The sequence below is a fragment of the Oncorhynchus keta genome, chromosome 34, assembly GCF_023373465.1.
Source record: "Oncorhynchus keta strain PuntledgeMale-10-30-2019 chromosome 34, Oket_V2, whole genome shotgun sequence".
Classification (NCBI taxonomy): domain Eukaryota; kingdom Metazoa; phylum Chordata; class Actinopteri; order Salmoniformes; family Salmonidae; genus Oncorhynchus; species Oncorhynchus keta.
In genome coordinates, this window is record NC_068454.1 from 29,496,033 (window position 1) to 29,568,121 (window position 72,089).

The 72,089-nt window shown below is 42.9% G+C and overlaps 1 protein-coding gene across 1 annotated transcript; it reads left to right on the plus strand.

Moving 5' to 3' along the window:
* The first annotated feature begins 2,881 nt into the window (after nucleotides 1-2,881).
* inhbb (inhibin subunit beta B) lies at nucleotides 2,882-13,565 on the plus strand. The gene is made up of 2 exons (XM_035749713.2): nucleotides 2,882-4,042; nucleotides 10,807-13,565. The coding sequence occupies exons 1-2, from the start codon at nucleotides 3,661-3,663 to the stop codon at nucleotides 11,634-11,636; spliced, it is 1,212 nt and encodes a 403-aa protein (XP_035605606.1). The 5' UTR covers nucleotides 2,882-3,660; the 3' UTR covers nucleotides 11,637-13,565.
* Nucleotides 13,566-72,089: the final 58,524 nt, after the last annotated feature.

Here is a 72,089-nt window from a genome sequence, read left to right on the forward strand (position 1 = left end):
TTGTCTCGAATGAGACACTGATCATATTCCTACCTCGAGAAACGTGTAATTTAACAGAGGGTCCAACACATTTCTCCTATTTGTCTGCCCCACTTCAGTCCAGGGTGCATTGTGCCATTACGAATGTCAGACTCCACTCTGTGAGGCACATCGATCTGCAGGTTGAACATGGTGAGATTGTAGACTCCAAAATTGATTGTGCAGTTTGTTTAGGAGATTTTATAGATAACTAGCTACTTCACATGCTAGCCAGACCATAGCGAGATAATTGCAATGTGGGTTTTGTAGTCATTTTGAGCTGCAACAAATTTCACATGTTGCTACCAACCTTATTATAACGACCAAATGAAGCATTTGTTCACCGAAAATATTGTTCTCACAGATTAGTGTTAGGTAAGAAGAGAAGGCAGAGAGGGGTCAAAAGCCTTTATTCATATAAAACAATCTGTTTTACGGAATTTTCCTTGTAGTCTATATTAAAGGGCACTTAATTTAATGTAACACGCTTTTAAATGCAATATTCGTGCACAATTTCTACTTAAAATATCAGAGACGTAAAAGGTACTAATGGTAATTATTTTTACTCATACCAAAAAAGCGTAGAACTATTTTTGTCTTTGTTTGCACTGTATGCTTTACTCGATGTTGCACAGATATTACAGTCACCAAAAATGATCAATTATATTTATGCATTGCACTCTGTACATTTGATCTGATTAATGTGTCTGTTATTCAAATACTGATAAATACAAAATATATTCCATATATATGCAATGTGCTCTCACTCCACATGATGGAGCCAGGTACTAACAAAGATTTTTGACATCATATTCTCAAGGTTCTTCTACTGAAGGATTACTAATTCAAAAGGTGAGATACTGGCAATTATGATTACTTATATCAAAACTAAGAGCACAACATGTTAAATAAATAGTCTCTCCATTGCCGCATTATGAGGTTATTACAGGGTTATTACAGGGTTATTACAGGAGGAAATCAGGTTATGGGTCCACCTTCTCTTCTCCATCAGTCTAGCATGGGTGTCAAACATGCAGTACTGTAGCCATTTTCGACATGTCAATGGGCCCCACTTGTGCTCCCATCAATATCCTCTCAGATTAGTAGAAAGGATTTCATATTGGAGAAGAAGTTCACACACAACCAATGAATGAACATAGTCAAGTGGCTACAGAGAAGCCTTTACAGGAATGACCTCATGGGCAAAATGACTTTGACCCCTGGTCTGGAGGCTCTCTCTGTCAATCATGATGGAGACCACTGAATATGGGCATGATTAAGAGTGTAATAGGCCTATGAAGCAGAAGCCCTGTTGAGTCATGTTGTTTTGACCCGATTTGTACAGTGGTATAGAGTTCAGCTTAATGAATGACACACACACACATAAGCAGGCCTGTGTCCCTACGCCTAATCCACAACCATTCTTGACCGCTGGCTAATGCAACAGTTCACTTGACCCGCTCACCTACATCAAGGTCTGGACGTTTTGACATTTTTAGACAGCCTTTGCTTTCTGATCAGCGTCTTGGTACTGTCATCAAAAATAATCAACAGAGATTTTTCAGATTAATGGCTCAATAGTGTAGTGGATGTTTCAACAAAGGGTGGCACTGTTTACCTGGAAAAGTAAGTATACTGTTGCACAACCCATGACAATGCTAGGCCTATGAAGCAAAAGCACCGTTGAGTCATGTTGTTTTGACCCTGTTTGTGCAGTGGTATAGGGTTTAGAACTCATCTTTATTAGTTACATAAATTACTATTACCACCCCCTGCCCCTTCTTTCTCTCCTTCTCTCTCTCTCTCTCTCTCTCTCTCTCTCTCTCACACACACACACACACACACACACACACACACACACACACACACACACACACACACACACACACACACACACACACACACACACACACACACACACACACACACACACACACACAGAGAGAGAGAGAGAGAAACAGATAAACACACACAGGCCTATGTCTCTATGTGACTGTCTAGTAAAGCCTCTGCCTGGAAAAGTAACTATACTGTTGCCTAATCCACGACCACGCTTGAATGTTGGCTAATGCGCCAGTTCACTTGTCCCACTAACCTACATAAAGGTCGGGATATGTTGATATATTTAGACATCCTTTGTTTTCTGATCGGTGTGTTGGCACTTTCCTCAAAAATAATAGCATATTTCTTTCAGATTCTTGCTTTAATAATGTAGGGAAAGTGTTTCAACAAAAGGTGGCGCTGTTTATAAAATGTTTTCCTCATGCGTAAAAGTGCACAGAAAGCACGCGCCTTTCAGTATGAACACTGCATTATGAGTGGTATCCCATTGCAGTCAAGTGATTTGCCTATCCTGAGTTATCTACATACAAAAACAAGTCGTTGGCTTTCGAAACTTGTAGGACCTTACAAAAATCCGATGGTTTAAACACATTGTGTATGTGTGTGATACGTGCGTCCGTGTTTATGTTTGTTCGTTTCATCTGTTTGTTTCAGACACCATAATACCAACATTTATAAAATCCTTCCAATTTTAGAGCATGAGATGTCTTGCCGAAATAGCCCCACATTTATTCAAAATGACAATCTATCTGTTTAGGCCTATAATACAGTATGTTTTATGAGGCAACGAAGTGTACAATTATAATGTAGGGTTAAAATGTGTTCTCTATCGTATTCTACTACTTTTTATTGTAACCATAGGAACGTCTTCTCTCCATCCTCCGCGGCGCTTTCCTCCCAGATAGTTCTAGCAGCAGTGTATAATCCCTTGAGCCCTGTTGGTGGAACGCCCCACGTGGTTTCAACTCCTGTATAAAAACTTTCCGTGTGCCGTGGGCTCCGTGTCGTGATTGCAAAGGAGAACATTGTAAAGATAACAGCATCTATTTCAGGACACAGAGGCAGAGCCGTCGCATACACACACCCATAGGATAGTCTACTCAAACTCACCAGTAGACAAACAAGACAGTGATCTAGGGATTAGTTGGGTATGAATTCGATTGCAATTTAGTTGGATTCCTAAAATTGCGTTTATAGGAGTGATTTGAATGTAAAGGTAACGTCATATTTGGAACTTCACATCAAACGTTTCGTCTCCTGATCAACGGATACAAAGCCCACGTGCCGGTGAGATACTAAATGTGGTTTGCAAAGGTTATGGGATATAATAATTCGTTTTGTTAAATTTGAAGAAATGGCATGCCAGACGCGGTAGTGCCATTCAGATAGCCTACTACACACGGTGCTCATTTCAGATTCGCCGGTCAAGAAATCCGGTTAAGAACCAACACCTCTGGAATTGTGCTTTAGATGAGAACTGAACTGTAGTGCGCTTCACAAAAAGGACCCAAGCTTTACAGGGCTCGAGAGGAAGCAAATAAGAACATCTGGAATAATCTATTAGCTCTTGACAGCAACCTCTTTGGAATACAAAAACCGCATGGACTGTTTTGGATTACCCTAACGTGTGCATCAATCATAGTTCCATGTGCAAACTATTCCCGCTGGCGCAGAGCTGGATATTTACCAGGATGCTAAACTTGTGAAGTAGCCTAACTCTCTTTCTTTGCTCTCTGTATCTAATAACCAATATTCTTCCTCTCCATCGTGCTTGGGAATTCCAGTCTCAAAAAGAGAAAATGAAAAGATATAATCTCACGTTGGCTTGTTTAATGGCTTGCATCCTTTCCATCTGCTTTACTTTGGGCACAACTGGGGCAGAGACTCAAACCGTGACCCAGGAGTCGTGCGCTTCGTGCGGGATGCCGGAGGCGTCAGAACGGGTGGATATAGACTTATTGGAAGCAGTTAAGAGGCACATCTTGAACAGGTTACAAATGAGAGAAAGACCCAACATCACACATCCTATCCCGAAAGCGGCAATGGTGACAGCGCTGAGGCGGCTACACGCAGGTAAACTACGAGAAGACGGAAGGCTTGAGATCCCCAACCTTGATGGACAGGCTGCCTACAGTAACGAGGGGCAAGAGACTTCGGAGATAATCAGCTTCGCAGAATCAGGTAGCCTAATTATCAATAATCCGAGCATTTATCTAACTAATTTCTCTCCCTTTATTGTTCTGAGACATGACTCAATTTCAAAAGGTGTAGTAGGAGCATATAGCACATGTCCCCTCCGAGGATTCGAGGAATTAATATTCATATCAGGACAGCCATAATTGCGCAGGATACATCCCTACATAATCACGATATAATTGCCTCATAATCGAGATTGAATGCCTCATCTGATGGGATCTAGTGGGTTTCGTGAAGTTCTCAACCCAGATGTGTGTTGCCTATTACAGCCAATATCTTTAATTTTCGTTTTCCGTTTTTGAAGAAAGGCTATATCCTTAAAATTCAACTGATATACAACGGTCTTTCACTAAGTCAACATGACACATAACATTATTCAACTTGCATTCATTCATTCATTCATTCATTCATTCATTCATTCATTCATTCATTCATTCATTCAACAATTCAACAATTCATTATGGAATGAAACCTTAAATGGCCCCCATGTGTTGTATAGGGAATAGTAAAGCACCCTGAGTCCCATTTCAGCAGTTAAACGTGTTTAGGCATAGAGCTCTATTTTAAGGGAAAAACCCTTCAATTGGCCATTTATCCAACTTTCTAAGAATGTGTATGTAGCTAAGTCTTAAGGGTCCGAAGATAAACCCCTCCTTTCCCCCTTCACACACACACACACACACACACACACACACACACACACACACACACACACACACACACACACACACACACACACACACACACACACACACACACACACACACACACACACCACACACACCTATTGTCTGTTAACAACTGAAACCAATAATTGCCAGGTTAGTGCAGTGAGAACATCATATTTGAGATGTAGTGTTTGTTTAGCAGAGAAAGCATACCATTAAGAAACAAAGTGAGATGCCGGTCCCACAGTGCAACGCTGTAGCACACAGTATACAATCAGCCTGGATGGGTTCCTAGCTGTCACCCTCCAATAGAAATGATGTAAGCACACTCATGACAAGGGAACAAAAGCAAGGCAATTATTGGGAGAGCACTGTGCATTCTTGCTAAACCCAATATGTCAACATTCAGAACAAAAAGCATGAGAAAACAAAAGAAAACGCTCAGAATAATGCATGAGACATTTGAGTCGTGGGTTCGGGGGATGGAGAGATGGAGAAGGTGGGAGGGGGTGTATGGTGTGCCCATATCTCCATTTTCTAAAGAATGCTTTTGTCATATAAAGGTTCATCCAACCAGGCCTCTTTGCTTTTTTTCCATTATACACGATACCTTTGAGCCTTTGTGCAGCATTGTGCCATGGAACTGGCTTTGCTCCCTGCTCTCTAGACCCCCTCTGCCTTCAGGCCAGCTGGCACTCACCCCCAGAGCCCAGGCTGCCAGCAAGGGCATGGAAACAGGGACAAGGCCCCTGGAGCAGCCTGGAGAGAGGCAGCTAGACCAGTCCCAGGCACAGGCCGGGACCCAAGCAGAGGGACTTTAATGATGTCACAGTCAAAGATCAAGGTGTGTAGGTAGGGACCTATGGGTGTTTGTGGTGCGCATTACTGGATGGCTAGTAGGGGCCTATGGGAGTTTGTGGTGTGCATTACTGGATGGCTGGTAGGGGCCTAGGGGAGTTTGTGGTGCGCATTACTGGATGGCTGGTAGGGGCCTAGGGGAGTTTGTGGTAGACATTACTGGATGGCTGGTAGGGGCCTAGGGGAGTTTGTGGTGGACATTTCTGGATGGCTGGTAGGGGCCTAGGGGAGTTTGTGATGGACATTTCTGGATGGCTGGTAGGGGCCGAGGGGAGTTTGTGGTGGACATTACTGGATGGCTGGTAGGGGCCTCTGGGAGTTTGTGGTGGACATTTCTGGATGGCTGGTAGAGGCCTCGGGGAGTTTGTGGTGGACATTTCTGGATGTCTGGTAGGGGCCTAGGGGAGTTTGTGGTGGACATTACTGGATGGCTGGTAGAGGCCTCGGGGAGTTTGTGGTGGACATTTCTGGATGGCTGGTAGGGGCCTAGGGGAGTTTGTGGTGGACATTACTGGATGGCTGGTAGAGGCCTCGGGGAGTTTGTGTTGGACATTTCTGGATGGCTGGTAGAGGCCTAGGGGAGTTTGTGTTGGACATTTCTGGATGGCTGGTAGAGGCCTCGGGTAGTTTGTGGTGGACATTTCTGGATGGCTGGTAGAGGCCTCGGGGAGTTTGTAGTGGACATTTCTGGATGGCTGGTAGAGGCCTCGGGAGTTTGTGGTGGACATTTCTGGATGGCTGGTAGAGGCCTCGGGAGTTTGTGGTGGACATTTCTGGATGGCTGGTAGAGGCCTCGGGAGTTTGTGGTGGACATTTCTGGATGGCTGCTAGAGGCCTCGGGGAGTTTGTGGTGAGCGTTACTGGCAAAAAAAAGTGTTGATGGTGTGGGACGCTGTCCTCTAGAAAAAGACAGCTATAGCTCTTATCTCTCAGTCAGTATTCAGTCTCATGACCGCCTAGCGGAGCAGAGGCTGAGGCTTGCTGCCAAGGTTCCAGGTGAGGAACAGTGCCAACCACCCGTCTCTTATGACACAGTCTCGCGTACCCTCGCTTTGGCGGAGGGATTCAGTGTCCCGTAACCACGGGAGCGGAGCGGAGTGCAGGGGGAGATGTGTGCATCTCGATTGTCGTTGGTATAGCCGCTTGGACCTGTTGAACTCCCTGTGACTCCGGTCCAAGACACGAATTAAGACTTCATTATTGGATGTCATTAACTCTGGCCCAGTCCTTGGGTTGTGTGCCAAATGGCACCCTATTCCCTAAATAGTACACTAATGTTGACCAGAGCCCTATGGGACCTGGAAAAAAACTGTAAAAAATAGTGCCCTATATAGGGAATAGGGTGCCATTTGGGATGTATCCCTCTCAGGGCTATAGGGCTGGCTGCTGGGTTTACTCTGGGACAGGGTCTTTCATGAAGACACGTCAATCATGCCCTGTCTGAAGCCACTCATGGAATTTTCCACCTCACACTCAATCCAAGTGTGTGTATATGAGTATATGTCAGGTGCTCTGACTAACTGTAGATTCACCCCTTGCTCATACATCATTATACATGTGCTTTTCCATGTGTAACTGCTTTTCAAAGCTTTTATTAAACCATCAAGAGTTAAGCTTTTTAAGTACAACTTCAAACTCACTCCTCCACCACTACCAGCAAAGCAGCTTACTAACTACTGGCCAAAAGTCCAGCTCTATGGCGCTTTATGGGGCTCTCTGGGGCTCACCCTGACCTGTTCTGCTCTTTTCCCCTCTCCTCTCCTATTACCCTCTGTGGGAATTGCTGGAGTGCTGAGCTGAGCGTTGTGCCCCAGCAGCCCAAGGGATGCCTGTCAGAGCCGTGTGTGTGTGTGCATGTGTGCTCCGCGCCATTTGGTCTCTGTCGACACAGACTTTGAGTAATGAGCATAGCACCCTGCTACATGCGTGCACACACACTGTCTGTCTCTCTCTCTCTCTCTCTCTGCCTGATTTCCCACCTGCCTACCTTTCCCACCTGTCTACCTTTCCCACCTGCCTACCTTTCCCACCTGCCTACCTTTCCCACCTGCCTACCTTTCCCACCTGCCTACCTTTCCCACCTGCCTACCTTTCCCACCTGCCTACCTTTTCTACCTGCCTACCTTTCCCACCTGCCTACCTTTCCCACCTGCCTACCTTTCCCACCTGCCTACCTTTCCCACCTGCCTACCTTTCCCACCTGCCTACCTTTCCCACCTGCCTACCTTTTCTACCTGCCTGCCCTGTCCTTGTGTTGGTGGCGCAGGTGGAGACACGCTTAGGCAGGTGTAGCTGCAGCAGCACTAGCTCCATCCAGAGAGACAGAGGTCCACCCAGATGTCAACCTCACCTCCCCTCCCTTCCCTTCCCCTGCCCTGCCCTAACCCTGCCTGGCCCAGAAGCACATTGACCCTAGTCACACTAACCCAGGCAGCACACCTCCTTGTTTAACTGGTCTCCTCCATAACCTTCTCCATCACCTCACCTCCTTCCTGAACTCACCTCCCTAAAGCCTGGTTCAAGCACTGGCTATGTGTTTTTGTGGGATTTTCTAAAAGCAAAGAAAAGGTAAATAGTTGAAGTGTTTTCCAGCAGGATGATTCTCAATCCACTCCAGCAACCAGTTTAATGTGGCCAGTCTCAGCTACCCTAAGTTATGGGTCATTAAAAAATGTCTATATTTTTTTCACTGGTGGGATATAGGGGAAAAGCTACAAACACACTCCACCACATATTTAAAAAAGAAAATATGACAATGCTTCAGTCCAGACTGTAGTATCTTTGTTGTTAGAGATTCAGACTGCCATCTCTCTCCACCCAGCACTTCATTGCCTTACACACAGTGTCACTCAGGGCACAGATAGAGAAACGCCATGGCCTAGGATCTCCCCTGTTGATCACTGGGAGCTGTTGAGGCAAGCAGCAAGTCATAATATGAAATGAGGCAAGGATTTATACTCATGTCCTTGGGCAATGACAGCAGTTAAATCAGGTTAAAACTGTTATTGCATCAATGCCTTTACATCTACACTTCAGATGCATACTTTTCTTCTTAAATACTTGAGACTGCACCCTGAGGGTTCAGTATCAATATGCCTTGTGCTTTTGTTGTTGCCACAGGGATGGTTGTTTACACTGTATGTGTTTGTGTGTGTGTGTGTGTGTATGATAATGCGAGTCTGTGCGTGCGCGTGGTGTGTGGGTGTGAGTGTGTGCGCGTGCATTAATTTAAAGTCACTGTTACTGGAGTACCCTGTAGGCATAGGGTCGCTTTACAAAGGACCATCTTTGGTGGCCAGCTGTTGACACCAACTCACGCTAATCAGTTTGCAAACAAAGTAATTTAGCCGCTTCAGCATGTGTTCAGCCGAAGACGATCCTGGCTAACTCTTAAACAGAAACTTCTCGGTTTTCACAGTAATTTGGAAGACATCATTAGGCTTAAAAAAAGATATGGCCGACCCCAAACCCCATTATGCCTTAGACATTTCGAATCTCTTCATTGTTTCATTTTAGAAAGTGGCCAGTGTCATGTAAATGGCTTTTATTTTTGCCTCATCATGCTTTTGGTTAGGAGGGCCACGCGCTTAATTCCAGGCTGCAGCGCGGCTGTCTCCTAATACCTCACTCGGGTCTTTATGCTGTCAGTCTCAAAGGCTCCGGGGAGCTCAGGGGTTTTCATAGCAGTGCCTCACAACACACACACACACACACACACACACACACACACACACACACACACACACACACACACACACACACACACACACACACACACACACACAGCCCTCAGCGAACTCAATGAACCCCCCGGGGCCTGCGCCTTGTCCCACCCCCTCCCCTCCGTTCCCCCGCTTCTCTTCTCCTCCATTCCCCTTCTCTCCTCTATCTCTGGTTCTGTCGCTAGTCTTCACAATCTGACCTGAGGCCAACTGGGCCTGCTCCCAGAACTGGGCTGTCAGAAGAAACAGCCTATAAGGAACTAAGCTAACAGCATGTGATGTGTGAGAAAGAGAGTGGTGAGAGGAGACAGAAGTGACTGAACTGCTCCCTCCCTGGCTACCTGAACTGCTCCCTCCCTGGCTACCTGAACTGCTCCCTCCCTGGCTACCTGAACTGCTCCCTCCCTGGCTACCTGAACTGCTCCCTCCCTGGCTACCTGAACTGCTCCCTCCCTGGCTACCTGAACTGCTCCCTCCCTGGCTACCTGAACTGCTCCCTACCTGGCTACCTGAACTGCTCCCTCCCTGGCTACCTGAACTGCTCCCTCCCTGGCTACCTGAACTGCTCCCTCCCTGGCTACCTGAACTGCTCCCTCCCTGGCTACCTGAACTGCTCCCGCCCTGGCTACCTGAACTGCTCCCTACCTGGCTACCTGAACTGCTCCCTCCCTGGCTACCTGAACTGCTCCCTCCCTGGCTACCTGAACTGCTCCCTCCCTGGCTACCTGAACTGCTCCCTCCCTGGCTACCTGAACTGCTCCCTCCCTGGCTACCTGAACTGCTCCCTACCTGGCTACCTGAACTGCTCCCTCCCTGGCTACCTGAACTGCTCCCTCCCTGGCTACCTGAACTGCTCCCTCCCTGGCTACCTGAACTGCTCCCTCCCTGGCTACCTGAACTGCTCCCTCCCTGGCTACCTGAACTGCTCCCTCCCTGGCTACCTGCTTCATGCACCTTGTTGTTGGTTGTCCACTTCTTTCTCCCTCTTACAAATTATACTCAGATGTAGTGTTACATTACTTTCATTCACACAGACAGAAGTTGGAAAACTATGTGTTTTACTCTGTGAATTGTGTCAACTTTTCCAACTTGCTCTAAAAAATCACGTTAGTTTATTCTCTTGACCCATGACTGTACAGCAGCGTTCATCAACTAGATTCAGCTGCGGGACAATTTTTTTCTTGAGTGGATGGTCAGGGGGCGGATGGTCAAGCCCAAACAAATATAATATTTGCTTAAAACTATAAGAATTTCAAACCAAGCTTACATTTGTATACAGTAAAATCATATTGTTACGCGTGTCGGAATACTTTGGAACAAATTTCCAAAATTAAAATCACTTGGAGCTGATTTTCTGGTGTTTTTACAGTCTTTTATGTCCAACAATTATATATATTTTTTTGTGCTCACAAGACATGCAGGGCCAAATAGTTGGGGAACCCTGCTGTACAATATACAGTATATCACTAAACCCACATCCCTCTCTTCTTCTCTCCATCAGATGAGCTGACTTCATCTCAAGCATCTAAGTCCAGCCTCTACTTCCTCATCTCCAGTGAAGGGAACCAGAACCTGTACGTGTCTCAGGCCAACCTGTGGCTCTACTTCAGGCTGCAGCCCACCGGCTCCGAGAAAGGGCCTCGACGAAAAGTCACAGTGAAGATCCACTACAAGGAGGCAGGGACTGGGACTGCAGGTGGAGCCGGGGGGGGAACAGGGCCAGGGGGAGGAGGTCGGTGGACCCTGGTGGAGAAGCGCGTGGACCTTAAGCGCAGTGGCTGGCACACATTCCCCATGTCAGAGGCCGTGAGGGCCGTGTTTGGTAAGGGTGGCCGGCGGCAGGACCTTGAGGTGCACTGCGAGGGCTGTGAGGCGTCCAACGTGGTTCCTATCTTAGTCGACACAGCAGACCCTTCACACAGGCCCTTCCTGGTTGTCCGGGCGCGGCAGGTGGAAGGGAAGCACCGCATCAGGAAGAGGGGCCTGGAGTGTGATGGGAGCAGTGGAGGTCTGTGCTGCAGACAGCAGTTCTACATTGACTTCCGCCTCATTGGCTGGAACGACTGGATCATCGCACCTGCGGGTTACTACGGTAACTACTGCGAGGGGAGCTGCCCGGCATACATGGCGGGGGTACCGGGGTCAGCGTCGTCATTCCACACGGCAGTGGTCAACCAGTACCGGATGAGGGGCATGAGCCCCGGCTCGGTCAACTCCTGTTGTATCCCCACCAAGCTCAGCACCATGTCTATGCTGTACTTCGACGATGAGTACAACATAGTAAAAAGAGATGTGCCCAATATGATAGTGGAAGAGTGTGGCTGTGCCTGAGACTGTCTGTGATTTTTTTTTTTTACTTTGAACTTTGAAAGTCAAATCAAACGACTATAGTTAAAAAGTCTTGTACAAAAGGACCTTTTTGTACTATACACATATACCATATAACTAAATATATATATATTTATATATTTAGTTATATGGCACAAACAAACATGTATTAATGGATTATTTATCTGGCCGAGCGAGGCCAGTTTCTGTCCATTTCATATTAAGAACAGAGTTATGGGAGGAGAAGGGAATGGTTGATCACCAAATTATATTATTTTTCTAGTTTGCCATTTTTAGATGAAGATGGAAAGAAAAGCGCTTATTGACCCAGTGCAGTCAAAACGTGTTTTATATATATTTCCACACTATGTGGTTGGAATAATACTGTGAAACTGTGAAAATTATGATAATGCCCTTTTAGAGTCTTTTGAAAAGACCGCCTGAAATTTCAACCTGTTTTGGTGGGATGGAGTTTTGGCCTGCCTAGTGACATCAACAGGTGTTAAATTAGTTAATAGACCAATAAGAAAGAGTTCCAAACCTCTCTGACAATAACAGGTCGTTTTCAGTTTCCCCTTACCACTCTGACCACTCCCAGACAGTCATAGCAACATTTTTCTTTGAGAAATTGCTCTTCGCTAAGAAGTTATTTTTGACAATTTTTTTTACCATTTTAATTAAAACAATCACAGTAAAGTACTTAATTGTTATCCAGAAAATATTTGATATTGAGATAAAAAGGGCTGGATTGGACCTTTAAGGAAACTTACAGGTCCAGGATCAGCCAACCGCACATTGGCTTCTTCCCCTCCCTGAGTACCGAAGCACACCAGAACATTGACAAAACAAAAGCACTGACAATGACAATTCATCAGATAATACAATTAGAAACACCAGCACTTCCATAAAGACTGTCAAAGACACTATGACTGTCCCACTTGATCCGGTGGAATTATTACAGAAAGTGCATCAGCCTGCGCTTGTTATTGAATAAAGCCTTTCTGGGACGACACTCCTGTCCAGGTGAGGTGATGACACAACAACAACGTTGTTGACATGTTGTTGTTGACATTGGACCACACGTTCTCTCTTCCTGTCTGTGACCATACTGCAGGCGAGCACTCAGTTTAAAGGTGAAGATGGAACTTTGTGCACAGTGCACAACTACACACACTTCATCCAGAGAAAACAGAGTCCGCACTGCCCCTACTTGTTTCGATAAAGTGGACCTCGAAGTGGACGAGGAGGAGACTCTTGTTATGGGCCAACAGGGCATGATGGTGCAGTGTAGCACTTGCAGAATAAACTCTTTAAATGCACACTCCCACTCTTAATAGCACTTGCATATTGAAATGCCTTCAAAGGGGTACTGAGTGTCCTGTCATAAATAAGTGCCACGTAATTTATGCAATGTATAGTAACCCACCCATGCCCACCTACACAACTCTACCAGACTGAAATGATCTTTCTTCTCCTCCTCTCCTAGTCTTTAACTCCTCTTATCAAATACTTGAAATGTGATCTTTCGCTTCCATTTTTCCAAAGCGAATGATTGTTATGACATTTGCACTGAAAAGTTGCGGGATTAGTTAATAAACAAACTGCCATTGAAAGTTATTTTTCTAGAAGTAAATTGTATTTTTTTTGTACAAATTTTATTTGACCTATTAATGGAACCAAAGAGGCCAATATTATTTGAGCTTATTATTATAATTAGATGGCGAGGCCATCACGTTACTTTCTGTGTACAATGCTGTTTGATCATAAGAGGCCTAATCTACGTATCAGGGTACAATATGATGATTCTATTTCTTAGTTATATTATTTCCTTTCTCTATCTATTTTGTACAATACACATGTGGACACTTCATTTTTCATCTTTAATTCTATTTTTTTTCTCCCGTTTTTCTATTTAATAAAAATATATTTTTAGTTCCTGTTTCAGAATCATTTAGTCATATCAATGTCATCTGTACAGTTTATGTAAAGTGAAATATGTTTTCTTAAAATATTTTGTAACTTTAAAATAAATGCTTATTCCGCATCATTATCCTATTCTCCAGTGGTGTGGTCAAAATCTTTTAGTGAGTCCTTTCAGGAAGTCAACATTCATCAGCCGCTGATAGAGACAGTCACACTGTACCAGGTTCATTCCTGAGGCTTCCCTGTCATTGTTGTGATGACGGTGGGTTGGGCTGGTCTCGTTGGGAAACAGCAGAGATCTGAGAGAGCCTAGATGAAGCAGCGTGTAGCCACATGGCCTTATTACATCACAGCCAGCAGGTTCCCCTGAAAGAGCCTTATCTGACTGTTGCTGTTTATCAGAGCCAGAGGTTAAGGTTTCCAAAATGACAGAAGTACTGTAGCTATGTGTCATTAGCTTGTGTAAACAGAATGAGCCAACACATTTACCAACGTGTTGAGAGTTGATGTATGATCTCCTTGTACAACATGAGCAAAACACAGACAAGCACAAACCGTTCAAAACATGCCACGCATTCCCAAAAACATTGTTGGAGATAATTGGTTGAAATGTATCCATTTATATGTGCCAAGTGGATACGCTCGATAGCTACGCCTGACACTGGCCTGTTGGGTGAATAGCATGTTGGGACTGCGAAGGAGGAACCGCTCAACTAAACACTTAAACTAGGTGTTAAAAAACATTTCTATATAATTTCATATAATACAAGTTTTATGTTGGTGAAGTTGCCTTGGCTCTTTGAAACATACTATACTTTCTCAGCTTTGGCTTTTCGGCAGACTTTCAACAGATGTGCTCCAGTGAAAATACGGTTACCATTCCTATTTCTTTCACCATTGTATTTGATCTCAGGATCACCATATAGAGCAGTTCTGAGCTTAGTACACAACAGATTGTTCTTAGGTTTGCTGTAATATTGGGGCTTGTTAGCTGTGTAGCTGTGCAGTGGACTTATGTACTTTAGATACCCTTTAAATAAACGTACCATTTATTCTTAAGACTACGGACATTAACAAACAGTCGGTGTCTTAGGATCAACCTCGAGGCTTATTGTTCCCCTGTTTACCTCACCCTCCAACGCAGGGTGACATTGTGACCTTTGGAGCGACCTGCACTAGGGGCCACCAGCACACACTCATAGGGGGAGTAAAGCGGTGTCGAAGGACTTTGAAGACATGACAACATATTTGCAAGCGACTAATGAGCAGAAAGTTCATTAACCCATCACTCTAAGTGATTTTGCTAACTGAGCTCCCTCCGTACACCCCCTTCTTCTACTCTGTTTATGGATGAAACAAAAACAACGAAATATGCTACACTCTAGGTCAACACGTGGGGGGAGGTTGACACAGCAAGTCAACAACGTTAAAGTTGTTCCCTCTGTAGGAAAACAACTAGAGCCTTGTCACTAAACCTACCCCATCCCCCCTCAGCCCCCTTAGCTCCTAAACCCTCACCTCCTCCCCCTTCATCCTCTCACCCCCCCCCTTCCTCCATCTTGACCTCCTTTCTTCCAGAGCACTAAGGTACACTCAGGGCCACAAAGATCACGTTTGTATGTCATTCAGTGGCTAGCCTAGCCCAGCTCTAGCCAGGGTAGGGATCACCTCCACAAAGCAAAGGAGCCCCCTGACCTTTCCTTCAGGAGGGGCAGCACTGGCTATGGCTATGAAAGAGCTGATAGTCCCATATGCCACATACACTGTAAAAAAAATTATCCATATAAAAACAAAACATTTACTGACCAAAAATTACTGTTACAATTTCCATTATTTTACAGACAGTTCATTCAAAGAAATGACAGAAAATACTGTATAAACACAGAGTGTCCGTTAATAGATGGAGCTGATATTTGTATAAATCTGTTAAAAAACATGTTTTTTTTCTTATTTTTGGCCAATTGTGCGCCGCCCTATGGGACAACCAATCACGACCAGATGTGATGCAGCCTGGATTCAAATAAGGGACTGCAGTGATGCCTCTTGCACTGAGATGCAGTGCCTTAGACCACTGCACCACTCAGGAGACCCAGATATTTGGAAATGTTGTTAAAGTAGTGCTCCCTCCATGTATGTATATACACAAAGATCCTTTTTCTTATTTTCCTCTGTCTACCTATCTCATGAAAATGTAGAAAAATTGCAAATGTAGGCTTTGTAAATTTACAGAAACTATTATTTTAAAGACATTTTTCAATTACCATTCAGAATAAGTAGTTAAAAGAAAAAAAGAAAACATTTGTTGCAAAAGAACAAACAATAGATTCCTCAATACAACAAATACATTCAATATTAGAAATAGTTCATGTACAATAGCAATGTGTAAACCTTAATAAATCCTTGACCAAAAGTACACATTGATGTTGTCTTTATTGGTGAAAGAGAGAACAAGTTAACGAAAGTCTTTTCAAATTCATAGTGAGTGATTAGTGCTCTTTGTGGTCGGGTTTCAGGTTTGATTATAAATAAAATACCATGGTGTTCACATTAAATTCACCTTGCATTATGTGAGTTTAATGCTATAACACAGAATAAAACAATTCATTTAAGTCCCATGATGGTAGTGACCAGGGGTATGCATTCCTGTTCCTGGAGTGCCACAGGTAATGCAGGATTTTGCTCCAACTAGTCACAACACCTGACCAAATGAGCTAATTGATCAGTTCAGAGATAAATTCAACACACCTGTCTTCCAGTTTGGGAGGAATGTGATGCTGTTTTTTCCCCTTCATCTCGGCCTTTGACCCCAGTTCTGGATTGATCCCCAGGAAACTTCTAGAATAAAAAGCAGGTAAAATAACTGTTTGTTTTGGCTGTGTTTCAGATTATTTTGTGCCCAACATAAATGAATGGCAAATAACACTGTCCTTTTGGAGTCATTTTATTGTAAATAAGAATAGAATATGTTTCTAAACACTTCTACATTAATGTGGAAGCTACCATGATTACGGATAAACTTGAATGAATCGTGAATAATGATGAGTAAGAAAGTCAGAGACAGACGCACAAATATCATACCCCCAAGACATGCTAACCTCTCACCATTACAATGTACCTTTTATAGAGTCAAAAGCTTGATGTAATCATTCATATGCTATGAATTTGGGTGCTGTAATTTCTAAACAGTTAACATGATATGGATGAAAATACCCTTAAATTAAAGCTGAAAATGTGCACTTTAACCTCTGTAGTCATTGTATCATTTAAAATATAAACCTTTGAAGTATAGAGACAAAAGGAAAAAAATGCTTCAGTGTCCCAAAAATGTGTTGTCGATTTCATTCTGTACAAGTGATGGGCGTGAATAAGAATAAATTGGAATGAATGGGAGTGAAAAGTCAACTATGATCAGTGTTCTACTTTAAATAGTTGGGAGAAGAAAATGAAAACGACTCACACTACAAACCCATGATTTTGATGCAGGGGGTGCTTGGGATATTCTGTTCAATCTCAGTTCAATGCAGTAACTAAAAGGCAAAAGACCAAGAAAATAAAAAAACGTGATCAATTACGTGGACAAAGATATAACAAATAAAAAAACATTTTGAAATAAAAGTTCCTCTAGACTTTCCTTTAAGTATTCTGCAATGCAGGATATCAGTTTTACTGGGTCTTCGCATAGCTCTGTCACCATATTTTGTTTCAAGGAAGTCCTTGATGCGCTTTTCTTTTCTTGAGATTTCCTCAGCCAGCTATGCCATGGAGGGTGTTTGTGTGATTGGAGAGACGGGCCGCCTCAAACAGGTAGGGCCAATCCTCCATGTGTTCACACTGCTTTCCATGTTAATTGCAATGCACTAGATGCAAATGTTTTCGTATGCATTCTTCAGCTCTGTTTTCTTTTCAATCAGTTCTTCCGTGAGAGTCAAATTACATTGAATTTATCACATGATGCGGCTGCAGTGGAGCAGGTTGAGAGCTTCAAGTTCCTTGGTGTCCACATCACCAACAAACTAACATGGTCCAAGCACACCATGACAGTCGTGAAGCAAGCACATCAAAACCTAGTCCCCCTCAGGAGACAGAAAAGATTTTGCATGCACATATGAGCAAGAGGACAAATACATTAGAGTATCTAGTTTGAGAAATAGACACCTAACAAGTTTTCAACCGGCAGCTTCATTAAATAGTACCCGCAAAACACCCGTCTCAACGTCAACAGTGTAGAGGCAACTCTGGGTTGCTGGCCTTCTAGGTAGTGTAGGTCCTGGATGTCAGGAAGCTTGGCCCCAGTGATGCACTGGGCAGTATACACTACCCTCTGTAGATCCTTACGGTCGGATGACGAGTAGATCCTATACCGGGCAGTGATGCAACCGGTCAAGATGCTCTTGATGGTGCAGAAATATAACCTTTTGAGGATGTGGGGACCCATGCCAAATATTTTCAGTCTTCTGAGGGGGAAAAGGTGTTGTCATGCCCTTTTCACCATTGTTTTTGTTTGTTTGGACCATGATTGTTTGTTGGTGATGTGGACACCAAGGAACTTGAAACTCTCGACCCGCTCCACTACAGCCCCGTCCAAGTGAATGGGTGCGTGCTCGGCCCCTCCTTTTCCTGTAGTCTACGATTAGCTCCTTTGTCTTGCTCATGTTGTGGGAGAGGTTGTTGTCCTGGCACCACACTGCCAGGTCTCTGAACTCCTCCCTATAGGCTGTCTCATTGTTGTCGGTGATCAGGCCTACCACTATTGTGTTGTCAGCAAACTTAATGATGGTGTTGGAGCTTGTCCACACAGTCATGGGGGAACAGAGAGTACAGGAGAGGACTAAGCATGCACCCCTGAGGGGCCCCTGTGTTGAGGATCAGCGTGTCAGGTGTGCTGTTGCCTGCCACTCCACGCATCTATAACGATCTGAACATTTTGACTTCCTTCTCCCACCATTTTCACCCCATCTTCACTCCCTGCTTGCCTCTTTGTTGGTGCAGAGGTCAGCCTCAAGGAGTTCTTGATTTCTGTTTTCCATCTTTCCAAGGAGTGAACCGTATCCCATTCCAATGACATTCTTTCCACTTCTGTCTTGGAAAGCGCTGGGATAATTCTCTAGGATCTCTTTAGCAACTCGCCAAGCTTTTGTCTTCCGTGCCTGGTCTCTTTACTAAGTAGATCATCAGTGACAATACAAACCATCTCTCTTCTTAGTGATTTGCCTGGTCTTTTCTTTTCTTCCATTGCAAGCGTGAGGTTAGAGTAATTTGTGGCAAGGAATTGTGACCACTTCACTGGATGGGGAACTGGGACCTGCTCTTAATGTTGGAGGCTCTGACGAAACTGGTTGAGAGGGCTTGGGGACAGCCGTTGGTCCTATGGATAGAACACATCACAAAATAACAAAAACAAATCATGAGCGATGGTAGACGTTCAGTTTATTGATTAAGTAACTTTTGAGCGCATGATAAGATAATTAAAATTTTTCCACTTGAAAAAGCTTTAATATGTAGAATTCACACCTGGACTTATATTTATAATGTGCACCATACACAACTGTCAATGACAGCAATCAATCTGGTATCTATATATAGGTCACAGCATAATTAGAAATACACTATACTCTATATGCTGTATATACATTTAGTCAGGGCATGGACTCTACAAGGTGTCGAAAGCTTTCCACAGGGATGCTGGTCCATGTTGAATCCAATGATTACCACAGTTGTGTCAAGTTGGCTGGGAGTATTTAGTGTGGTGGACCATTCTTGATACACACAGGAAAATGTTGTGAAAAACCCAACAGAAATGCAGTTCTTGTCACATAGGTGAACAGGTGCTATTTGAGTGAAATCCGACTGTTTGTGATATCTGAAGGACACAATAAAAGAGCCTTTCATTGCCATGACAATCATGAGTCCTACTGTCTGAACTGACATGAGCTACCCTGTTATCATACCTAAATAGCTAGCTGACATGAGCCAAGTTAATCTGAACGAGTGAGTGAGCTAACAAACTACTAATTTAGCTGTCAGTACAGCATCCTTTCACCACATTAGACAGCTAGAAAATTCATGATGTCCTCATACGGGAGACTATTCATTCACTCATTACAACACTGGGCCTTGAGATTCATAATAGCCAGGGCTAGGTTTCCCAAAAGCATAACGTTAGTAACCGTAAGGTAGTATTTTAGTTTGAATGGAATTAAGATGATCTTAGTGATACTATGCTTTTGAGATACCCAGAACGTTAAGCTAAGTTACAGTAGTTAAAATAGCTAGTCCCATGTTAATTCACTGCCAAGTGACAGCGTTTACCATCTGACCCTGGCTGTAGCCAGTTAACTAGCTACGTAACAATAACATTAGCTAACTTAGCTAACACACCAGCAGCAACAAACGTATGATATCAAGCAGATCTATTATATAGCTAGCGTATATAGCTTACCAGTGAAATTGTTTATGGTGGAGGTGTTCAACAACTTTGAGAATTTCAAGAAGGCACCAAAACTTAATGAACTAAAGACAGCTAGTTAGCTAACGGTCCAGGCAATAACACAATTATATTACAGAGCTAGGTTATATGATACAACTTTTATTTCCAGCAGCTATCGTAAAAATGTATGTTTAGCTACAGTATATTTTTAATTTCAAGGCATAGCTTTGTATTGAACTAACGTTAGCTAACTACAGCACATCATCAGGCAGCTAATCTTCCATCAACGAGGATGGAGCTATAACGTTATGCTAAAATATAATTAACGATACAGTGCATTCGGAAAGTATTCAGATCCCTTGATATTTTCCACATTTTGTTACGATACAGCCTTGTTAGAAAATGTATTAAAAAGCAGGTTTTCCTCATCAATCTACACACAATTCCCTATACTGGAAAAGCAAAAACAGGTTTTTAGAAAAAATTTGAAAAATGTGAACTATCACATTTAAATATTCAGACCCTTTACTCAATACTTTGTTGAAGCAACTTTGGCAGTGATTACAGCCTTGGGTCTTCTTGGGTATGACACTACAAGCTTTGCATGCCTGTATTTGTGGATTTTATCCCATTCTTCTCTGCAAATCCTTTCAAGCTCTGTCAGGTTGGATGGGGAGCGTCGCTCCACGGACAATTCTTTCGACCTCATGGCTTGGTTTTTGCTCTGACATGCACTCTCAACTGTGGGACATTATATAGACAGGTGTGTGCCTTTCCATATCATGTCCAATCAATTGAATTTACCACAGGTGGACTCCAATCAAGTTGTAGAAGCATCTCAAGGATGATCCATGGAAACAGGATGAATCTGAGCTCAATTTCGAGTCTCATGGCAAATTGTCTGAATACTTATGTAAATAAGGTATTTCAGCTTATATTTTATATTTTCTGCAAAAATGTCTAAACCTGTTTTCACTTTGTCATTACGGAGTATTATGTGTAGATTAATGAGGGGGGGAATTATTGAATTAATTTTTAGAATAAGGCTGTAAGGTAACAAAATGTGGAAAAAAGTGAAGGGGTCTGAATACTTTCTGAATGCACTGTATGTCCAGTAGCTGTCATAAAATGTATACCCTAAGTTATTTACCACAGAGGTGTTCAACTTTCAAGGCAAAAACATTTCTGAAAACAAAGTTTGGCACATGGCAGTCCTCAGTTGTCTCTCTCCAGTAAAATGACGGATATGTTTTACAGTGTACTTAGACAAGGGGGAGGTCTGAATAGGGGGGATTGATTCAATCTCTGTGACACTGAGCCGCTATGGAGCCTGGGAGCTGCTCCATTCCCCCTCACCCCTACCTCCCTCTCACCTCTCTGGCCCCCTCATTCCTTCAATATGATCCATGATATCCACAGGTCTGGAAATCTTGTTGTTGACCAGCCAGATTAAATTTAGCCACTCAAAGTCTAGTATTCTGGATGATGGGATTTTTTTTTCCCTTTAAAAGGGAAAGACATTCTTGATGACTAATGTCCTAGCTAGCTGCGTACTACTTTCTCTCTCACTCGCTGGCAGAGTTAAAAGTAGAAGCAGAGAGTAAACAGACTTTCTTTTGTTCACCCTTTGAAATGAACATAGTTTCTGTCCCACATTCAAGTGACGATAGAAAGCTGATAGCTGGTAGTGATAGTGACACTGACAACACGTGTGAATGAACCTACTCAGGCCATCGCTATCGCTCTCTCTCTCCATTAAATGGCCCGGTCACCCAAAGACAAATACAGTTTCTTCCTTTGTGAAGATACCGGTATACGACACAGGGGAAGAATGACACGTTGGTGTGGGTGGGTGTGAGAGGGGGAATTCCATCCAGGGGGATGTAAGGTGTGGTGGAGGATAATCTCTGACCACTTTAAAGAAAGCCAGCCATAAGTGTGTGTGTGTGTGTGTGTGTGTGTGTGTGTGTGTGTGTGTGTGTGTGTGTGTGTGTGTGTGTGTGTGTGTGTGTGTGTGTGTGTGTGTGTGTGTGTGTGTGTGTGTGTGTGTGTGTGTGTGTGTGTGTGTGTGTGTGTGTCCGTATGGTTAAAAGTGCTTTAGCTCCATGTCCAACTAGCATCCACTTCTCATATTTTGTAAAACAATTTTTTTACTACCATGTTTTTATGTTAAGATTTGTATTTTAGTAATGTATGCTCATTTTTATTGCGTGCGTGCATGACTCCTCAGCCAAGCCAGCTGCATGTGTGTTCAGTCTGAGGGCTCATTATTGTGCAGGTGCTCCATTGTTCTGTCCGTGGCCCTTTTCATCCTCACCCCTCTCCAAAACACAACCTAACTATGCAGGGCTGAACTGAGTCAGGCCAGCCAAGATGCAGCAAAACTCCCATCAAAGAAAGCAAAAAGGATCCTTTGTCCTGGAAAAAAATAATATAGGCCTACCAGTAAGTAGTATTGTCAGGTGAGATAAAAATGTGGTAGAGAGAGGTGGGATGTTAGATGTGGTTCTGTAGTCATACACCTACAAAGGCAGGGGAATTCTGACATTCTGATTTAAAGAGCTGGACAATTTTCAGAGAGTATGATAGAGAGACTACATTCTCATCGTTTACTTCTCAACTTGTTATTTTTTTTATGGCAGAGAACGATCGGAATGTACAGCCGTGATTATCAAAACATGTCCATGTCCCAGGATAATTCCAAGCCACAGACATCATCAACAACACAGCACTGATGTGATGTGGAGAGAAGAGCTGTGGTAGTGTTGGTCCACTGATATCCCCTGGTGTATGGATGACTTCATGGGAAAGTCCTATTGGTCCTTCAGCCGGGACTATGGCATGCAGTCAGTAATGAATGAGGTGTTGGCCGATGATATGAGAATAGAATAACATCAATCTTATGCCCTCATATGCGAGTCTCTTATGACAGATATTAAAGACATGCTCCGGTACCTTGGCGACTAAGAAAATATTTTTTTAAACCTACATACATGCCCTCCACGTGGACCAGCCCCCTAGCAATTAGAGTTTGAGCCAATGAGCTTCAACCCCTCTCATTTGAGTGTCAACAAGCAAGAGGCCTGTTCGGTGTTATCCAATGAGGTTGCATGGCGGGCCCAGCGGCTCAATGGACACAGCAGAGGGAGACACAGAGAGCAATAATGTGGTGCACATATCTGCACAAAGTGTGCCTTCAGAAAGTATTCATACCACTTGACTTATTCCACATTTTGCTGTGTTACAGCCTGATTAAATATTTGTATTTTTAATCTCGCCCATTTACTACACACCATACCCCATAATGACAAAGTGAAAACATGTTTGTTTTTTTGCAATTGTACCGAACTATCTAATTTACATAAGTATTCACACCCCTGAGTCAATACATGTTAGAATCATCTTTGGCAGTGATTTCAGCTGTAAGTCTTTCTGGGTAGGTCTCTACGAGCTTTGCACACCTTGATTGTACAATATTAGCTCATTATTCTTTAAAAAAAATATCTAGCTCTGTCAAATTTTCAAGACTTGACAGATTTTCAAGCAGATTTGAGTCAGAACTTTAACTTGGCCACTCAGGAACATTCACAGTCTTCTTGATGAGCAACTCCAGTGTAGATTTGTCCTTGTGTTTTAGGTTATTGTCCTGCTGAAAGGTGAATTAATCTCCCACTGTCTGGTGGAAAGCAGACTGAAGCAGGTTTTCCTTTAGGATTTTGCCTGTGCTTTGCTCCGTTCCTTTTTTTTTCATACTGAAAAACTCCCCAGTACTTAACGATTACAAGCATACCCATAACATGATTCAGCCCCACTATGGTTGAAAATATGGAGAATGTTTACTCAGTAATGTGTTGGAATGGATTTGCCCCAAACATAACACTTTGTTTTCAGAACAAAAGGGAATTGCTTTGCCAAATTTTTTGCAGTTTTACTTTAGTGCCCTGTTGCAAACAAGATCCATGTTTTGGAATACTTTTTTCTGTACAGTCTTCCTTGTTTTCACTCTGTTAATTAAGTTAGTATTGTGGTGTAACTACAATGTTGTTGATCCATCCTTAGTTTTCTCCTATGACTGCCATTACATGTTTAAACAATTCGCCTAATGGTGAAATACCTAAGCCTTTTCCTTTCTCTCCGGCAACTGAGTTAGGAAGGACACCTGTATCTTTGTAGTGACTGGGTGTATTGATACTCCATCCATATTGTAAATAATAACTTCACCAGGGATATTCAATGTCTTCTTCTTTTTTATTTTTACCCATCTACCAATAGATTAACAACTTTGCGAGGGATTTGAAAACCTCCCTGGTCTTTGTCGTTGAACCTGTATTTGAAATTCACTGCTTGACTGAGGAACCTTACATATACTTGTATGTGTGGGGTACTGAGATGAGAGAGTCATTCAAAGATCATGTAATGATAAAAAAAACATGCAACTTATTATGTGACTTTGTTGGGCACATTTTAATTACTGAACCTTTTTAGGCTTGCCATAAAGGGGTTAAATACTTATTGACTCAAGACATTTCAGCTTTTTTTATTTGATTAATTTGTAAAAAATTAAGAAAAACAACTCCACTTTGACATTTTGGCATACTGTGTGGAGGCCAATGACAGAAAAATCACAATGTTATCAATTTCAAATTCAGGTTGTTATACACGACAAAATGTGGAAAAAGTCAAGGGGTGTGAATACTTTCTGAAAGCACTGTATGTGACTTTGTAACCACTTTTGAGTCGTGAGCGCTACTGTCAGAACTACTGGCTAAAAAGTATATAAAAGCACCAGAGAATCTCTCTAACAGCAGGAGATTTGTTCTGGGGTGCCAAGATTACTCAAAGACTCAAACTATACCATTCAAAAGGCAGCTTTGTGAGCTCTCTCTCTCTGACGACAGTAGGTATAAGACGACAATGTTCAGTTCTTCAAACAAATGACTGGCGCCTGCTCGGGGGGAAGGAGAGGGAGAAAAAAACAGTTTCTCTGTATCTGAAAGACGAAAAATTATGGAACATTTGCTTTTGACCTGTATCTCATGTCAGACAGATTGTCCATATTAATATACTAGGCATTGCTAAATAAAGGTTCAACAATACTAGACATTGCGAGTCGTTACCGAGAAGGAATCAAAGCGTACAGTGAGTGGAGTCTGTCTGGCAGACTGACTGAATGGGTTTTCCTTTGGGTGTGGACACAAGTCCAGAGTTTGCTGTGGTTATCATTCGATCGCGTTTAATTTCACAGAGTTTGACGTTTTGGCTCGCTATCAGGGGAAGGGAGTGAGTGCCATGCCACACACAGTCTCTGATTCCTTGATGGTTTCTTAGATGATGCAAAGGCTGCGATACCATCTTGCGTTTTCCAACCCTCCTCAAATGCCCCCCGAGATGTTTTATTTTATCTTGGATTACGGACGAGAAATGAGATGCGCGCCCACACCACCGGCCACAGAACTGAAGCTTCTGTTGTAATAAACGACCATTGTGTGTGATTTCATGTCTTCTAAATACTTTTATTGTTGACATTCTCAGGTGCGTTCTGAACATTCCTTGATTTCATGCCAGCAACCACAGCATAGGTAACTGTTAAAGAAGGAAGAATAAAGAAGCATTGGGTCCAAGAGGGTAGTTACCGGGGTGAGAGAGTTTCAAGAGATCTTAACCACTACAGTATGACTATCAGTGAAACTACAACATGTAGTTTCGTTTTAGTTTTTCAAAAGAATCAAATTAAGTCTAATTTTATCCGTCGCATGCTCGTAATCAACAGGTGTAGAGTAAAATGCTTAATTACAGGCCCTTCCCAACAATGCAGAAAGAGAGAAAATAGATAAATAATTCAAAAGTAATATTAAACACACAATGAGTAAAGATAACTTTGCTATATACACGGGGATCTAGTACTGAGTCTATGTGCAGGGGTACGAGGTAATTGAGGTAGCTATGTATAATATAACTAGGAATATGAGTCAAAAGGGTCAATGCAGATAGCATGGGTAGCGATATGGTTAACTATAAGTCTTATGGCTTGGGGGTAGAAGCTATTCAGGGTCCTGTTGGTTCCAGACTTGGTGCATCGGTACCGCTTGCCATTACGGTAGCAGAGAGAACAGTCTATGACTTGGTTGGCTGGAGTCTTTAACACTTTTTAGGGCCTTCCTCTGACACCACCTGGTATAGAGGTTCTGGAATGCAGGGAGCCTGGCCCCAGTTGTGTACTGGGCCGTACGCATTACCCTCTGTAACGCCTTGCGGTTTCATGCCAAGCAGTTGCCATACCAAGCGGCTATGCAGCCAGTCAAGATGCTCTCAATGGTGCACCCGTTGAACTCTTTGAGGATCTGAGGGCCCATGCCAAATCTTTTCAGCCTCCTGAGGGGGAAGAGACGTTGTCATGCCCTCTTCACGACTCTGTTGGTGTGTGTGGACCATGATAGATCCTTAGTGATGAAGACACTGAGGAACTTGAAGCTCTCGACCCGCTCCACTACACCCCCGTCGATGTGAATGGGGGTGTGATTGGCCCTCCGTTTCCTGTGGTCCACAATCCGCTTCTTTGTCTTGCTGGCGTTGAGTGAGAGGTTGTTGTCCTGGCAAAACACTGCCAGGTCTCTGACCTCCTCCCTACAGGCTGTCTCATTATTGTCGGTGATCAGGCCTACCACTGTCGTGTTGTCAGAAAATTTAGTGATGTTGTTGGAGTTGTGCGTGGCCACCCAGTCGTGTGTGTGTGTGAACCGGGTGTACGGGAGGAGAGTAAGCACTCACCCCTGAGGGTGTGTTGAGGGTCAGCATGGTGGATGTGTTGTTGCCTACCCTCACCACCTGGGGGTGGCCCATCAGGTAGTTCAGGATCCAGTTGCAGAGGGATGTGTTCAGTCCCAGGGTCCTTAGCTTACTGGTGACCTTGGAGGGTACTATGGTGTTGAACGCTGAGCTATAGTCAATGAACAGCATTCTCACATAAGTATTCCTCTTGTCCAGGTGGGAAAGGGCAGTGTGGAGTGCAATAGAGATTGCGTCATCTGTGGATCTGTTGAGGCGGTATGCAAATTGGAGTGAGTCGAGGGTGTCTGGGATGATGGTGTTGATGTGATCCATGGCCAGCCTTTCAAAGTATTCCTTGGCTACAGATGTGAGTGCTGAAGGTGGTTATCACTGGCTATTTACAGACTATTCAAGCAGGAACACATTTTCATTTAATTTCTACCAGGAACAGATACCTGTGTTCCAAAACCGGGATCATCATCAGATTTTATGCTGTTTTTTCGCCCCAGATAAGGAGTTGGGTGATTCTTTCCTAAAAAGGTGGTGGTGTCATTGAGAGTATGTGTTATTACTAGACAACTAGGTCCAGCTAAGCCAGACTGAGGTAATGGTCTATAGATTCCTCTTCTCTTACCTCATCATTCTTGCTACTGCTGCTGCACTGAGTAAGGCCTCAATTATCTCATATACTCACTCACTTCCTGCTTGTCTGCCTTGACCAGATGCTTATCAGCTGAGGTAAGGCTGCCTGTAAGGCCCAGGAGCATCTATCTGTGTCAGGCTAGTGACCCGTAAGGCAGACAAATAAAATCAAACTGTATTTGTCACGTTTCATAAAAAACAAGTGCAGACTAACAGTGTAATGCTTGCTTACGGGCCCTTCCCAACAATGCAGAGAGAAAAAGAGAGAAATAATAACACCAGGAATAAATAAACAATCAGTAATGATAACTTAGCTATATACACAGGGTACCATTACCGAGTTGATGTGCAGGGGTACGAGGAAATTTAGGTAGATATGTACATACATGTAGGGATAAAGTGACTAAACAACAGGATAGATAATAAACAGTAGCAGCAGCGTATGTGATGAGTCAAAAGAGTTAGTGCAAAAAGGGTCAATCCAGATAGTGAAATAGTTCACCAATAGCTACCTGGACTGACTATTTAGCTGTCTTTATGGCTTGGGGGTAGAAGCTGTTCAGGGTCCTGTTGGTTCCAGACTTGGTGCATCGGTACCGCTTGTCCTGCGGTAGCAGAGAGAACAGTCTGACTTGGGTGGCTGGAGTCTTTTGACAATTTCTAGGGGGTTTTCTCTGACACCGCCTGGTATAGAGGTCCTGGTTGGCAGGGAGCTCTGTCCCAGTGATGTACAGGGCTGTACACACTTCCCTCTGTAGCACCTTGTGGTCAGATGCCAAGCAGTTGCCATACCAAGTGGTGATGCAGTCAGTCAAGATGCTTTCAATGGTACAGCTGAGGGACTTTTTGAGGATCTGAGGGCCCATGACAAATCTTTTCAGCCTCCTGAGGGGGAAGAGGCGTTGTCGTGCCTTCTTCAAGACTGTGTTGGCGTGTGTGGACCATGATAATTCCTTAGTGATGTGGACACAGATAAACTTGTAGCTCTCAACCCTACAGCCCCGTTGAGGTGGATGGGGGCATGCTCAGACCTCCGTTTCCTGTAGTCCATGATCAGCTCCTTTGTCTTGATGGCATTGAGGGAGATTTTGGTGTCCTGGCACCACAATGCCAGGTCGCTGACCTCTTATCTATAGGCTGTTTCATCATTTTCAGTGATTAGGTCAACCACATACCCTCACTACCTTGGGGCGGCCTGTCAGGAAGTCCAGCATCCAGTTGCAGAGGGAGGTGTTCAGTCCCAGGTTTCTGAGATTAGTGATAAGCTTGTAGGGCACTATGGTGTTGAATGCTGACTGAGCTATTGTCAATAAACAGCATTCTCAGGTAGGTGTTCATCTTGTCCAGGTGGGAGAGGGCAGTGTGAAGTGCAATAAAGTTTGTCATCTGTTGGGGTGGTATGTGAATTGGAGTGGGTCCAGGGTGTCTGGGATGATGGTGTTGATGTGATCCATGACCAGCCATTCAAAGCATTTCATGGCTACAGATGTGAGTGCTACAGGCCGATAGTCATTTAGACAGGTTACCTTGGTGTTCTTGGGCACAGGGACTATGATGGTCTCCTTGAAACATGTAGGTTTTACAGACTGGGTCAGGGAGAGATTCAAAATATCAGTGAAGACACTTGCCAACTGGTCTGAGTATGTGTTTTGGTAATTCGTCCGATTACCTGTTTAAAGGTCTTACTAACACAGGCTAGAGCGTAATCACACAGTCATCTGGAATAGCTGGTGCTCGTCTGGTAGGCTCGGGTCACTGGGCAGCTCGCGGCTGGGTTTCCCTTTGTAATAAGTGATAGTTTGCAGGCCCTGCCACATCCGACGAGCGTTATAGCCAGCATAGTAGCATTTGATCTTAGTCCTGCATTGACGTTTTGACTGTTTGATGGTTCGCCGGAGGTCATAGCGGAATTCTAATAAGCATCTGGATTAGTGTCCCGCTCCTTGAAAGCGTCAGCTCTAACCTTTCGCTCTGTGTGGATGATGCATGTAATTCATGGTTTCTGGTTGGGATATGTATGTACCCTCCCTGTGGGGACGATATCGTTGATGCACTTATTAATGACTGATGTGGTAAACTCCTCAATGTTATCGGATGAATCCTGGAACATATTCTAGTCTGTAGTAGCCAAACAGTCCTGTAGCTAAGCATCCGCTTCATTGGAAGACTTCCGTATTGAGCACATCACTGGTAGAGTTATGGTCAGATTTGCCAAATGGATGGCAAAAGAGAGCTTTGTATGCCTTTCCGTGTGTGGAGTAAAGATGATCTAGAGTTTTTTTCGCCTTTAGTTGTGCAGGTGACATGCTGGTAAAAATGAGGTAAAACAGATTTCAATTTCCCTGCATTAAAGGGTCCTGTTGGTTCCAGACTTGGTGCATCGGTACCACTGCATTAAAATCACCAACCACTAGACGTGTCGCCTCTGGAAGTGCATTTTCTGGTTTGCTTATGGCCCTATACTGTTCATTGATTGTGGTCTTAGTGCCAGCATCGGTTTGTGGTGGTAAATAGACAGCTATGAAAAATATCGATGAAAGCTCTCTTGGTAAATAGTATGGTCTGCAGCTTGTCATGAGGTACTCTAACTCAGGTGAGCAAAACTTTGAGACTTCCTTAACAGCTGGTGTGCAATTTCTAATGTTATTAACAAAGAGACGCACACCTTCACCCTAATAGTGGCAGAAGCTGCTGTTCTGTCTTTTTACATTTTTTAAAACTTTTTATTATGTATCAACAGTGTTATTGTGCAAATCTTTCTTGGCTATGCACATGTCTGTAAATACTTTTCTGTACATAATTTATGTTCTTTATGAAAGTTGACTGTTTTGAATAAATCAGATTATTCTCCTTTAAGCACATGTTTGTTCCAGTTGTCTTAGTGAGAATAAAAATGTTCATTCCAATGTTATTATTTTCCAATAGAAAAAGAAGACAGAGATACAAACATTGACATTCATTGTACTGTTGAATGGGATGGCACATTTGGAGGACAAAACAAAACTTAACTCACATACACATACAAAAATACAATTTTAAAATCCTTTTAGGTGGTACCTATTATAAGAAGACAGCATATAAGAAGACAGTCATTACAAGCAGGGTAGTTCAACTAAAAATAAATATTGAGTGGAGTACAGCAAATAGTAGCAGCAGATCATCAACCTACTTATGAAGGGGGAATAGCCCATTTATCCAGTATCCAGCATCGGCTGCCAAACATGGGAATTCTATTGGAAATTCTATTGAAATCCCCTAACCACATTTCAAAGGTAGGTAAGTCTCCAATTCCCAAAATTGCAATATGAGCCTTTTGGCTAATAGAGTCCCTTCCTGATTATTCCCATCAACTGTACCAAACAGAGCTATCAATGGGTCTGGGGTTATAACTCTATCAAAGGCTTTAGATAAGTAATAAAAAATGAGATCCCAGTAAGTATGTGACTTAGGACATGTCCAAAATAAGTGAGTCAAAGTCCCCTCATCCTACTTGCACCTCTTACACAGTGGTGAGTTGTCGGGGAATATTTTATGCAGTTTAACCTTGGAGTAATGTAACCTGTGTATCACCTTAAACTTAACAAGGTTGTGTCTGGCATTCACTGATCTGTGGTTTATATTCCTGTAGGCTTCTACCCAGTCCTCATCTGAGATTTCTGAACCAAGTTCCTCCTCCCGAGCCCTTTTAATAGTGTCTGTGGGTACCTCTATGTGGGCCTGTAGCACATCATAAAGTGCTGCTGTGCGTTTTGTTGCTTGCGTTACTTTGCTACCTGCCAACTTTTATATTTACATTTTTTCCCTTGCTTGACTTTTTTTCATTCAACTTTTCCACACCGGATGCTTTATCTGGACATGGCTCTACAGGACCTCCACCAGCCGAAGCTAAGTTAACATTACATGAACATTAACATTCTGCCTTCTAATTCTACTCATAATATACAGGAGAGCGATAGTTTTATGGGGCGGCAGCGTAGCCTAGTGGTTAGAGCGTTGGACCGGAAGGTTGCGAGTTCAAACCCCCGAGCTGACAAGATACAAATCTGTCGTTCTGCCCCTGAACAGGCAGTTAACCCACTGTTCCCAGGCCGTCATTGAAAATAAGAATGTGTTCTTAACTGACTTGCCTGGTTAAATAAAGGTCCAATTAAATAAAGGTAAATTATGGAGAGGATAGCCATGCTGCAAGCTCAGCTTCGGACGCAATCGTTAGGCAAGGGTAATTTAAGTGTAGGAAAGGATGAAACCGTGTCTGTGCCACAAATAAGTACATATAGTAATATAAAACCCCTCGCACAGTCCCTGCAGCCGGACAATTTTCTCATTACTTCTGGAAGGAAATGCTCAACCAGTGATGCTCATTCAGCTGACAAACTTTCATCCGGTTCTCCCCAGTAAGAAACGAGTCAGAGGCCGAGCCTTCTCTGGTCTCTCCTCCACCCGGTATGGGGTCTGAGACACCGAAGCCTCCCACCATTAGCTCTGACAAATTGAAAACTCTAGTCATTGGCGACTCCATTACCTGCAGTAAAAAAAAGAATCCTCCAGCGATCATACACTGTTTACCAGGGGGCAGGGCTACCGACTTTAAGGCTAATCTGTAGATGGTGCTGGCTAAGGCTAAAACTAGCAAGTCTAGAGAGTAAAGGGTTATTGTTTTCCACGTCCGCACCAACGATGTTAGGATGTAACAGTCAGAGGTCCCCAAGCACAACAACCTCAGCGTGTAAATCAGCTAGAAAGATGTCGACATCGAGTCAGGAGGAGTGATGAGCTCTACAGCAGTCTCACAATTCAATCGCTGGTTGAAAACTGTTTTCTGCCCCTCCCAAAAGATAGGATTTGTAGATAATTGTCCCTCGTTCTGGGACTCCCCCACAAACAGGACCAAGCCTGGCCTGCTGAGGAGTGACAAACTCCATCCTAGCTGGAGGGGTGCTCACATCTTATCTATGAACATAGACAGGGCTCTAACTCCTCTAGCTCCACAATGAGATAGGGTGCAGGCCGTTAGCCAGCCTGCCAGCTTAGTGGAGTCTGCCACTAGCACAGTCAGTGTAGTCAGATCAGATATCCCCATTGAGACTGTGTCTGTGCTTCGATCTAGGTTGGGCAAAACTAAACATGGCAGTGTTCGCCATAGCAATCTCACTGGAATGAAGACCCCCTCCATTCCTGTCATTATTGAAAGAGATTTTGATATTTCACATCTCAAATACAGCTACTTAATGTTAGATCCCTCACTTCCAAGGCAGTTATAGTCAATGAACTAATCACTGATCATTATCTTGATGTGATTGGCCCGACTGAAACATGGCTTAAGCCTGATGGATTTACTGTGTTAAATGAGGCCTCTCCTCCTGGTTACACTAGTGACCATATCCTTCGCACATCCTGCAGAGGTGTTGCTAACATTTACGAAACCAAATTTCACCCCCCCAAAAAAAGACTGAGTTTTCATCTTTTGAGCTTCTAGTCATGAAATCTGTGCAGCCAACTCAATCACTTTGTATAGCTACTGTTTACAAGCCTCCTGGGGCATATACAGCGTTCCTCACTGAGTTCCCTGAATTCCTATCAGACCTTGTAGTCATGGCAGATAATATTCACATTTTTGGTGACTTTAATATTGACATGGAAAAGTCCACAGACCCACTCCAAAAGGAGCCATCGTCGACTCAGTGGGTTTTGTCCAACATGTCTCCGGACCTATTCCTGCCACAGTCATACTCTGGACCTAGTTTTGTCCCATGGAATAAATATTGTGGATCTTAATGTTTTTCCTCATAATCCTGGATTATCGGACCACCATTTTATTATGTTTGCAATTGCAACAAACAATCTGCTCAGACCCCAACCAAGGATCATCAAATGCCATGCTATAAATTCTCGGACAAACCAAAGATTCCTAGATGCCCTTCCAGACTCCCTCCAAGTATCAAAGGACATCGCAGTACAACAATCGGTTAACCACCTAATTGAGGAACTTAATTTAACCTTGCGTATGTCATAAGAAACTAGCTTCCTGTTATACAGAAAATACCAGAGTCCTGAAGCAAGCTTCCAGAAAATTGGAACGGAAATGGAGCGACACCAAACTGGAAGTCTTCCGATTAGCTTGGAAAGACAGTACCGTGCGGTATCGAAGAGCCCTCACTGCTGCTCGATCATCCTATTTTTCCAACTTAATTGAGGAGAATAAGAACGGTCCTACATTTTATTTTTGGGACTGTCGCAAAGCTAACTAAAAATCCGTATTCCCCAAGAGAGGATGGCTTTCACTTCAGCAGTGATAAAATAATGAACTTATTTAGAAAGGAAATGATGGACTCCTCTTCAAATCTGCATATTTCTCCATTGTCGTGAGTCTGCACAACACTGCCAGGACCTAAGATCAAGGGAGACACTCAAGTTTTTTAGTACTATATCTCTTGACACATTGATGAAGATAGCCATGGCCTCTAAACATTCCAGCTGCATACTGGACCCTATCGGCCTATTTCAAATGCCCCGTTCCTCTCAAAAAAAATGAAAAAGATGTTGAGCAGCAACTCACTGCCTTCCTGAAGCCTAACAATGTATATGAAATGCTTCGGTCTGGTTTTAGACCCAATCATACCACTGAGACTGCACTTGTGAAGGTGGTAAATGACCTTTTAATGGCATCAGACCAAGGCTCTGCATTTGTTCTCGTGCTCCAAGACCTTAGTGTTGCTTTTGATACCGTCGATCACCACAATCTTTTGGAGAGATTGGAAACCCAAATTGGTCTACATGGACAAGTTCTGGCCTGGTTTAGATCTCATCTGTCGGAAAGATATCAGTTTGTCTCTGTGGATGGTTTGTCCTCTGACAAATCAACTGTAAATGTTGGTGTTCTTCGAGGTTCCATTTTAAGACCTATATTGTTTTCACTATATATTTTAAGTCTTGGTGATGTCACTCGGAAACATAATGTTAACTTTCACAGCTATGTGGATGATATACAGCTGTACATTTCGATTAAACATGGTGAAGCCCCAAAATTGCCCTCCCTGGAAGCCTGTGTTGGAAGCCTGTGTTTCAAACATAAGGAAGTGGACGGCGGCATAATTTTACATTTAAACTCGGACAAAACAGAGATGCTAGTTCTAGGTCCCAAGAAATGATCTGACAATTCATCTTGATATTTGTACAGTCTTCTCAAATAAAACTGTAAAGGACCTCTGCGTTACTCTGGACCCTGATCTCTCTTTTGACAAACATATCAAGACTGTTACAAGGACAGCTTTTTTCCATCTACGTAGCATTGCAAAAATCAGAAACTTTCTGTCCAAAAATGATGCAGAAAAATCTATCCATGCTTTTGTCACTTCTAGATTAGACTACCGCAATGCTCTACTTTCCGGCTACCCGGATAAATCACTAAATATACCTCAGTTAGTGCTAAACACGGCTGCTAGAATCTTGACTAGAACCAAAAATCTGATCATATTACTCCAGTGCTAGCCTCTCTACACTAGCTTCCTGTTAAGGCTAGGGCTGATTTCAAGGTTTAACTGCTAACCTACAAAGCATTACATGGGCTTGCTCCTACCTATCTTTCCGAATTGGTCCTGCCGTACATACCTACATGTACACTACGGTCACAAGATGCAGGCCTCCTTATTGTCCATAGAATTTCTAAGCAAACACTGGAAGCAGGGCTTTCTCCTATAGAGCTCCATTTTTATGGAATGGTCTGCCTATCCATGTGAGAGACGCAGATGCAGACTCGGTCTCGACCTTGAAGTCTTTATTGAAGACTAATCTCTTCAGTAGATCCTATAATTGAGTGTAGTCAGGCCCAAGGGCATGAAAGTGAACAGAAAGGCACTGGAGTGATGAACCACCCTTGCTGTCTCTGACTGGTCAGTTCCCCTCACTCCACTCGGATTCTCTGCCCCTAAACCAATTATTTTTACATGTTCTCATTTGCAACTGTGACCTGGCCAAGATGAAGCAAAGCAGTGTGACACAGACAACAACACAGAGTTACACATGGAGTAAACAATAAACAAGCCAATAACACAATAAACAAGTCAATGACACAGTAGAAAAAGGAGGAGGTAGGCAATAAATAGGCCATAGGAGCGAATAATTACAATTTAGCAGATTAACACTGGAGTGATAAATGAGCAGATGATGATGTGCAAGTAGAGATACTGGTGTGCAAAAGAGCAGAAAAGTAAATCAAATAAAAACAGTATGGGGATGAGGTAGGTAGATTGGGTGGGCTATTTACAGATGGACTATGTACAGCTGCAGTGATCGGTTAGCTGCTCAGATAGTTGATGTTTAAAGTTGGTGAGGGAAATAAAAGTCTCCAACTTCGGCAATTTTTGCAATTCGTTCCAGTCACTGACAGCAGAGAACTGGAAGGAAAGGCAGCCAAATGAGGTGTTGGCTTTCGGGATGATCCGTGAGATATACCTGCTGGAACGTGTGCTACGGGTGGGTGTTGTTATCGTGACCAGTGAACTGAGATAAGGCGGAGCTTTACCTAGTATAGACTTATAGATGACCTGGAGCCAGTGGGTCTGGCGACGAATATGTAGCAAGAGCCAGCCGACTAGAGCATACAGGTCGCAGTGGTGGGTGGTAAAAGGTAAAAGGATTTGGTAACAAAGCGGATGGCACTGTGTAGACTGCATCCAGTTTGCTGAGTAGAGTGTTGGAAGCTATTTTGTAGATGACATTGCCAAAGTCGTGGATCGGTAGGATAGTCAGTTTTACTAGGGCAAGTTTGGCGGTGTGAGTAAAGGAGGCTTTGTTGGAAATAGAAAGCCGATTCTGGATTTGATTTTGGATTGGAGATGTTTAATATGAGTCTGGAAGGAGAGTTTACAGTCTAGCCAGACACCTAGGTAGTTATAGTTGTCCACATATTCTAGGTCGGAACCATCCAGGTTGGTGATGCTAGTCGGGCGGGTGCGGGCGGGCAGTGAACGGTTGAAAAGCATGCATTTGGTTTAACTAGCGTTTAAGAGCAGTTGGAGGCCACGCAAGGAGTGTTGTATGGCATTGAAACTTGTTTGGAGGTTAGTTAGCACAGTGTCCAAGGAAGGGCCAGAAGTATACAGAATGGTGTCGTCTGCTTAGAGGTGGATCAGGGAATCGCCCGCAGCAAGAGCGACATCATTGATATATACAGAGAGAAGAGTCGGCCCGAGAATTGAACCCTGTGGTACCCCCATAGAGACTGCCAGAGGTCCGGACAACATGCCATCTGATTTGACACACTGAATTCTGTCTGCAAAGTAGTTGGTGAACCAGGCGAGGCAGTCATTTGAAAAACCAAGGCTATTGAGTCTGCCGATAAGAATTTGGTGATTGACAGAGTCCAAATCCTTGGCCAGGTTGTCTTTTATCGATGGAGGTTATGATATCGTTTAGTACCTTGAGCGTGGCTGAGGTGCACGCGTGACCGGCTCGGAAGCCGGATTGCACAGCGGAGAAATGGTCAGTTTATTAACTTGGCTTTCGAAGACTTTAGATAGGCAGGGCAGGATGGATATAGGTCTGTAACAGTTTGGGTCTAGGTTGTCACCCCCTTTGAAGAGGGGGATGACCGCGGCAGCTTTCAACAAGTCCTCTTGTTCTCCATGGACTTTACAGTGTCCCAAAACTTTTTGGAGTTAAAGCTACAGGATGCGAATTTCTGTTTGAAAAAGCTAGCCTTTGCTTTTCTGACTGACTGCGTGTATTGGTTCCTGACTTGCCTGAACAGTTACATATCATGGGGACTATTCGATGCTATTGCAGTCCGCCACAGGATGTTTTTGTGCTGGTCAAGGGCAGTTAGTTCATTCCAGACCATTCCAGACCTAAGGCTATATCTGTCATTTTTTGAACGGGGCATGCTTATCTAAGATGGTGAGGAAATTACTTTTAAAGAATGACCAGGCATCATATCCTTCCAGGATACCCGTGCCAGGTCGATTAGAAAGGCCTGCTCGCATAAGTGTTTTAGGGAGTGTTTGACAGTGATGAGGGGTGGTCGTTTGACCGCGGACCCATAGAGGATACAGGCAATGAGGCAGTGATCGCTGAGATCCTGATTGAAAACAGCAGAGGTGTATTTGGAGGGCAAGTTGGTCAGGATAATTATGAGGGTGCCCATGTTTACGGATTTAGGGTTGTACCTGGTGGGTTCCTTGATGATTTGTGTGAGATTGAGGGCATCTAGCTTGTAGGACTGCTGGGGTGTTACGTATATCCCAGTTTAGGTCACCTAACAGAACGAACTCTGAAGCTAGATGGGGGGCGATCAATTCACAAATGGTGTCCAGGGCAAAGCTGGGAGCGGAGGGGGTCGATAGCAGGCTGCAACAGTGAGAGACTTATTTCTGGAGAGGTTGATTTTTAAAATTAGAAGTTCAAACTGTTTGGGTATAGACCTGGAAAGTATGACAGAACTTTGCAGGCTCTCTCTGCAGTAGATTGCAACTCCTCACCCTTTGGCAGTTCTATCTTGATGGACAATTACGGGGGCTGAGTCACTGGCTTACTGGTACTCTTCCATACCGTTCCTAGGAGGGGTGCATCACTTGAGTGGGTTGAGTCTCTGACGTGATCTTCCTGTCCGGGTTGGCGCCCCCCTTCGGGTTGGTGCCGTTGGGAGATTTTCATGGGCTATACTCTGCTTTGTCTCAGGGTAGTAGGTTGGTGGTCTGTTGTTATCCCTCTAGTGGTGTGGGGGCTGTGCTTTGGCAAAGTGGGTGGGGTTATATCCTGCCTGGTTGGCCCTGTCCAGAGGTATAGTTGGGTCACGGGGGCCACAGTGTCTCCCGACCCCACCTGTCTCAGCCTCCAGTAATTATGCTGCAATAGTTTGTGTCGGGGGGGCTAGGGCAGTCTGTTATATTTCTCATGTCTTATCCTGTGTCCTGTGTGTATTTAAGTACAGTGGGGAGAACAAGTATCTGATACACTGCCGATTTTGCAGGTTTTCCAACTTACAAAGCATGTAGAGATCTGTAATTTTTATCATAGGTACACTTCAACTGTGAGAGACAGAATCTAAAACTAAAATCCAGAAAATCACATTGTATGATTTTTAAGTAATAATTAGCATTTTATTGCATGACATAAGTATTTGATCACCTACCAACCAGTAAGAATCCCGGCTCTCACAGACCTGTTAGTTTTTCATAAAAAATCCCACCTGTTCTCTACTCATTACCTGTATTAACTGCACCTGTTTGAACTCGTTACCTGTATAACAGACACCTGTCCACACACTCAATCAAACAGACTCCAACCTCTCCACAATGGCCAAGACCAGAGAGATGTGTAAGGACATTAGGGTTAAAATTGTAGACCTGCACAAGGCTGGGATGGGCTACAGGACAATAGGCAAGCAGCTTGGTGAGAAGGCAACAACTGTTGGCGCAATTATTAGAAAATGGAAGAAGTTCAAGATGACGGTCAATCACTCTCGGTCTGGGGCTCCATGCAAGATCTCACCTCGTGGGGCATCAATGATCATGAGGAAGGTGAGGGATCAGCCCAGAACTACACGGCAGGACCTGGTCAATGACCTGAAGAGAGCTGGGACCACAGTCTCAAAGAAACCCATTAGTAACACACTACGCCATCATGGATTAAAATCCTGCACCGCACGCAAGGTCCCCCTGCTCAAGCCAGCGCATGTCCAGGCCTGTCTGAAGTTTGCCAATGACCATCTGGATGATCCAGAGGAGGAATGGGAGAAGGTTGTGGTCTGATGAGACAAAAATAGAGCTTTTTGGTCTAAACTCCACTCGCCGTGTTTGGAGGAAGAAGGATCAGTACAACCCCAAGAACACCATCCCAACCGTGAAGCATGGAGGTGGAAACATCATTCTTTGGTGATGCTTTTCTGCAAAGGGGACAGGACGACTGCATCGTATTGAGGGGAGGATGGATGGGGCCATGTATCACGAGATCTTGGCCAACAACCTCCTTCCCTCAGTAAGAGCATTGAAGATGGGTCGTGGCTGGGTCTTCCAGCATGACAACGACCCAAAACACACAGCCAGGGCAACTAAGGAGTGGCTCTGTAAGAAGCATCTCAAGCTCCTGGAGTGGCCTAGCCAGTCTCCAGACCTGAACCCAATAGAGAATCTTTGGAGGGAGCTGAAAGTCTGTATTGCCCAGCGACAGCCCAGAAACCTGAAGGATCTGGAGAATGTCTGTATGGAGGAGTGGGCCAAAATCCCTGCTGCGGTGTGTGCAAAGCTGGTCAAGAACTACAGGAAATGTATGATCTCTGTAATTGCAAACAAAGGTTTCTGTACCAAATATTAAGTTCTGCTTTTCTGATGTATCAAATACTTATGTCACACAATAAAGTTTATTCAAACTCAGTGCCTCTATGCTTGACATAGAGTGGGAATCAAAAGAAATCAGCCAAGACCTCAGAAAAAATTGTAGACCTCCACAAGTCTGGTTCATCCTTGGGAGCAATTTCCGAACGTCTGAAGGTACCACGTTCATCTGTACAAACAATAGTATGCAAGTATAAACACCATGGGACCACGCAGCTGTCATATCGCTCAGGAGGGAGACGTGTTCTGTCTCCTAGAGATGAACGTACTTTTGTGTTGAAAAGTGCAAATCAATCCCAGAACAACAACAAAGGACCTTGTGAAGATGCAGGTACAAAGGTATCTATATCCACAGTAAAACGAGTCGTATATCGACCTATCCTGAAGGGCCGCTCAGCAAGGAAGAAGCCATTGATCCAAAACCTCCATAAAAAAGCCAGACTACGGTTTTCAACTGCACATGGGGACAAAGATCGTACTTTTTCCTCTGGTTTGATGAAACAAAAATAGAACTTGACACAACTGCGGGAAGCATTGGAGTCAACATGGACCAGCATCCCTGTTGGATGTTTTCGACACCTTGTAGAGTCCATGGCTCAACGAATTGAGGCTGTTCTGAAGGCAAAAGGGGGTGGGGGTACAACTCAATATTACAGAAGATGTTCTTAATGTTTTGTACACTCAGTGTATATTATCAATGTCCTTGTTCAGCCATGACTCAGAGAATCATAGGATATTACCGTTTTTCAGGTCCCGTTGATAGGATAGTCTCGAACGGTGCTCATCCAGTTTGTTCTCTGATTGTACGTTTGCAAATAGAACGGAGGGTAGAGGCGGCTTATTTACTTGATGACGTAGTCTCGTCATGGAGCCCACTCGTTTGCCTCTCTTGCGTTGTCTCTTCCTCTATTGAGTCCCGCAGATTAGGGCCTGGTCTGGAGTTAGTTGTACATGCACAGCTGCCAACTAGTTGAAGTTGAAGTAGAAATATTCACTCAATTCAAGGTTAGTTATCGCTTTTCTGATGTCCAGAAGCTGTTTTCGGTCATCGAAAATAATGTCGGGAGTATTAAGGCTGCCTGATTGGCCAGACCCTGTGTCTGAGCTGGGGGAATCTATTGGTATCAGGCCAGTGCCCAGATTAGATTTGGGCTTTGGTCTTTCTGAGGGCCATGGGATGTTCACCACTTTAGCCAGGAAGTCAGTGCACAAACACTCAGGAGTGATGATACAGTACGTGCTTGTCTTTCCTCGTAAGGTTCAGCCCCTATTTACTTGGCCTAGGGCGGCGGCTCCCGAGTGAGTTTTGTGTGTGTGTGTGTGTGTGTGTGTGTGTGTGTGTGTGTGTGTGTGTGTGTGTGTGTGTAGGCACTTGTTGTCTGGTGGATGTCAGTGAGCTGTGGGCACTTGTTGTCTGATGGATGTCAGTGAGCTGCTGGACTCAGTGAGCTGCTGGACTATCATCCATGATGAGTCATAAAGGCTCTCTGAGGGAATTACTGAGATGCTTCAGATGCTTTCTCAACACTGCAGGGATCAGTCAGTGGATCAGTCCTGGTGCAATACAGTGGTTGGGATGGATGAGTAAGTGGGGAGTCTAAGACAGTCACAACAGGGAGGTGCTATGTTGAGGATGAATAGACCCATAGACTGGATTGAAGGTAGTTCATCTTGGGGTAAAACAAGAAGAAACCGGTTTCATCAACATATTTCATGAGCAGTAATTGGCCATTAAATTTACAGTAGTGATTTATTGACACTAATGTTTTTTTTTTCATATTGTGTTGCGTTGTTATGATCAGTTGATTCACACTCTGGGGTTTCCATATTGTGTTGAAACCTTTTGTAATGCTGTCATAATTCACAATCTCAACACTTTAGGCTACAGTATCTGACAGGCGAAAGAGCTGGATGTCTGTGTAGACCTGTAAGTGACAATTCTATTAGACATCAATCACAATAGTTGACAGTTGAGTTACTAGACATAGCAAACTGTTACCTGATTCTGACAAAGTAAAGTATTTCAAGCCAGACAGACAGCTCTGTCTTGCAATCCCAGGTGCAGACTGCAGGTTGGTCTGTTTCTGTGTGTGAGTCAGACTGCAGGGTGGAGGTACGTGAAGCCATGACAGATGTTGTGCTGTCTGGCGATAAACACAGTTAACACTCCACTGCTGTGAACGTTACTGTCAGCTGTACTGAGTGGTGTTATACACACACACACACACACACACACACACACACACACACACACACACACACACACACACACACACACACACACACACACACACACACACACACACACACACACACACACACACACACACACATCACTGCTGTACTGAAACTGAGCTTAAACTACTGGCAGATAAAGAGACTCTGGCAAAGGGGATAAGAAAGCCCCATGACTCACATAGACACAAATCAGTAGCATCTCACAGTTGCATACAGGGCTGGGCTGGCTGGACCACAGACAGACGTTAGACGTACATCTAACCGCATGACCACTGGCTAGCCTAGAGCTGAGAGCATCCAGCCAGGTGTGCCCCCTCTAGCATTTGGTTGTATGGATATGAGCTGTCTAGGTCTGTCTGGTACCCTGTCTAGCAGGATGTGGTGGTGATCAGCTTCATGCTTCTTGTTGAAAGAGGAAGGAGGAGGACAAGGAGTATTTGTAATTGTATTCATTATGGATCCCCATTAGCTGCGTCCAAGGCAGCAGCTACTCTTCCTGAGGTCCATCAACATTAACAAAGTTATACAATTTTAAAAACATTACAATACATTCACAGATTTCACAACACACTGTGTGCCCTCAGGCCCCTACTCCACCACTACCACATATATACAATACAAAATCCATGTGTAAGTGTGTGTATAGTGCGTATGTTATCGTGTGTGTATGCATGTGTCACACCTATGTTTGTTGCTTCACAATCCCCGCTGTTCCAGAATCCCCGCCGTTTCATCTGTTTTTAAATCTAATTTTACTGCTTGCATTAGTTACTTAATGTTGAATAGAGTTCCATGTAGTCATGTCTCTATGCAGTACTGTGCGCCGACCATAGTCTGTTCTGTACTTGGGGACTGTGAAGAGACCTCTTGTGGCATGTCTTGTGAGGTATGCTTAGGCTTCCGAGATGTGGGCCAGTAGTTCAAACAGACAATTTGGTGCATTGAACATGTCAATACCTCTCACAAGTAGTGACAAAGTCAATCTCTCCTCCACTTTGAACCAGGAGAGATTGACATGCATATTATTAATGGTCGCTCTCTGTGTACATCGAAGGGCCAGCCATGCTGCCCTGTTCTGTGGCACCTGATCACACGACTGAACAGTAGTCCAGGTGTGACAAAACTAGTACCTGTAGCACCTGCCTTTTTGATACTGCTGTTAAGAAGGTAGAGCAACGCATTATTATGGACAGACTTCTCCCCATCTTAGCTACTGTTGTATCAATATATTTTGACCATGACAGTTTATAATCCACGGTTACTCCAAGCAGTTTAGTCACGTCAACTTACTCAATTTCCACATGATTTAGTTGAGATTTAGGGTTTAGTGAATGATTTGTCCCAAATACAATGCTTTTAGTTTGAGAAATATTTATTCCTTTATTCCTTGCCACCCACTCTGAAACTAACTGCAGCTCTTTGTTAAGTGTTGCAGTCATTTCAGTCGCTGTATTAGCTGACATGTATAAAGTTGATTAATCCGCATTCATATACACACTGGCTTTACTGAAAGCCAGTGGCATGACGTTCGTAAAGATTGAATAAAATGTGGGCAGAAAGGAAGAAGAAGGAAAAAGAAAAGAAGAAGAGAGCCACGTTCATGCTGTTGATGTTAGAGTACAAGAGAGTTGTGGAGCTTCTTTGGCGACTACTAAGTATTTTTTCAACCTCCCGCTTTGGGCTGGATGTGTTTTTTCATACATGCATAATCTATGAGCAGAATTACTGATTTACTTCAATTTTCTAAGAAATCTCTCATTTAAAAGCAACAGTTTTTTCTGGAAGATGTATGGCGCCATTTTTCCTACATTTTCCCCCACATGGGCCAACCCCTTAGCAATTTGAACTCTTGCCAATGGGCCTCAGCCACTTTCCATTTAAGTTATAGCTAGAAAGATGCACACACAGCAGAGCGCGAGAGAGAGAAAGCAATGACGTGGTACACATGTATTCACATATGTGACGTAGTACTGTACACAATATTCGAGCACCACTTTTGGCTCGTGAGTTCAACACCAAGTGTACCAGAGTATGTATCAGGCCATTATTCTGTAAGGCTGTAGTCATGTACTGTAGGTTGGGTCAGGAGTAGTTTGAGTGGGACTTAAGTAGGAGCTGTTTGCGTAGCGGAAGGTGAGGTGTAGTAGAGCTAAGGGTATTAGAGGGTGTATTAGTCAGTTGAGGGAGTCAGCCTGGCTGGCTGCCTGGGAGTGGGCCGGTGGGGTGGAATACTGCAAGAGCACCTGAAGATTAGCTTCAGCATTCCTGTCCTGTTGGTTGACTGACTGCGGGCATATGAAGGAGGAGACACACACATACACATGCACTCACACACAGCGGGCTTGATCCGTCTACACGGTGCTCAACTGAGGGGTGGATGGCAAGCCATGGGGTGGGATGGAGGGAATAGAGGGAGGTGAGCGCTAGGCTACATGCCACAGCATATTCATTACAGACATTGCAAACAACACCTGCCATTCCCATGTCAAGACCCCTGATCAGATCACTAATCTCCATGTCTATGTCCCAAATGGCACCCTATTCCCTACATAATGTATTACCTTTGACTAGGGCAGATAGGACTCTGGTCAAAAGCAGTGCACTATATAGGGTAGAGAGTTTCATTTGAGACGTGCCCTGAGCAGTATTGTCATTAAGGGGCTTACAACAAACCCTAACCCATGGTGGGAATGGCAATGCCTTCGAAAGTCTACCACGGATCCCCCAGCTTGTTTAAATGTGTGTTTTTAAAAGCCTCCTGTAAGTCACTCTTTAAAGCTGACTGCTTCGACCTTTAAGATAAGAATGTCAGAGACTCGGAGTGCTGCAGGCAGCCTTGTCTTGGAAAATGTCAGAGAAAGTCAGACCACGATAGGTCATGATGACACTGGCTTATCATTATTGTATCCATCAATAATGAATGATAAGACACCAGGTATAGACAACCTTGATGGGGAAACTATTGAGAACGGTAGCAAACTGTATTGCCACCCCTATTTGCTATATAAAGGAGTTTATATGTGGAAGGAGGCTAAAGTAATTCCAACCTTTGCTGGCTCTTACAGCATCCCAATCACTATGCTGCCTGTTCTTAGTAAACTGATGGAGAGAATTGTGTTAGACCAAACACAATGCTATTTTTCAGAGAAAAACTCAACCTGTACTGCACTGACGCAGATTACAGATAATTGGTTAAAATAAATAAGAATAAGATGATAGTTGAAGATTATTGTTAGATTTAAGAGCAGCATTTGATGTTGTTGATCATAATTGTTTTTGAAGAAACTCACTTGCTATAGCTATCACATGGTTGGAGAGTTGTTTATTTTTAGCCCAGAGAGTCTTCTTTAATGGAAGTTTCTCTAATATCAGAGATGGACCGTGTTGTGTCCCTAAGGGCAAGTTGCCTTGGGCCGTTACTCACATGTCAGCACCCAAAGCCAGTTAGCTCACTGAAATTCTACATAAGGAGTTACAGTCAGTATCAGAATGGGTGATTAATAATAAGCTGTTCTTAAATACATCTAAAAACTAAAAGCATTGTATTTGGTTCAAAACATTATCTAAGACCTGAACCTCAACTGGAGGATGTGACCATTGAGCAAGTTGAGGAAGCTAAACTACAAGATATAACATTGGATGGTCAATTATCATGGTTAAGTCATATTGACAAAGTTGTTGTGAAGATGGGGAGGGGTATGTCTGTTATAAAAGATGTTCTGTGTTTATTACACAAAAATCAACTGTACTAGTTCTTCAGGCTCTGGCCTTGTCCCATTTTGATGACTGCCCGGTAATATGGTCAAGTGCAGCAAAGAAAGAGCAAAGCTGGCTCAAAACAGAGCACCACGCCTTGCCCTTAACTGCACATACATAACTTATATCAACGACATGTATGCCAGCCTTTCCTGTTTGAGGGTTGACGAGAGAGTAACTACTTCTCTTCTAGTTTTTAAGAGAAATATTACTGTGATGAAAATTCCAGATTGTCTGCATAATCAATTAACCTTCAACTCAGACACCCATACATACCCCAGATGACATGACGCCAGTCCAAAACAAATTCACGACACCACACAGTATTATACACAGCCATGATCGCATGAACTCCCTCCATCTCCAATTACTCAAGCAAACAACATCCATGGAACAGCGGGGACTGTGAGGTGACACACACAAACAGACGCACACACAGACACACTCTTACACACATTATTTTTAAGTTGTATTGTTTGTATATTGTTGTATTTTAAATTTGTGTGACTGTCCTTGTCTATAAGTGTATCAGTGTTTTGCTACTTGTCATGTTTTGTGTTTTTTGTGGACCCCAGGAAGAGTAGCTGCTGCTTCTGCAAATGCCAATGGGGATCCACATAAACAAATGAAATACAGTCCAGAGAGTTTAACAAATCAGGTGTACTGTACTTACTCTTTCACTTTATTAGACATTGGACATGACTGTCACACACAACATGTTGTAACGGTGTGATGGATGTTTATTCACATATTTCTCTTATCCATATCTCCTCTATCTCGACATGCTATTGCAATAAGGTGATCTTTCAGAGGTCTGCATAGTTTTCAAGCTTATGATTTCTAAACATGTCTGTCTAGGATCCGTGAATCCTCCTGTCTTTAAAGAGAAGAATGTCATCTAAGATGTTTTTGTACTGAAAATTGTATATTCTGCAATGTAGCGGAAGACTCCTGTCCACCATCAGGCCTCGCTCAGCTCTCTCTAACCAGGGCCAATGTTTGTTTATTTCTGGCTGATCTGAAGGCTGAGGTTGTGCCTGGTGTGTGTCAACACAAGCTGCTGTATGTCCGCTGTCCCCGGGTCTGAGCCGGCCGCACTGCCTCTGGTGCCTCTAACAAGAACTAACACACACACACACACACACACACACACACACACACACACACACACACACACTAACGAGAATGCCAACTAGGATGGATTAGAGGAGACACCTTCAATCGTCTCACTTCGTGAACCCCCCCACCGAACACTATTCATGCACAATGTCCCATGACAACTCCCTACCCAGTTGTGTAATTTGATTTCAGTTACAAAACTCAAGTTCAGAAAGGTCGTAAAGGTTAGGAATTCATTCCATTACAATTTTGGTCCTCTGAGGTGAAACAGTCAAACTCTCAGCCCTAGAAAACGAGACAGCAAGACTACCGGCACTAAAGAAAAAGGAACAAAGATTTTGTTAACCTATTATACAATGTATAGTCATTCAGTCAAATCTGATTTCATGCTTACAGGCAGGTTAATGTTTCTAAACATCAGATGTCATCTGAAAATGAAGAACAGCTCTAATGTATCCTTTAAAAAGTGAGGAGGACAGAAACCTGAAAAGCACCTCTCATCTAAACACTCTTTCAAATGGGTACACTTGACATGCATGGTACAATTCCACTGGCTCAGAGTGAAAAGGTGCTGGGCAGCTGAGCAAGGCACAGAGAGAGAGAGAGAAAGAGGGGAAAGAGAGGGAGCGAGAGAGCAAAGTAAAGCGAGAGAAAGTAAGAGTGCAAGAAAAGGAAAAAGAACTAGATAGAGCAAGACAGAGTGAGTGAGCGATATATATATATATATATATATATATATATATATATATATTTCATTTTTAAACTGTGGGGGGGTTGAATCGGACAGGCGGTAGGCTAGAGAGAGAGCGAGACAGAGGGAGAAATAAAGAGGGAGATGGGCAGCAGGCTGAAATCCTAAAAGCACATCCTCCAGAGCCCAGAGCAGGGTGGCGCTGCGAGGGGAATACCAAGCTGGGGGGACAATGAGGAGAGGGCAGTCACCTCAACCACAGCATGGCATGGCACGGCCGCCAGGCTTTCACAGAGGCACAGCACAGCACAGCAGCCCCACACTAAGACCCAGGGCAACCGACAGTGAGAGTTCACTCTGAAGCCCAACCCGCACTGCAAGGCAACTAACAAGCAAGGAGAGTTGCTCTGCTGGCTCTTTGTCATAGCGTCATAGTTTGAATTGCTCAGTCATGTAAGTTGAGTGAACTGGTCACTTAAATGCATGAAGGAAAGCCTGCACAAAATTGTTTGTTGCAACCGAAAATGTTGACGGCTGAAAATAAATGAATTTGAGACTAAATAAAGACAATCTATTTTTTTCCCCATGGAGGGCTTTGCTTTGGCCCATGACTTGATGTAGAATAGAACCGATAATCTTTGCGTCAAACAATTTTTTTTATTGAGGTTGTTGTGGCGGTAATGGCAAAAGTTATGACTACTGCACTTGTTGACAGCTTGCAGTACAATCTTAGCCTCGTAATTACCAGACTGATTATCGCTGTGCTATCAGTCTGGAAACCCTATGATTGAAACCATTTCCCCCAGGAGGAGTTCCCCAAGACAAATTAGTAAGTGATCACTTTCAACCAATCAGAAAACAAAAGCATATGACATATTCAGAGCACACCGGAATTCGCAGAGACTTGATCAGGTGTTGTATTTTGTAGCATAAGATCAAATATCGTATAGAATGAAAACTCATGGAACTCTGTGATAGGATACTTGCTGTCTCTGCAGCATTTCGAACACCAGTACAATATTTGAACCAATGAAGGTAGCTACATATAAAAAATATCAACTTAGCCAAATAGAAATAAAGTTACATCAGCCATCAAAAGCATTTGCACATGTGCCTTTGCTAAACAAAACGCGATATAAATTGGGCAACTGTATCAGATTCAATGCAGTCAGGGAGTCTATCCATTGTCTTGATACAGTAACCTCCATAACCTCCAATACGTTTGAACCATCTCTGAATTTCTATGCTATGTTAATCTTGTTGGTTGGGAACAGAGAGAATACACTTTTGCTGTAAAATGCATCTGAAAATGTATTTTGCAGAAAGTTCAATTTGTTGTGTCTAGCTTTATATTTAGCTATAACCTCGTATGACTTTACTTGCATCATTGTCCTGTTGTCTACTGTAATCAAGTAAAAGTCTACACTGTAAATCTTAATGTGCTGTCATTACTCAACTTTTGTGGAAATCCTGTTACACTACCATATCAGAGTACAGTTACTTGAACTGATTTTATAATCATTACTCAAACCAAGTACATTGAACTTTAAGTTTATTGTTAATTAAATGCTTAACTTATTAGTGGCTTGAACTGTAAAAAGATGTGTTAAGAAATTGTTAATATTATGTTGATTGAACTTCGATACAGACATTTTGTAACTCAATGTTGTTTTGTTACATTAACATATCATAATCAATATTTCAAGCTGTTGCTAATGAATTAATAATATATATTTTCCAAATGTAATCTTTTTTGGTGCAATAATCATATTTCTTAGTTTTTCGCAACTACAAAGAAAGTACAGAATACAAAAATGTTCATGTAAAAATGTAGTTGCAAATCATGCTGGGTAGAGTTGCAAAGAAAAAGCCATATCTCAGACTGGCAAATAAAAAGAAAAGATTAAGTTGGGCAAAAGAACACAGACACTGTACAGAGGAACTCTGCCTAGAAGGCCAGCATGCCGGAGTCGCCTCTTCACTGTTGACGTTGAGACTGGTGTTTTGTGGGTACTATTTAATGAAGCTGCCAGTTGAGGACTTGTGAGGAATCTGTTTCTCAAACTTGACACTATAATGTACTTGTCCTCTTGCTCAGATGTGCACCGGGGCCTCTCACTCCTCTTTCTATTCTGGTTGTGGTAGCCATGCTGGTTAAGTGTGCCTTGAATTCTAAAGAAATCACAGACAGTGTCACCAGCAAAGCACCCCCACACCATCACACCTCCTCTTCCATTCTTCACGATGGGAACCACACATGCGGAGATCATTTGTTCACCTACTCTGCATCTTACAGACACAGCGGTTGGAACCAAAAATCTCAAATTTGGACTCATCAGACCAAGAACAGATTTCCACCGGTCTAATGTCCATTGCTTGTGTTTCTTTGACCAAGCAAGTCTCTTCTTATTATTTCTGTCCTTTAGTAGTGGTTTCTTTGCAGCAATATGACCATGAAGGCCTGATTCACGCAGTCTCCTCTGAACTATTGATGTTCAGATGTGTCTGTTACTTGAACTCTGTGAAGCATTTATATGGCCTGCAACTTCTTAGGTTAGTAACTCGAATGAACTTATCCTCTGCAGCAGAGGTAACTCTGGGTATTCCTTTCCTGTGGCGGTCCTCATGAGAGACAGTTTCATCAGGGCACATGATGGGTTTTGCAACTGCACTTGAATAAACTTTTGAAGTTCTTGACATTTTCTGTATTGACTGACCTTCATGTCTTAAAGTAATGGTGGACTGTTGTTTCTCTTTGCTTATTTGAGTTGTTCTTGCCATAATATGGACTGGTCTGTTACCAAATAGGGCTATCTTCTGTACACCACCCCTACCTTGTCACAACACAATTGACTGGCTCAAACACATTAAGAAGGAATGGAATTCCACAGATAAACTTTTAAAAAGGTACACATGTTAATTGAAATGCATTCCAGATGTCTACCTCATGTAGCTGGTTGAGAGAATGCCAAGAGTGTGTAAAGCTGTCATCAAGGCAAATGGTGGCTACTTTGAAGAATCTCAAACATAAAATAAATGTTTATTTGTGTAACACTTTTTTGGTTACTACATGATTCCATGTGTTATGTCATAGTGTTGATGTCTTCACTATTATTCTACAATGTAGAAAAAAGTACAAATCAAGAAAATCCATTGAATGAGTAGGCGTGTCCAAACTTTTGACTGGTACTGTATATATTATTTTAGAAGTATTTTTTTCACTATTTTTTCCTTCTTTATTATTTTCCCCTATCCCTGCCACCCCATCCCCTAATTGGAGTATAGTAATGGACAACAATACTTCAACTTCCAGCTTATACATACTACATACATTTCACAGACAGTATATTTTACATTAGTTATCTTTTATTTGTATAAGTCCCAGTATTCAGCTACCCTCAACTCCTCCCATCTATCTCTGAAGATCATCCAGTTTAAATTCTTAGCTGTGCTGTAATGTTTCACAAACGTTCTGAACATTTCTATTCTCATAGTTTCTGAAGATTGTAAATGAAAGATAAACACCTTTGCTAAGAGTATTCTTATATTATTGATCGATTGACCAGGACTTTTTAAATCACCCAGCAGTGGTATTTGCTGCTGCTGGCCAACAGCATACCACCCTGCATACCACTGCTTGCTTGCTTCTGAAACTAAGCAGGGTTGGTCCTGGTCAGTTCCTGGATGGGAGACCAGATGCTGCTGGAAGTGGTGTTGGAGGGCCAGTAGGAGGCATTCTTTCCTCTGGTCTAACAAAATATCCCAATGCCCCATGCCAGTGATTGGGGACACTGCCCTGTGTAGGGTGCCGTCTTTCGGATGGGATTTTAAACTGGTGTCCTGACTCTGAGGTCATTAAAGATCCCATGGCACCTATTGTAAGAGTAGGGGTGTTAACCCTGGTGTCCTGGCTAAATTCCCAATCTGGCCCTCAAACCATCACGGTCACCTAATAATCCTCAGTTTACAATTGGCTCATTCATCCCCCTCCTCTCCCGTGTAACTATTCCCCAGGTCGTTGCTGCAAATGAGAACGTGTTCTCAGTCAACTTACCTGGTAAAATAAAGGATACATTAAATTAATTAAATTTGCAAAGTTAGCTTCAAGTACAGTACATGTTGCAATTTTTCAGCCATTCCTGAACATGCGACCAAAAACAAGCTACATATGGGCAGTACCAAAACAAGTGATTTCAGGATTCTGTCTCTTCACAACAAAATCTGCAGAGCTGGGATGGTTGTATCCCCCATATATTTAACATTCTATTTGTTGCAATAATTTTGTATAATCAGTCAAACTGAAAAACTCAGTTTTGTATCCGGCGTTGTATATCATAAACCCTGTGCCATGGAGTCGGTGCATTGAAAATCTCCTTTCAACTATTTTGCAACCTGTATGGTGCATCTGTCAATTTCTCAGTCCTTAAATGAAACTGGTATACATTTTTATTCATCACAATTTTTTCTTTAGACAATTTTGGTCTTTAATGCAGGGCCGACAGACAAGTTACTGCACCAGGGCTGTTTATGATATCATTTACAAAGATTGTTCTGTTTATTTATTTTATTTTTTAAATTAATTATTATATTTGAGTTTAACCATAATATCTATTTTATTTTCTGTTTTTTCTGGTGGATTAAATTGAAAATGCAACCAGCTTTGTATTGCTTGTTTTTAAAATAGAAAGACTTTGGAGATAATTTCATATTCAAATTAGCCAAAAGTGGGAGGTTGTAATCTGAAATAAGGGCAAAAGGACATTCTTGAGCATGGGGTGAGCCATTCTTACTAATCTATGAGAGAACCAGTTCGGATTTAAGTATAGTTTTTGTATGATTGAAGCCTTTAGTGAGAGGTCCAATGCTTTAATATTTCACAATTTTTTCCCACCAAAATCATATTCATCATATAAATATGCCCGTTTAATTTTGTCTGGTTTGCCATTCCAAATAAAGTGGAATATTTGTTGCTCATATAATTTTTAAAAGGAAGTTGTTAGGTGTAGGCAGGGCCATAAATACATACAGTGGGGCAAAAAAGTATTTAGTCAGCCACCAATTGTACAAGTTCTCCCACTTAAATTACTGGTTGCATCACTGCCTGCTACGGCAATTGCTCGGCCTCCGACCGCAAGTCACTACAGAGGGTAGTGCATACGGCCCAGTACATCACTGGGGCTAAGCTGCCTGCCATCCAGGACCTCTACACCAGGCGGTGTCAGAGGAAGGCCCTAAACATTGCTATAGACAGTCATAGACTGTTCTCTCTACTACCGCTTGGCAAGTGGTACTGGAGTGCCAAGTCTAGAACAAAAAGGCTTCTCGACAGTTTTTACCCCCAAGCCATAAGACTCCTGAACAGCTACCCAGACTGGCTACCCAGACTATTTGCATTGTGTGCCACCCCCCAACCCCTCTTTTACGCTGCTGCTACTCTCTGTTCATCATATATGCATAGTCACTTTAACTATACATTCATGTACATATTACCTTAATTGGCCTGACTAACCAGTGTCTGTATGTAGCCTCTCTACTTTTATAGCATCGCTACTGTTATTTTTCACTGTCTTTTTACTGTTGTTTTTATTTATTTACTTACCTATTGTTCACCTAATACCTTTTTTGCACTATTGGTTTGGTTAGAGCCTGTAAGCAAGCATTTAACTGTTGTATTCGGTGCACGTGACAAAAACTTTAATTTGATTTGATTTGAGACAGGATTGTGTCGAGGCACAGATCTGAGGAAGGGTACCAAAACGTTTCTGCAGCATTGAAGGTCCCCAACAACACAGTGGCCTCCATAATTTTTAAATGGAAGAAGTTTGGAACCACCAAGACTCTTCCAAGAGCTGGCCGACCGGCAAAACTGGTCAGGGAGGTGACCAAGAACCCAATGGTCAGTCTGACAGAGTTTCAGAGTTCCTCTTTGGAGATGGGAGAACCTTCCAGAGGGACAACCATCTCTGCAGCACTCCACCAATCATGCCTTTATGGTAGAGTGTCCACTCCTCAGTAAAATGCACATTACAGCCCACTTGGAGTTTAACAAAAGGCACCTAAATATTCTTTGGTCTGATGAAACCAAGATTGAACTCTTTGGTCTGAATGCCAAGGATGCCACTTCTGGAGGAACCCAGGCACCACTCATCACCTGGTCAATACCATCCCTACGATGAAGCTTGGGGGTGGCAGCATCATGCTGTAGGGATGTTTTTCAACGGCAGGGACTGGGAGGCTAGTCAGGATCGAGGGAAATATGAACTGGGCAAAGTACAGATAGATCCTTGATGAAAAACTGTTCCAGAGTGCTCAGGATCTCAAACGACCCTAAGCACACAGCCAAGACAATGCAGGAGTGGCTTCCGGACAAGTCTCTGAATGACCTTGATTGGCCCAGCCAGAGCCCGGACTTGAACCCAATTGAACGTCCCTGGAGAGACCAGGAAATAGCTGTGCAGTGACACTCCCCATCCAACCTGACAGAGCTTGAGAGGATCTGCAGAGAAGAATGGGAGAAATTCCCCAAATACAGGTGTGCCAAACTTGTAGCATCATACCAAAGAAGACTCGAGGCTGTAGTCACCGAATACGTATATGAATGTGATAGTTGTGTATTTATTTATTTTTACATTTAAAAAAAACTGTTTTTGCTTTGTAATTATGGGGTATTACTGTATGTGTAAATTTATGAGAGGATCAATCTTAATTCATTTTAGAATAGAGCTGTTACGTAACAAAATGTGGGAAAAGTGAAGGGGTCTGAATACTTTCCAAATGCACTGTAGATTACACTTAATCTTTCTTGTTGTTGTTTTCCCTCTAACTTGTTTTGTGCCTCTATGTTACAGTTATTATTGCTATCTATCTGTACTGTGTCACGTTCTGACCTTAGTTCTTTTGTTATGTCTTTGTTTTAGTATGACAAGGGCGTGAGTTGGGTGGGTTGTCTATGTTCTTTTTTCTATGATTTGGGATTTCTGTGTTTGGCCTGGTACTGTATGGTTCTCAATTAGAGGCAGCTGTCAATCGTTGTCCCTGATTGAGAAACATACTCAGGTAGCCTGGTTTCACTTTTGAGTTGTGGGTGCTTATTTTCCGTGTTAGTGTTTGTACCACACGGGATTGTTTTGTTTGTTTCTCTTTGTTATTTTGTATTTTGTAGTGTTCAGTTTGACATATTAAAATGGACACTTACCACGCTACAAATTGGTCCGATCTCTCTTACTCCTCATCAGAGGAAGAGGACGAGCGTTACATACTGTTAGATCCTCTTTTTCCTTTTTTAGGATGAATTATTTTGACCTGTTTTTGTTTTAAAGATGAGTATTGAATTGCATTTCCTCTAAACATATTTAAAAGTGGCTAATACAATAAGGGGATCTGCTGTACCTTTGCCTTCTGTCTTGGTTAAAAAAAAGTTGTCATCCAGTAGACTCTGATGAAATTTCCAATATCCTCGCCCTCGCGGAAATTCTGTAAGAGTAATGTGCATACCAATAATTTGATGGTCTGCGTATACGATCAAATTTATTTATAATCTTACATCAGCTGATGTTACAAAGTACTGTACAGAAACCCAGTCTAAAACCCCAAACATCAAGCAATGCAGGTGTAGAAACAAGGTGGCAAGGAAAAACTCCATAGAAAGGCCAGAACCTAGGAAGAAACCTAGAGGAACCAGGCTATGAGGGGTGGCCAGTCCTCTTCTGGCTGTGCCTGGTGGAGATTACAACAGAACGTGGCCAAGATTTTCAAATGTTCATAGATGACCAGCATGGTCAAATAATAACAATCACAGTGGTTGTCGAGGGTGCAACAGGTCAGCACCTCAGGAGTAAAAGTCAGTTGTCTTTTCATAGCTGAACATTCAGAGTATCTCTACCGCTCCTGCTGTCTCTAGAGAGTTGAAAAAAGCAGGTCTATACCAATACCAATTATTTGCAACAGCTTGCCTGCGCCGCTTCTTCTCCTTTTCTTCTGGACAGAAGGTACCTGTCGTTCTCCTCAAAACATGTTAGCTAACGCATTTATCTAACTAACTTGAGCAGAGACATAAAGTTACTGACTGAAGCTATGTAACAGTAGTCAAAGTTATTTCTAAATGTCACAGAGTTTTGTTGTGGTGCCTGCAGTCAACCATGGCGCTTCTGGCATTCGTCATCAACCAAATACCACCATAGACTATCAGAGAACGCTGATCCCAGCGGTGGACGGCTAAGACGCTCGCTTACTTGTCATGACCAGACTGATTCTGTGGTAGCGAACCATTCATGTGAGCTTGCGAGATCAGGCAGCTTGCGAGGCTAGTACAAACTATCAGGTTCGTGGAACTTATTGGACTGAGAAACCTGGTGAGACAAGAGACACATCATTTTGTGACGGAAACTCTCCTCTTCTTCTGTATTTTTCTTCCTGTTTCAGTGGAATTTTGTCAGTTAATAATACATTTTCTTGACATCATATCAGCCTATCCCGTTCATCATTTTATTTTTGACTGTTTTATTGCCCTGCACTAAAATATTTGTAAATGAAAGTTGGACTTCCTGAATCCCATGCATACAGTACATACAGGCTCTCTGTGCCTCTGACATTCATTATGTGTACTAGTGACCTATCTTCTAAAGGCTGATAAGAATGTCACATGTCCTGACATCGCAGCGCAGATTTAGTAGGCCTACACGGAGTATCTAAGTAGGCCTACACAGGGGCACTGAGACTCATCAAAATCTGACTTCAAAGAGAAGTTGTTTAACCACCCTATGTATATGAGCTAAGCTGCTCTGATACAGCTAATTTATTTCTAGCTATGTGTAATGTATTTTATTTGTCCTCAAAGCCTCTGTCGAGATCCAACAACTTGTACAGCTTGTACTTAATTACTGTAATTGCTTCCCTACATTAAAAGCTTATGGCTTCCTCTGCAATAAGAGTAGAATGTGTATTGTAAGACAACTGTTTGATCTTGACACGTTTTAAAAAGCAGGCCCCTAGGATGTTGACAATGGGGCTCATTGATGGCCAGGCGTGTTTGAGTGTGTTGTGTGTTTGTGTGTGTTTAGGTTGGGCAGTAAAGCAGATTATTGTTCTTTTTGTAGACGTGACCCCATTAATATTTTCGAGTTTGAGCCCTCTGAGAGGAATTCATTTATGTGAAGTTTTCGTCCCTGTTGAGCTGTCAGATGGTAAAATAACAACTTTTTTTAGCCATTGATGTTTTTCCAATCCCTGATTGTCCCTTTAATGAAAAAACCCTCCCCCCACACACAGAACAACTTTTTTATTTATTCAGAAATGAAAAACACACCATTTACAACATGCGGTAAACACATTGAGTTTACTAGTATCATCAACTCCCAGTCAAAATGTATTGAAGCATATGGGGGACAAACGAACAATGACCCTTCTGACACTGTAGGCGTTTCACTACCTTGCATTCCTTCTTTCAAACCAAAATTGTGTGTGTGTGTGTGTGTGTGTGTGTGTGTGTGTGTGTGTGTGTGTGTGTGTGTGTGTGTGTGTGTGTGTGTGTGTGTGTGTGTGTGTGTGTGTGTGTGTGTGTGTGTGTGTGTGTGTGTGTGTGTGTGTGTGTGTGTGTGTGTGTGTGTGTGTGTGTGTGTGTGTGTGTGCGCGCATATATGGATGGGTGCGTGGATGCATGTGCGTTCTCTTGTCTGTAGATTTCCATGAGAAGAAGAGCCAAGCAAAAGCCATCCTGCAGCGATTGTCTCAAGCTAGGCAGCTGTCAGTTGCTCTATGAACATTATTCATGCTACATTTTGCCATGCTCGTTTTGTTCTGCTGGGGGTAATTTTGGGACAATAAGCACTCCAGTGGGTAACAGAACTCCCTTTGTGGCATGCATCCCCCCGGGGACTTTAATCTCTGCCAAGGCTAACAATGAACTAGTGCTCCTCCAGAGTTACGCCAGCTCGCGCTGCTGCCAATAATACAGCTTGAGGTTCACACGCACACACACGCAAACACCCGTGTTAGCGCATGTACTGTATACATCTATAGGCCCGCTAGGTCCTCCCTGACCTGCTCTGCCAAAAGCAAGCAGCACCTGGTTCAGACGCATGCCTGTATGTTGATGAATCCAGATATCAATAATACCTACCCAGGAATCTTATCTACGGCGCATCTGTTTAAGGAGAGCAATGAGAGAGGTTAAAAGAATAAAGAAGTCGAGGACAGTGACTTGCAATTACCCTGATTCTTGGTCAGCTTGAAACAATCAACAGAGAGTGCGTGAAGTGGACAATTCCCAAACCTACATGTTGTGGTTTATGGGGTAATTTCACAGCATTTCTCACCATTTGGCCACGAAGTGACCAGGAAACGGTCAAATTATCCACACAATGAATCTCCTTCTGTCCAAGACTGGTAGGTGCGTTGTGTTTTAACTGCTGTGGAAGAGGGAGAGAAGTCATCTGTCATGGCTGTGTCCACTGTGAAACACATTCCTGGGGTTAGCGGATAGCCCATGGCACGCACACACAGCCATGCACAACAACCCACGCATATTCAAAGACAAGACAGACAGACAGACAGAGAGAGCCCCTGGCTGGCTGACACAGCCTTGAACACTGAAAGCTGAGTAACACAGTGATAAACAGGGTCATGGCCTGGGACTGGCCCATGTCAACACAGGTCAATGACAAACACCACCAGCCCCCAGTTCACTGAGAGGCATTTCTCATTGACGAACATTTAATTAAGGAGAGGCAGCATGATGATATTTCAATTTACAAAATATGTACATAAACTATGAATTTACATTACATCCTTGCCTTGCCTTTCGTTGTGGCTGGCAACGTGACATTCTTGCTTTGCAGGTCCAAATGAACCCCCCAACAAATCAGTATCAAAGTAGCTACTGACTAACCAGAACCTTTCAAACTACTCAACAATGCAAGCAACTTTTACTCTTTTTTTATTACCCCCTTTTCACCCCAATTGGTAGTTACTGTCTTGTCCCATCACTGCAACTCCCCTAGAGAGGTAGAGGTGAAGGTCGAGAGCCACGCAACCCTGCCAAGCCACACTGCTTCATGACACGCTGCTCGCTTAACCAACTGCACCAATGTGTCAGAGGAAACATCATATAACTGGGGGTGAAATCAGTGTGCATGCACAGGGCCCCACAACAAACCTTCCCCAGACAATGCTGGACCAATTGTGCACCACCTCATGGATCTATTGGTCATGGCCAGCTGTGACACTGCCTGGGATTGAACTCAGGTCTGTAGTGACACCCCTAGCACTGCAATGAAGTGCCTTGGACCGCTGCGCCACATTACACAATAATGCAAGACAATAACACAGCTAGCTATCTATTCTAGCTAGTAACATTAGCATATCAAACAACGTTAGCATGTCAAACAATGTTTACCCCTCTCATATGAATATAAAAGAATCATAATCTCTTGAAATTCTCCTTAATTCTCATCAATGAGAACAGACCCTAAGTTTCAGTTTGAATTATTAGGAGGAGGAGATGGTTGTTGAAACCATAGAAATATAGTGACTAGAATGTACATTCGTATTCAAGTCAACATTCTGCGATGGGTGGACCAGCAGCCATATTGAGTGAGCCCAAATATGGGCTCAACGGATCCTGGTCTGGGGGGAGTTGTCCATTCTAGTTACTATATTTTATGGTTGAAGCAGCACAGAAATTAGATTTCTTCTGAGATGTACTTGATCTGTTTGGCGCGTTCATATTTTAGCTTGTAGCCGAAGATATAATGCCTTGTAAGTGTCATTCGATGGTGTTTTAATGCATTTTTCTTAACAGTTACATTATGATAGGGTTACAGTCCAAAAAATTAAGCCACAAGCCAGAATAATGAAATCTCTAGATGCGTTCTTCAGTGAAAGCAAAGTAGTTATATTTCTAATACTCGTTTCGATGTGTCACTTATGGGATACACCTTAGGGCGAGGTCACGAGGTCAAAGTATCCAATCACACAGCGTCGAGTGGAGAACGAGGTGAGCCCTCTCCTCCAAAAAGGGAGCTACTCACCTGCTAACTGGTCATTCTCACCTGTCTTCCTTGCAGAAGTGACTCTGTTCACTAAAAGCTTTCCTCAGTACGACTAGATTCCTGTCTTCCTACTGAACCGTTCTCAGGCGAACAGTGAGGTTAACACTGTTGAATGTAAGACTTCAGCTCCTGTTGATAGTGTTGAGTACTGACCAAAACTAAAGTTTTGCTTTGAGTAGAATCCATTTTCTATTTATCAGTCTCCATTTAGCTAGAGCCACATGGCTAGCTATCGAGACTTGGTTAGCCCTCACCTGCTTCATAGCCCAGCAGTCAGGAGAGAGACAAAGAAAGAACATGCTTTCTCCGGCTAGCAGTGCCCTAACTACCTACCCAGCAAACCAAAATTGGTTCGGTGAAAGTTTGTAGTGCATTCTTTTGGTCACAGCAAATTTTCTCATAACAAAAAAACTGTCCAGTCATGCTGATGATTATGGAATGTTTGTATAAAACATTCTTTAAAGGTTACCAGAATGTTTCATTAGGTTATTGGAACTGTCCAGTTGTGCGGATTATTCTACAAAGTGTCTTTTAGGGCGAAAAAACATTCACCTGATGTTACAAGAACATTCAAATCAAAGAAATAATACATAAAAAAAACTAAATACAGCATAGTTTCCTAAGAACGCAAAGCAGCCATCTCTGTCGGAACCATGTTGCATCGTGTCCCAGAACACATTTTGTTTGTTCTTTCAAATGTTTCCATAATATGTCTTTAGGTTGTGGGAACATTGTGGGGATATGACAAGAGATACTAAAACTGTCCAGTTGTGATGGCATTGAGATATTGTTAGTATCGGGGTGCACAAAACAGTCCTTTGGTGTTGCAAGAATGTTGACAGAACACCTGGTCTAAGTTCTTTAAAGGTCCCAGAACATTTAATTCAGTTATGGGAGTTTTCTGGTATGTTGCATGATTATTCCTGTGATATATATATATACCATCTGGTTTGGATACAGGAAGGAGATGAGTGGAAGACTAACACGGCTAGCGGGCACTACGAGTACCTTGTGATGCCGTTCGGACTGACCAACGCTCCGGCAGTGTTACAGGCCCTGGTCAATGAGATGGTCAGAGACATGTTGAACCAATTTGTGTTTGTCTACCTCGACAACATCCTCATCTATTCCTGGTCAGCTCAAGAGCACATCCTCCATGTCCAACAGGTCCTCCAGCGTCTCCTGGAGAATCAGCTTTTCGTGAAGCCGGAGAAATGTGAGTTCCATCGCTCCACCATCTCCTTCCTAGGACACGTCATCGCTGCAGGGAATATTCAGATGGACCCTGACAAGGTGAGCATGGTGGTGGATTGGCCTCAACCCACATCCAGAGTACAGCTGAAACGTTTCCTGGGGTTTGCCAATTTCTAACATTGTTTCGTTCGGGTTTACAGCACCCTTGCTTCCCCCCTCTCTTCACTCACCTCTCCCAAGGTTCAGTTCATATGGTCTCCAGCAGCTGAATGGGTGTTCTCAGACCTCAAGCTGCGATCCACTACAGCATCCATCTTAATTCATCCGGACCTGTCCTGTCAGTTCGTGGTGGAGGTCGATGCCTCGGAGGTCGGAGTGGGCGTGCTCCCTCTGCTGTCTCCTGAAGTCCACGATCAGCTCCTTTTGTTGACATTGAGGGAGAGGTTATTTTCTTGGCACCACTCCGCCAGGGCCCTCACCTCCTCCTAAAAAGGTCCTGACATGGCTCTCAGTGACATCCTGGGAACTTACAGGGAACTACACAAAGGTCCCCCAGAGAAGGTTCCCTTGGGACCATCATGCGACGTCCCCTTGACCATCATGAAACGTCCGTTTGTGGTCATTGTGGTCATCCGAAACCCTTTAAAGGACCTAATGGTAACATCGCCAAATGTCCTTAGGACGTCCCCTGTTCACAGGGTGTATTCCTAGACGTAGTAGCGCTGCACTACACATGTCTCTGACTATGCAGGTCACCGCACACTGTGATACTGAGGACCTATGGCTAATAAACACTGCTTCACAGAAGGGAGACCTGACTAAGGCAAAACCAAGCTAGATATGACTAACAGAACCGTTTGTGCTGTCTTGCCAACTCATTTGGTCATTGTAAAGCCAAACAAGACTAGCATTTGCCTAAAGGTGTACATTCCCATACATTCAAAGACATTTTTTAATCTACAAAGTTTGGAAAGATTTACAAAATATATGTTGTTTTGTTTGTTTCTATGGAGAATGGGTGAGAGGAAGATGCAGCGGGGTTGTTGGGTGTTGTTCTTTACAGTAATGTGTGTATGTAGCCAGGGTTGGGGAGTAACAGATTATTAATTTGTTACAAATAAGGGATTACAAAAAAAAACAGTAACTGTAATCCATTACGTTACCAGCAAAAATGTTGTAATCAGATTACAGACATTTGAAAAACTAGATGATTACTTAAATGATTACTTTTAAATTCAGAAAGGATGTTTTCGAAAACAAATCTTTGACACTTCTGTTTTATTTTTGACATTCCAATCAGCATTGAAAAAGGGCGCAAATTTAAGTCTGTTCCACCTGCGAGTCTGACCAACAAGTCAGAGACCACTATGATGACATGTAACGGATGTGAAATGGCTAGCTAGTTAGCGGTGTTCGCGCTAAATAGCGTTTCAATCGGTGACGTCACTTGCACACAGACCTTGAAGTAGTAGCTCCCCTTGCTCTGCAAGGGCCGTGGCATTTGTGGAACGATGGGTAACGATGCTTCATGAGTGACTGTTGTTGTGTGCAGAGGGTCCCTGGTTCGTTCCGGGGTATGGGCGAGTGGACGGTCTAAAGTTATACTGTTACAGACACACCAAATGTGTTTGATGGATCACGGGAAAATAGTAGGAATAGGCTTTTGTATTCTACAGTCCAAGCTATGTCTTTCAATGGTGCGACTGCTGTCGGCATCCAAAGATTAAGGATGACAGCAGTGGTTTAGTCTACGGCGATACGGATATCACTTATTATGATGTCTACATAGCACATCGATGCAAATCACACTGCTGCTCTCTCATTTAGCTATTTGTGCCTTACAGATTGTGGTTGTTGTGGATGGCTGTTCACAAAGCTAAATGTGTATTTGAACCCAATAATGGTTGAATTCAAGAAGTTTAAACTATCAATCATTGTTTTTGAAACCAGATGACAGCCAGTGAAAAATGTGCATTTGCATCAGCTGAACAGTGTTTATTTATTTTCTTCAGTAGTGCACAAAGCATGCCATACCATGAGCGTAGCATTTATTTTTATCAACTCAAATCAATGAGCCCAATAAGTCCTCCATGACAACAAAATCATAAACAACAGAGTAGGGCTGGCATTTTTGTCTTCTTCTAATTCCTCTTAAGGGGAAAGTCATCTAAATGTAACGGAATGTAATCAGATTACGTTACTGTTTGACAACAGGCGTGAGCCATATTCATTCTCTGACATCTTAATTGTGAACTGATGAGATCAGTTGAATGTGTATGACAGAACCTCTGGGATATTTTATATACCTTAGATAGATAACTAAGAGATGAGGAAAGCCTTAGCTCTGACAAGCCTGACAATGTTGTTCCACTATACCTAGCTGGATTGGAACACACCCTCATTTTAAGACAATTGAACACAGTTGACGATTTATAAACGTTAAACATGATTCAACCATTAATTACTAGTTCATGTATGTCCACTTCTTAACTACACATCCTCCCAAAGAAGCATGAATAAGGCACTATCGCATACATTTAAAATGTAAAATGCTACATATAATTAATTTGATTTAATTTCCCATTGATGAGAAAGTAAACAATTAAATAGGGGCATCTGGTATATGGCCTGAGTTATCAGTGATAATAAAGACATTGTCATGCTCTACAGAGACAGGGAAATAATCTGTGATTTATAATCCACTGCTTTACACATTGCAAAGCTTGTTAACCCCACATGACCTTAATCAGTACTAATATTAAGTCAGAGGCCTAGTTGATGGTTGCTGCTCGGTCAAAACAAAAGAAGAATAAGCTTATCTGCCTGCTGCTCTTACCGCTGTAGTGCAATCTGTGCATGCACCCTCTCGTGGGGTCCCATACATACTGATACACGACATAGTCATGACAATGATGCGTGAGTGTGTGTGTGTAGGTTTGTGACTATAGACCATATATCAGTAGACGGGAATTCTAGTTCTATGTGACGTCCTAATAATAGCAGAATCGATTCTAGTGGGAGTTATTTTTTAATCAAACGGGAGTCGACTCCCGATATCGATATTCGAGAAATGAATGAATTTGGAGCTGACTTTCACTCTCCACCACGACAAGAGTTAGTGCTATCCGGGATCCTTGGGACGTCGCTACCCTACATCCTAACCTTAACAACCTCCCTAACCTTAACCCTTACCGTAACCATTTTAAATGTCAACTTCAAATAGCGTAGGGACGTCCCAAGGATCCCAGATAGCTAGTTAGCTCAAACTTGCTAGGTTCGAACTGCTATAGATAGCCTAACTGAGGTCCTATAAGAAAACATCAAAAACATCCACTTGATGTCTATTATCTTTTAGTAGAAAGACTTGACAGTAGTTTTAATTAATGCCGAAACATGATTGGAAATGTCTGACTCATTCCTCCATATTTGCCAGCTATCTAACGTTAGTAGTTAGCTATTAACTGCTGCTGTTTTCATCCTACATTTTGAGTTAGCTACAGCAATATTGTCAAACAAACATTTGCCAATTCTTAGTATTTTATTAACCATTATTATTATTAAACCATACTGAGTCATACTGAAAGTAGGGTCTCTTTTTCAGATGAGCCCTGCATAAATACAGCAAACATACAGTAACTGTCAAAAGTTTGGACACACCTGCTCATTCAAGGGTTTTTCTTTATTTTACTATTTTTTACATTGTAGAATAATAGTGAAGACATCAACACTATGAAATAACACATGGAATCATTTATAACAAGTGTAGACTTTACCGTGAAATGCTTACTTACAAGTCCTTAACCAACAGTGCAGTTCAAGAAGAGTTGTGAAAATATTTCCCAAATAAACTAAAGTAAAAAAGAATAAATAAGTAACACAATAAAATAACAATAGTGAGGCTATATACAGTACCAAGTAAGTATGCGGGGGTACAGGTTAGTTGAGGTAATTTCTACATGTACATAGGGGTGAAGAGACTATGCATAGATAATAAACAGTGAGTAGAAGCAGTTTACAAAAGAAATGGAGTGGAGGGGGTGTCAATGTAAATAGTCTGGTGGCCATTTGATTAATTGTTCAGCAGTCTTATGACTTGGGGGTAGAAGCTGTGAAGGAGCCTTTTGGTCCTAGACTTGGCGCTCCGGTACCACTTGCCGTGTGAAAGCAGAGAAAACAGTCTATGACTTGGGTGACTGGAGTCTCTGACAATTTTATGGGCAGTTGTGTGTGAACAGGGAGTACAGGAGGGGACAAAGTACACACCCCTGAGGTACACACCCCTGTGTGTTGTTGCCTACCCTTACCACCTGGGGGTGGCCCGTCAGGAAGTCCAGGATCCAGTTGCTGAGGGGGTTGTTTAGTCCCAGGGTCCTTAGCATAGTGATGAGCTTCGTGGGCACTATGGTGTTGAACACTGAGCTGTAATCAATGAACAGCATTCTCACATAGGTGTTCCTTTTTTTTAAACATTTTTTTTTACCTTTATTTAACCAGGCAAGTCAGTTAAGAACATATTCTTATTTTCAATGACGGCCTGGGAACAGTGGGTTAACTGCCTGTTCAGGGGCAGAACGACAGATTTGTACCTTGTCAGCTCGGGAGTTTGAACTCGCAACCTTCCGGTTACTAGTCCAACGCTCTAACCACTAGGCTACGCTGCCGTTCCTTTTGTCCAGGTGGGAAAGGGCAGTGTGGAGTGCGATTGAGATTGCGTCATCTGTGGATCTTTTGGGGCGGTATGCGAATTGGAGTCGGTCTAGGGTATCCGGGAGGATGCTGTTGATGTGAGCCATGACCAGCCTTTCAAAGCACTTCATGGCTACGGATATGAGTGCTACAGGGCGGTAATCATTTAGGCAGGTTACCTTCGCTTCCTGGGGCACAGGGACTATCGTGGTCTGCTTGAAACATGTAGGTATTACAGACTCGGAGAGGGAGAGTTTGAAATGTTAGTGAAGACACTTGCCAGTTGGTCCGCACATGCTTTGAGTACACGACCTGGTAATCCTTCTGGCCCGGCGGCTTTGTGTATGTTGACCTGTTTAAAGGTCTTGCTCACATCGGCTACCGAAAGAGTTATCACACAGTCATCCAGAACAGCTAGTGCTCTCGTGCATGCTTCAGTGTTGCTTGCCTCGAAGTGAGCATAAAAGGCATTTAGCTTGTCTGGTAGGCTCTCGTCACTGGGCAACTCGCGTTTGGGTTTCCCTTTGTAGTTTTCAAGCCCTGCCACATCCATCGAGCATCAGAGCCTGGTGTAGTAGGATTCAATCTTAATCTTGTATTAACACTTTGCTTATTTGATGGTTTGTCTGAGGGCATAGCGGGATTTCTTAAAAGCGCCCGGATTAGTGTCCAGCTCCTTGAAAGCGGTTGTGATATGTATGTACGGTCACTGTGGGGACGACATTGTCGATGCACTTATTGATGAAGCCGACGACTGGGGGGGGGTATACTCCTCAATGCCATTGATCCCGGAACATATTCCAGTCTGAGCTAGCAAAACAGTCCTGTAGCGTAGCATCCGAGTCAACAGGGTGAGTCACTGGTACTTCCCGCTACAGTTTTGCTTGTAAGCAGGAATCAGGAGGATATAATTATGGTCAGATTTGCCAAATGGGGGACGGGGGAGAGCTTTTTATGCATCTCTGTGTGTGGAGTAAAGGTGGTCTCGAGTTTTTTTCCCCCTCTGGATGCACATGTGACATGCTGGTAAAAATTTGGTTAAACTGATTTAAGTTTGTCTGCATTATAGAGTTGTTTGAGTGAGTTCTTAGTTCCAGCATCGGTCTGTGGTGGTAAATAGATGGCTATGAATAATATAGATGAGAACTCTTGGTGGATAGTGTGGTCTACGGCTTATCATAAGGTACTCTACCTCAGGCGAGCAATAGCTTGAGACTTCTGTAATATTAGACATCGCGCACCAGCGGTTATTGACAAATAGACACACATCCCCACCCCTCGTCTTACTAGACGCAGCTTCTCTGTTCTGCCGGTGCATGGAAAAAAGTGTGTGCGAATGTGTGTGTGTGCGCGCGCGCGTGTGTGTGTGTGTGTTGTAGTGTCAGTTTATTATGTGTGAGTGTGTGGGCATAGAACCAGTGCAAGAATAATCATAAAGCACATTTTTAAAAGGGGGTCAATGCATATAGTTTGTGTAGCCATTTGATGAACTATTCAGCAGTCTTATGGATTGGGGGTAGAAGCTGTTCAGGAGCCTTTTGGTCCAGGTCTCTCCAAGACTGCTTGCCATGTGGTAGCAGAGAGAACAGTCTATGGCTTGGTTGGCTGAGGCTGAGGTTGTCTGACATTATCCCCTTTTCAACATTGCTTTGTGTTTAGTCATGACCATGTCCAATTGGCTAGCTAGCTAATAACAATATGACTAGTTAACAAACTTTCATGGGATAAACTAGATGCTATACCCAAATATTGTTAGATTTGCTTGCCATCTATAGTGGTGATGCCAGTAGTCCGAATGACAACTTTACCAGGACAAGGACTTGCCGAACTCAATTGAGCTCTTTCCAAAAGCCTAACCAGCTAGCACAGTGGATATGGGGCGATTCCGGCTGAGAGTCGGGGCACTCGACTGAGAGTCAGACCCACTCGGGTCATGTGGCCCGAGTCTTGGACACCTTCGGCAGTATCACTAATTCATTTTGATTCCGGGCCGAGTCCGACACCCGATTCCGGGCCGATTTCAATCAGTTCCGGGCCCCCGGAAGAGGGACGCTTCCGGGCCGATTCCTCATTGCTAGCTGGATAATCTCTGATGAAGTAAGCTAAATGAACCGTTGTTTGCTTAGCTACATACATGCCAAATTAATAGACTTCCCTCACGTATCTGAAAATACATGATGAATTGATGTTTACTGATCCTGAAAAGCATGCATTTACTTGCTGTATAAATGTGTAATAATCATATGCTCTTCAACAGGTGATGATATTAAAAACAAATAGTTATAACATTTACTTAACTATCCCTTGAAAACAGCATGTGGTTTTAGGGCTGGGGGTCAAAAGCTCTCCACCATATTGTGACGTTTTATTGATAACGACCTATAGGAACATATATGTAGGGAATGGCATGTAGGGGAGACCGGGTGCAAATGTTGTTTTGCTCAGAGATCACTTGAACTAGGCATGCAAGTTTCTTATATAAAAAATGACATCTGTCTCCTAATCATTCATACCATTTATATGTCTGTACATAAGACAAGTCGGATCAAAATATTCATTTGAATCTGTAAAGTCTGGACATTACATTTGCCGCCGTGTTAGGGGCAATTGTGTCAGTAGCTGGGGTCAAATATATCACCTAAAAAATAAAGCTAATAAACTCACTTAATTAAAAAAAAAATAATGTTCATGAATTATCATAGACGTGTTATGATTTTTCAAGAAATTTAAGTATTTTTATGTATGTACCCAATATTAATTTACCCGTTTGTGCATGACCATTCGGTTCCTCTCAAAACATTGTGAATAGTCTGAAGGTGCCCAGACCATACATGTTTACAACTTATTTGGCACTCTACAAGACCCTGAGGCTATTTAAAGTTAGTATTTGTATTATGAATGTATAATTCATACCATCTTAAAGTTTAAATCACTTATTTTCATAATTTAGCTGCAGGGCTCATTGTGTTATAATTGCCCCCAACATTAGCAGCCATGACAAAATCTAGCAAGACATAAGAATAGTGACACATGTCAATGTTTAGCCACCATATAGTGATGAAATGTATGCTAGTTTGAATTCTTGAATTCTTTGAATTCTTGGACATTAATGCTAAGGACAGTATAAAAAAAATATACAGCTGGAGGAAAAACTCCCTTCACCCCTAAAAAACTAACATTTGCCCATAAAATTGGCAAATAGTGAAATATTTGGCTAAACATTGTCAAATGGATATTTGAGTGATATAAAATAAAAGTGAACTATACCTGTCAAGTATGAGTGGTTTAGGTTAATTTCCCATCCTTTGTGGGCTCTGCCTGTCAGGCAGCCGAAGGGCACATTTTCCAATATACTGTTAACTAATAATGTTTACTTTGCAAGCTACCGGGAGAAACGTTGTACAGTTCACTAAACTAAGTGGTAAGTAGACCTAATATACTTGTTTCTCCAAGCAACATAGGCCTACCTAGCGAAATTAGCTAACATTAACCCCTTTTCAGCTTTGTGTTTAATCACGATTTATGCTGACAGACATAATAGGTTACATTGATTGATGAACCACGTGAAATTGGCTAGCTAGCTAATAACAGATCACATCAACATGGCTAGTTGACAAGCTATGTTTCAGGGGATAAACTAGATGGTTATATTTGCCTGCCATCTATAGCGATTCGTAGTCCAGTAGTCCGACTGCCAACTTTACCAGGATGAGGACTTGCCGATGTCAAGCTCTTTCCAAAAGCCTAACCTCTGATTAAGCAAACTAAAAGAACCCCACACAGAGCTGCAAACTAAAAGAACCCCACACAGAGCTCCAAACTAAAAGAACCGCACACAGAGCTACAAACTAAAAGAACCCCACACAGAGCTGCAAACTAAAAGAACCCCACACAGAGCTCCAAACTAAAAGAACCCCACACAGAGCTGCAAACTAAAAGAACCCCACACAGAGCTGCAAACTAAAAGAACCCCACACAGAGCTGCAAACTAAAAGAACCCCACACAGAGCTGCAAACTAAAAGAACCCCACACAGAGCTGCAAACTAAAAGAACCCCACACAGAGCTGCAAACTAAAAGAACCCCACACAGAGCTGCAAACTAAAAGAACCCCACACAGAGCTGCAAACTAAAAGAACCCCACACAGAGCTGCAAACTAAAAGAACCCCACACAGAGCTGCAAACTAAAAGAACCCCACACAGAGCTGCAAACTAAAAAGAACCCCACACAGCTCCAAACTAAAAGAACCCCACACAGAGCTGCAAACTAAAAGAACCCCACACAGAGCTGCAAACTAAAAGAACCCCACACAGGGCTGCAAACTAAAAGAACCCCACACAGAGCTGCAAACTAAAAGAACCCCACACAGAGCTGCAAACTAAAAGAACCCCACACAGAGCTGCAAACTAAAAGAACCCCACACAGAGCTGCAAACTAAAAGAACCCCACACAGAGCTGCAAACTAAAAGAACCCCACACAGAGCTGCAAACTAAAAGAACCCCACACAGAGCTGCAAACTAAAAGAACCCCACACAGAGCTGCAAACTAAAAGAACCCCACACAGAGCTGCAAACTAAAAGAACCCCACACAGAGCTGCAAACTAAAAGAACCCCACACAGAGCTGCAAACTAAAAGAACCCCACACAGAGCTGCAAACTAAAAGAACCCCACACAGAGCTCCAAACTAAAAGAACCCCACACAGAGCTGCAAACTAAAAGAACCCCACACAGAGCTGCAAACTAAAAGAACCCCACACAGAGCTCCAAACTAAAAGAACCCCACACAGAGCTGCAAACTAAAAGACACATTGTTTGTTTAGTTAGCTAGACAGATACTAGGGGGCTAGATAAATAGCTAGCTACCCTCACATATCTGAAAATACATGATCAATTGATGTTTACTGATCATGAAAAGCATGCAGTTACATGCTGCATAACTCTGATGATAGAGCTAAATGTGAAGCAATCGGAAATGTGTAGTTCTGACTATGCTCTTCAAGAGTTGATGATACTACAACCAAATAGTTATAACATTTATTTAACAATACCTTGAAAACAGCACATAGTTGTCAATGGTTTTAGCGGAGCTTCTGTCTCCTTGCCCCTCAGCAGCCAAATCCAACGCTTTGCACCGTAATGTGACATTTTATTGATAACGACCTATTGTTGCTGGTTTAGAACAGGTCCCAGCTAAAATGGCTGGCAAATTCTACCATTCTGATGAATAGGGGCTCTATGACATCACCCACTCTATTGTTCTCTCTATGTGTGTAACAACGGGATGGTTAATGTGATCTGAATGGTTACCATGACCTACACCACACATTCTAAAAGCGTCTCTCTTTTTAAAACCATGGGAAAGAGAAGAATAATGACAGGTTGAACAGGATGGGACTCTGGATGATTATTTTTATTGGTGCATGACAATGTAGTAAATAGAATACAAACCGAAGACGTAGCCCTGTAATATGGTTGTATTTCTTTCTACTCCTCAATCTGTTCTGTGTAGGTTAACCACATGTGATATAATGGCCAAACCTCATGTGAGGGAATGTATCAATGAGACAGACATTAATCAAGCTACACCGCTCCAGCTCTGTGTGGGGTTCACTGCCTCAGCTTCAAATGAAAGGAGAGATCACTGAGCCCAAGGAGCCAGTGCCAGCATGAGAAACATCAGAGGTTTTGGGAAAGCTAAAAAGTAACGCGCTGTGTCACCACAAACCAACATTTCATTTATCTATTAATCCTTTTCCATTTGGAATGACACAAAGACATTAATACATCTCATAACAGAAGATAATTATAGGGGATGGTGTTTGTATTTCTGTACATACACTTGTTTTTGCTGACCATGAAGCTTTCAGATCTGAAAATATCTATGTTTTGGGAATCTGTTAAGGAACTATTGTCACACCCTGACCATAGAGAGCCCTTGTTTCTCTATGGTGTAGTAGGTCAGGGCGTGACTAGGGGGTATTCTAGTTTATCATTTCTATGTTGTGTTCTAGTTTATATTTTATATGTTGGTGTTTTGTATGATTCCCAATTAGAGGCAGCTGGTAATCGTTGTCTCTAATTGGGGATCATATTTAAGTAGATATTTATCCCACCTGTGTTTGTGGGATATTGTTTTGTGTTTGTACATGTGCACCACGTAGTCACATTTAGTTGTTTGTTTATTGATTTATTGTTTTTTCTTTAAGTTTCACTTTGCAATAAATATGTGGAACTCAACATCCGCTGCGCCTTGTTCCCAATCTTACGACAACCGTGACTAGTATTGTAACAACCAGTATGTTATTTCCAATTAGTGGTCATTTTTATGGCTTCATGTTCCTATGGACGAAGGATCAAGATTGATGCAATATATTATAACGTAGGGCAATCCAGTGTCATTACTTGTTAGGACTTTTTATTTTTGATTTCTCTCTCTCTCTCTCACACACACACACACACACACACACACACACACACACACACACACACACACACACACACACCCTATGATCCTATTGGTAAGCTGTAGGGTTTGGACGATGGTCGTCTGATCACGAGGGAAACCCTGGGAAAATGCAGGGGACATGAACCAACCCTCATGCCCTCATCACCTGCATCCAGCACACGTTAGTC

Bases quoted from the DNA above. Each gene is read 5' to 3' on its own strand.
- inhbb (XM_035749713.2), top strand. From the start codon at position 3,661: ATGAAAAGATATAATCTCACGTTGGCTTGTTTAATGGCTTGCATCCTT. The intron at 4,043-10,806 runs GTAGCCTAATTA...TCTCTCCATCAG, and splicing joins AATCAGCTTCGCAGAATCAG to ATGAGCTGACTTCATCTCAA.